The 69,588-nt window shown below is 39.9% G+C and overlaps 1 protein-coding gene across 1 annotated transcript; it reads right to left on the bottom strand.

The window, feature by feature from the left end:
- Nucleotides 1-10,394: 10,394 nt before the first annotated feature.
- Nucleotides 10,395-29,098, bottom strand: nim1ka (NIM1 serine/threonine protein kinase a). Its single transcript, XM_028805535.2, has 3 exons — nt 28,748-29,098; nt 17,808-18,076; nt 10,395-11,305 (listed from the first exon to the last, which is right to left on the bottom strand). The coding sequence occupies exons 1-3, from the start codon at nt 29,037-29,039 to the stop codon at nt 10,559-10,561; spliced, it is 1,308 nt and encodes a 435-aa protein (XP_028661368.1). The 5' UTR covers nt 29,040-29,098; the 3' UTR covers nt 10,395-10,558.
- Between the last annotated feature and the right edge of the window lie 40,490 nt (nt 29,099-69,588).

Below are 69,588 nucleotides of genomic sequence, written 5' to 3'. Positions count from 1 at the left end.
ATCGTGCATTGCGCTGTCACTGGTATTTTGATAAAAGATTTTGAACAACATATAAAAAGCGTATAAATTATTAAACAGTAAAACATTAACATTTAAGAAGTAAAGTTACATTAAGTACTACTGCAGTGCCTTCATTTTTTGTTTGCCCATTACATGCTTAAATGTATACATTTTTTGGTGCACCTACCCGAGAACACGCGACATATAACCGAGCGTGGGAGAAGCATGGATTTTAAACACGCGTTGAGTTCATCTGCTGGTCTCCCTCGTGAAATAACTGGTAATGTTTGACTAAAATCTACAGCGAGTAAAACGACATTACCTCCTATTTTTTTTTTTTTACGATCTGTGAGATCTTGCTTTTTTCGGTTCAAGGCTTCATAAGCTCTTTTATGTTCTATGGTGTACTTATCCCAAACCATCATCTGTGAATGTTGCAAGACTTTCGCCTTGTATGTAGATCGGGGTAATTACATTCATTGCATTCCTAGTCTGAATCACAATCTGATTGTATGGGTGGTTACCTGGCACTGTAGGGTTGCCGCCCGTCCTTTAAAATAAGGAATCGTCCCGTATTTGAGAATGAAATTGTGCGTCCCGTTTTGAATCAATACGGGACGGAATTTGTCCCGTATTTTTTTTATCATTTTTTTTAAAGCAGCGTCTCATGCAAATCATCCCGCACGCATTTTATGAAGATGCCTCCTTTCTTACTTTTGATTGGGTAATACTTGATGTCATCGTTAGTTTGATTGGTCTTTTTAACTGTCCAGTGAGGAGGGCGGGTCTTTTAAGTAGAGTCTGCAAACTGTTGGCACTGGGATGTGGCACCTGCTGCAGTATGCGTGCCTTATTTTTTTGTATTAAAAGTGGTAACCCTACCTGGCAGGTAATACTTATGTTTGGTCATGAAGTCGTCTTAAGATCCGCCACGTGCTCTCTTTTAATTGTGAGAATCAGATATATATAGCCAAATTCTCGCGCTTCGTTGCGGCGAAGTACTGCTTTTAATTTTTAAGAAGAAAATAAAACCAATAACAATTTGTTAAGGATCTGTTTTTTTGTGAACCTCGCTTTTCACAGCTGTCGCGCTACGGCGTGTGTTTCGTTTATTTGACATTCGTTTTCTGAATCACAATCTGACTGTATGGATGGTTACCTGCCAGGTTACGCTTGTGGTTGGTCAGGAAGTCGCCTTACATCCGCCACATGCCCTCTTTGTGTTCCCAGAAGCTGATCATAGAATGGTTGTAATAGTTTACTTTCAAATAATGCAAAGAGTATGCGACACGTGTTTCTCCCCAATTCTGGGCTCATCAGGCATACACACTCACTGCATCCCCTCTCGGGAATCGAATCTCTATCGTCAGCGGCAGAGTTGAAGCCCCTAACGTTGCAGTCAGCAAGTCGGCTAACATCCGCCATGTGCCGTCTTTCAGTTGCGAGATGCAGATCATAGAATGGTTGAAACTGTTGCCCCTAACGTTGCGCTACGGCGTGTGGTTCGTTTATACCTCGTGTCTTCTCATTAAACTTTTATCTCGCGAATATGTTATTGCAATCCGCAGCGGGAGCGTTTCTATAAACTTAATTTAAACTTACGTTTTACATCGTGCTTTGTTTCCCTTATGAACATGCTTGTATGCTTCATTCGCTCCCTTCTCAATTGTTTAATGAATTTTTTGTTCTTCGCTGTTTGCGGCTCCTCCTTCATTTGTCCCTACTGCGTTCACAGTCTTTTCACGTGATTACGTGGGAGGCGTGATGACGTGACACTTAACTCCTCCTCCCACGGCCATTGAGCTGCCGTCCATTACAGTATATTGTGAAAAAAGAGGTTCCAGTTATGCCCATTACGCGTTGAATTTCGAAATGAAACCTGCCTAACTTTTGTAAGTAAGCTGTAAGGAATCAGCCTGCCAAATTTCAGCCTTCCACCTACACGGGAAGTTGCAGAATTAGTGATGAGTCAGTCAGTGAGTCAGTGAGGGCTTTGCCTTTTATTAATTAGTATAGATTAAATAGCCGTGTAATCATTTGCTCCATTTTGTTGTGATACCAGTCCATTTCATTGCACTGGTCTCATCATTCCTCCCTATGAGAGCATTGCTCCCTCGTATCCTGATATGCAGAAATATTCCTGACCTCGTACACAGTTTCTCTGTTGGATAACTAATGAATGTGCTGTGTTCTATCATGAAAATATCAGTGGCTGATGGTTATACTGTAGAATTGTTTAAGATGATTTCAGTGATGTCTAGAGAAATTGGTAGGGGTTTTTTGAGTGGTAAAAAATGCATTGTTACAATTTTTCCAATTTAAAATAATAGTTTGTTTTTGTTTTCTAACCTACTTTCTGGAATAGATTAGAATCGAGAAGCAAATACAGGTGCATCTCAATAAATTAGAATATCAATGAAAGTCATATATTATACAGATTCATTACACACAGAGCGATATATTTTCAAGCATTTATTTCTTTTCATTTTGCTGAGTAAGGCTTATAGCAAATGAAATCCCAAAATTCAGTATCTCAGAAAATTAGAATATTGTGAAAAAGTTCAATATTGTAGACTCCTGGTGTCCCACTCCACTCAGCTAATGAACCCAAAACACTTGCAAAGGTGTCCTGAGCCTTTAAATGGTCTCTCAGTCTGGTTCAGTAGGCCACACAGTCATTGGGAAGACTGCTGATTTTACAGTTGTCCGTAAGTCAGTCATTGAGACCCTTCACAAGCAGGGTAAGCCTCAAAAGGTCACTGCTAAAGAAGCTGGCTGTTCACAGAGTGCTGTATCCAAGCATATTAATGGAAAGTTGAGTGGAAGGAAAAAATGTGGGAGAAGAAGGTGCACAAGCGACAGGGATAACCGCAGCCTTGAGAGGATTGTGAAGCACAGCGCATTCAAGAATTTGGGGGAGATTCACAAGGAGTGGACTGCGGCTGGAGTCAGTGCTTCAAGAGCCACCACACAGAGACATATGCGGGATGTGGGCTACAACTGTCACAGCATTCCTTGTGTCAAACCAATCCTGAACCAGAGACAACGTCAGAAGCATCTTACCTGGGCCAAGGAGAAAACGGACTAGACTGTCTCAGTGGTCCAAAGTCCTCTTTTCAGATGAAAGTATTTTACATTTCATCTGGAAATCAAGGTCCCAGATTCTGGAGGAAGAGTGGAGAGGCCCAGAATCTAAGTTGCTTGAGGTCCAGTGTGAAGTTTCCACAGTCAGTGACGATTTGGGGAGCCATGTCATCTGCTGGTGTTGGTCCACTGTGTTTTATCAAGTCCAAAGTCAGCGCAGTCCTCTACCAGGAAATTTTAGAACAATTCATGCTTCCCTCTGCTGACAAGCTGCCAAAAGTACCAATACCTGGTTTAATGACCATGGTATATGGGGTATTGTCAAGAGGAAGATGAGACACCAGACCCAACGATGCAGACGAGCTGAAGGCCACTATCAAAGCATCCTGGGCTTCCATAACACCTCAGCAGTGCCACAGGCTGATCGCCTCCATGCCACACAGCATTGATGCACTAATTCATGCAAAAGGAGCCCCAACCAAGTATTGAGTGCGTACATGGACATAACTTTTCAGTAAGCCAACATTTCTGTATTAAAAATGTTTTTTAATTTGATCAGTCTTATGTAATACAGTGATCCCTCGCTATATCGCGCTTCGCCTTTCGCGGCTTCACTCCATCGCGGATTTTTTATGTAAGCATATTTAAATATATATCGCGGATTTTTCGCTGCTTCGCGGGTTTCTGCGGACAATGGGTCTTTTAATTTCTGGTACATGCTTCCTCAGTTGGTTTGCCCAGTTGATTTCATACAAGGGACGCTATTGGCAGATGGCTGAGAAGCTACCCAGCTTACTTTTCTCTCTCTCTCTCTCTCTCTCTCTCTCTCTCTCTTGCGCTGACTTTTTCTGATCCTGACGTAGGGGGATTGAGCAGGGGGGCTGTTCGCACACCTAGACGATACGGAACGCTCGTCTAAAAATGCTGAAAGATTATCTTCACGTTGGCTACCTTCTGTGCAGCTGCTTAAAAGCACGAAGGGCACGTATTGATTTTTTTATCTGTCTCTCTCTCTCTGTCTGCTCCTGACGGAGGGGGTGCAAGCTGCCACCTTCAACAGCTTTGTGCCGCGGTGCTTCGCATACTTAAAAAGCCAAACAGCCCTATTGATTTGTTTGCTCCTTTGAAGAGGAAGATATGTTTGCATTCTTTTAATTGTGAGACAGAACTGTCATCTCTGTCTTGTCGTGGAGCACAGTTTAAACATTTGAAAAAGAGACAAATGTTTGTTTGCAGTGTTTGAATAACGTTCCTGTCTCTCTACAACCTCCTGTGTTTCTGCGCAAATCTGTGACCCAAGCATGACAATCTAAAAATAACCATATAAACATATGGTTTCTACTTCACGGATTTTCTTATTTCGAGGGTGGCTCTGGAACGCAACCCCCGCGATGGAGGAGGGATTACTGTATTCTAATTTTATGAGGTACTGAATTTTGAGTTATCATTACCTGTAGGCCATAATCAGCAAAATGAAAAGAAATAAAAACTTGAAATATATCACTCTGTGTGTAATGAATCTATACGAGTTTCACTTTTTGAATTGAATTACTGAAATAAATTAACTTTTCGATGATATTCTAATTTATTGAGATGCACCTGTATAGAGGGACCCTGAGGTAATATAGATTATTTTTGTTAGAATACACACTTTATGAACATATAAGTAAAAAAATGAGAATGAGACTGAAGTACAGAATGTCACCTTTATTTTCTGGTAAATGTTTAGCACATAAAAATGACATAAGAAAATGTGGAAAAATTACATTGTGCCACATGAATCTGAATCAGAACTGATTAAGGTTATTATTTGGTCACAAACTGCCCCAAGTCTGCGGCACATTGACATCCTCACCTTGATAACTTCATTTGGCATGCTGTGCCAAGCTTTATGGCAGCCTCCTTCAGTTGGTGCTTGTTCAGTGGCTTTTCTGACTTTAGTTTATTCATCATTATTTGTCCAGGTTTTTATCTTTTCACTGGGTGTGTGAATATATAAAAAGAGAAATAATCTTGGAGGTCAATCATCACCCTGAAAGCGGATAGTAGACGTCACATACTACTTGTGTACCAAATTTCAGGTCAATAGATCAAATGGTTTGTGAGCTACAGGTGATTTAAAATCCTGGACAGACAAACGACTTGCCACGGTAGCATCTTATATATAAAGATATATACACACACTGAAATGTATGATCTATAAGGTAAAAACTAAGGGAAAGATGCAATGCCAGTTGGGTAACGGACAAAGTGGGACTGACCCAGGCATACTAGACTTTGGCAATGGAAAATAAACATTTTCAGCTAAACAGACCCAGCATTTAGTGTTCAAGTCCAGTGTACTCCCCATGTCTTCATGGGTTATCCTCCCACATCACGCAAACGTGCATAATAAGTTAGCTGGGAACTCAAAATTGTCCCTCGGTGTGTCACAGTGTATGTGAATGTGCTGGATTAACTGGGTCTAAAGTTTGTGTGTGTGTGTGTGAGTGTGTGTGTATACTGTGTCAGAGCCCCAAACTTGAGACAGAACTATGCAGTCCCAATACTGTACAGTTAACAATTTTGTCTTTCTTTCCTTCTCCTCTTATTCTGACTCCAGCTAGCCTAGTGGATGATGCTTAGGAAATGCGAGGACTGTCTGAAAGTTTGGTGTAGGGATGAATTATTGCATCTTTTTGAATAGACAGATCCTTTACATTTGAAGTGAGGCATCCATGCTATTCCCACAGAGTCACATACACCAGTTAGGAACTTGTGGGCTGTGATATGGACTGGTAAGCAGGGAGCTTAGGACCAGTTGTGTTTTGTGTTTTGTTTTTCACGTCTAGTTTGAATTGTTTATGTTAACACTAATTTATACCCACATAAAAATGGTGAAGATAAATTGAGTGCCTACCTTTTGTTCATATGTAAGACACACCAGCCCATCACAAGGCACCCACAGCCAAATAACATCCAGTTATAATTTTAACTTGTATAGCATTATATAGCAGTCTGTTTCGCCATTACTTGCAAATTGTGTAAGTTGATCTGATCCGTGTATTTCAAGTCTCCGAATACACAAGTGAATCTGTCTTCAATTGACTTATTACAAAAATGCCAAAATTGCATCTTTCGGCATCCCGTTTTTCAGCCACACACCGTTGCCCGTTTTATCAATGAGCTGCAAAGCTGCACACCTTACCTCCTGTAACAGATGTTGGAAACTTTAATACGGACTGAGTTGATGGCTTGGAGATATCAGACAAATCTGTGACCTGGCCGATCCTTTGTCTTTGGGTGGCTGAGTGGTTGTAGATTTTCCAGCATACTCGGTAGTTGCATCGATAGCACAGCCATTGCTAAATGAACACAGCTAGTGGTGGGGTGTCCACTCGCCATTGGGGGAACAAAGAAATTTTCAGTGCTGACATCAGACTCTGGCACATTTTGCACTTGTGTTTCTTTCCTTTCGCTAATAAAACCTAAAATGGCTGTTTGTCAAGACATCATTCACGTTTCCCTCTCAAGACACAGCCCAGCAGTAGTGCTGGTGATGGGCAATTCGCAAATGCGTCATTCTTTTTGAACAAATCTGTTCAGTGAATCATATGAATCGATTTGATGGAGCTCATCGGGAGTGCTAAGTTAACTTCCTGAAGTCGCTGGTTCATAGCTGCCCATTAGCGTCATGCGGTTTGAGTCACTGTGATTGGCAACATTTTAAGCTTAATCTTATTTTTTAAACCTTGTTATGCAGATGTATACCATATAATAACAATCCATACTGTATATGTGCACATATACACACACGTATTTATTTATTTATATATATATATGTGTGTGTGTGTATATATAATATGTATGTGTGTATGTATATATATATATATGTTTTATATATAATATTAAATACAGACACACACACACACAGTGGGTATAGAAAAGAATCCCCCCCTTTGAAATATTCCCATTTTTTTTTGCTTTACAGCCTTAAATGAAAACACACACGAAAAATATTTCTTCCCAGCTTTACTTACTCAATGCAACCTCTAACATCCAAGTGAAAAATATCACAGCTACAGTTCAGAAAAATTATAAAAAATCAAAAACAAGGCCTACTGAGATTAATAAAGGTCACCCTCCACCCATGTCAATATTTTGTTGAACCCCCTTTTGCTTTAATGACAGCTTTGACTGTCGTGATACTTCTCTATCAGCTTTGCACATTTAGATTGAGCTATTAATATTTGCCCCCCACTCTTCTTTACCAGAACTGTTCAAGTTCGGTCAAATTGAATGGTGAGCGCTGGTGGACTGCTATCTTCAAATCTTTCCACAGATTTTCAATGAGATTTAGGTCTGGGCTCTGACTGGTCACACAAGGACATTCACTTTTTTCTCCTTCAGCTACTGTGTGGTCCATTTTGCTGTGTGCTTTGGGTCGTTGTCGTGTTGAAAGGTGAACATTCTGCCCATCTTCAACATTTTGGCAGAGGGTAACAGGTTTTCCTCAAGAATTTGACGATATTTTGCCCCATCCATTTTTCCTTCTACCCTAATGAGAGCCCCAGGCCCTGTGGCAGAAAAACACCCCCACAACAGGATGCTGCCACCTCCATGCTTTACTGTAGGTATGGTGTGTTATGGATGGAGAGCTGCATTGGATTTCCGACAGGTATACCGCTTGGTATTGAGGCCAAATAGTTTGATTTTGGTTTCATCTGACCATAAGACCTTTTTCCTCTTGGCATCAGAATCTCCAAGGTGCATTCTGACAAAGCTCAAACGAGCCTTAATGTGGCCTTTCTTGAGAAGTGGCTTTTTCCTTGCAACCCTCCCAAACAAGCCACAATTGTGGAGCGCTTGTGAAATTGTTGTCTCATGCACACAATGACCACTCTTTGCCATAAAGTCCTGTAACTCCTTCAAAGTGGCCATTGGCCTCTTGGTAGCCTCTCTAACCAGTTTCCTCCTTGCTCTTCCATCCAGTTTGGAGGGATGGCCGGATCCAGAGAGGGTCCTAGTAGCACCAAACACTTGCCACCTCTTTATTATGGACTTGACTGGGCTCCTTGGGATTGATAAAGAAAGCCTTTGAGATTTTTTGTATCCATCTCCTGCCTTATGTGTGTCCACAACTCTATCCCTGAGATCTTTTGAAAGTGGCTTGCCACCCATAGTCAGTTGTTTGCTGTCAGTTTCACTACCAAGCAAGGGAATGAATGCTCCAGGAACAGCTTCACTAAGCACACTGAAGGACAACAGTAACCATGGTCTGCAATGGAAATGGTTGTTACTTACACCTGATTGAGTTTAGGGGGGGATCCTTTATTAATCTCAGGATTTCTTAGTATATCTTTCACTTGGATGTTATAGATTGCATTGACCAAGTAAAGCTGGAAAAAATATTGGTTTGTGTGTTTTCATTTAAGGCTGTAAAGCAGAGGTGTCAAACTCTGGGCCTGGTGGGCCGCAGTGGCTACAGGTTTTCATTCTAACCCCCTTTCCTAATCAGTGACCAGTTTTCATTGCTAATGAACTCCTTTTCCCTTCATTTTAATAGCCCTGTTTTTAAGGATTCAGTCCTCTCAAATGACCCTTTTCTTCATTAAATGGCAGCCAAACAGAAATGAGACATGAAACGAGCCAACAGATGACCAGCTAAACTCGGGTTTCAAACTCCAACCAGTTTCTTAATGAGAAGCCAATTCTTGCTGTTGATTAAACCCGTTACTTAATTCCACGGCTTGCTGCTGCTCTCATCCTGCTACAGCAGACATTTCCCAAACTGTTGATTTTCTGTTTCTGATTATTGACCTGAAAGATCAACCTTACCGAGACCCTCGCCTTTCTTTATGTTCAGATAACGTGGTTAGCTGGTCACCTGTTTGCTCGTTTTGTGTCTCATTATTGTTTGGCTGCTAATTAAGGAAATAGAAAGAACTAAGGGGTCTGAGTCGAGTTAATTAAAACTGAGGCAAAAGAAGTTAATTAGCAGCAAAAACAGGTCACTAATTAAGAAAGTGATTAGAAAGAAAACCTGCAGCCATTGCGGCCCTCCAGGACTGGAGTTTGACACTCCTGCTGTAAAGCAGAAAAATGGGAATATTGTGAAGGGGTGATTCTTTTCTATACCCACTGTATGTATATGTGTATATAATCTATATATTTATATGTATCTATATATGTATATTGTGTAGACTATGCTGGACCACCTACTGAATCACATGGTCACAGTGGTTTATCAACAGATACGCACTCAAATCATACCCCTAAATTGTGCCTACTTCTCGTCTGTTGTGTTCTGTGTTGTTCTTTTTTACATGGACCCTATGGCAGTAAGATTCATGCTGAGTGGCAGCGAGGTGTGTGTTGGTGAACAGAGCTGGATACGAGTGTCATTGTACTTTTGCACACATTTCAGTAAATCTGAGCTGCTTACATTGCATTATATTTTTTCTAAAAGCCACTGATGTTTTGAAAGAGCCAAGCCGCCTGTACATCAAGACCGATTTTGCAGCGCCAATCAAAATTCAGCTTTATGCCCTTTGTCTGGTGCAGATGACGTGACTGAGCCAAACCACAATCAAACTGATGGACACGTCACAAATCAATTATCGACATTTATGATGCATCCGAATGGCCTCAAGTGTGACATTTTTTCAGTGATTATTGTCAAGTTGTCAACAGAGCAGAGACAGCAAATTCACATCAGGACCTCGTCATTCAATGATGTCAATAACGGAGGTTGGAGACGATTTTTTGGAGTAAAGGCACACACCTGGGGCTGAAAGGAAGCTGCGGAGGAGGCCAAGCAGTGAGGTGAAGTGCACAGCTGGTCTCCTTTTATAATCTCACAAAAATGTTTTACTTTTTTCTTCCTAAAACGACACAGATAAGCTGCTTTGTAACGTGTGCAGTGATCCAAGAATCTGTGATAAAATGATTACTTTCAGTTTACTTTTGTTGTCACAAACAGACCACAGAAATGCGGAAGGCCTGCTTTCTTATATCGAAAACTTAGGTACTTCAAAGCGGACGAATTCAGTAAATTTCACGGCTTTTGTTTTTGCGTTTGAACCCCGGCTTCATTCACCTCTATTTTAAAATGAAGGAATAACGTAGGTCGTTTATTTATTTATTTATTGTCTTAATATACAAAAAAAGGTTTCACTTTAGAACCTTATTTTATGTGGCAAACTAAACACATAGCATGATGGGGAAGAAATAAATTAGACTTGAAAAATACCAAGTTGGTCCTTTTAATAAAATCCAGTTAAACTTTGTGAAAATGTTAGAAATATTTTTTAATAAATAAAAGTCACTACTTACTAAGGGGAATGACGAGCACTTTGTCATAAAGGCATTATTTTATTAAAATGTTATCATTACAAAAGCTTAGAAGGCAAGCATATATTCTTCGAAAAAAAAAAAAAAAAAATTGACACAATGAATATTTAAATGTCATCCCGGTAGAAAACTGAGTGAGAAGCTATAAAATGGAGCAGAGTTTGGATGTGTGTCTGATTTCCCGGAAAGGCTTATGCCGCTCCTTTTTGGAGTTCCTGCGCTCCACCTGATTTAACACAGGCACGTTTTCCACCGCCAGTCTCTTCTGGACCCGGTGCAGAATGATGCGGTAGACTCCAGTAATGGAGCTGCGGGAGTTCTTACCCTGGTTGTTCTTAATGTGTTCCTCTGTAATGCCCAAGTTCTCCAGTGCTGTTTTGACCTCCGTTTCGTCTTCTTTGAGCTCACTGGGCTGTGCTAAATACATGGGGTCCAGCTTGAAAGGCTCCATTGCTTTGGGAAATTCAATTGGTTTCAGCCATTCACAGTTCATGATTTGGTCAATGGTGTATCGGTCAGTGGGCGCTGGCTGTAGGATTCCTCGGATCAGTTTCTGGCAAGGCTCAGGAATGTAGGCAGGGATTGTGTAAGTGCCATCTAGAATGCATTTTTTGAGTTTGGCCACAGTGTCTGCTCTGAATGGCATAGTTCCTGTCACCATGAAGAAAAGCAGGATGCCAAGTGCCCAGATATCCACAAACCCACCCACGTAACTCTCGTCTCTGAACAGCTCTGGGGCGGCGTAAGGTGGGGAGCCGCAAAACGTATTGAGAGTCTCGTCCTTCTTGCTTATGGTGCTGAAGCCGAAATCTCCAACCTTTACACAAGTGTCACACGTATAAAAGACGTTCTCTGCTTTCAAGTCCCGGTGTATGATGTTGTTGTCATGCTGGGGATCGAGAGAAGAAAAAATGGTTAGAATTCTTCATGTCTTCCATATTGTTCTGCTTTCTTGTTAGCTTACCCTTAATGCTAAAATGAGCCTGGAAATGTGGTGCAGCATGGGTTGTGGATGTTGTATGTTATCATCTCAGGAATTTATTATTAAATTAATTTGAAATTGTGGTTGAAGGCAACATTTGGGCAGTGAAAAGAAGATTCAAGAAGACACACTGAAGGCACCAGTTTGTATGGTTGTAATGGCCAAGACACACACAATTCAAATGATAGCTGTCATGGTCACAAGCAAAATAAGAAGTCAGGACAAATTCAGTTAGATGTTAAAATGAACACCTTCACCTTTGACCAAACTCACTGATCCACCAGTGCATCAAAAATCAGAATGAAATGTGAGCTGTTCACCTACTCATCTATTTACATATCCTGTCCTAAGTCATGGGGACTCTTTGCAGACAGACACGTAACAGAGGGACAGATGCACAGAACTTTATCTGTCCCAAGGCAGCATTGGCAGCTGGTCCTGTGTGGGGCACCAGTTCATGTGGATATACGCTCAAACTCACTCAGCCCGGCCAGTTCAGTTAGCAATTCATCTCATATGCAAAACAAAGTAATCTATATATATATAAAAGACTAAGTCGCCTGACCATGGGGTACGCGCGCATGCAAGACAGAGCCCCACCCGCCAACTCATAACCCTCCTCCAGCATTCACCCTCGCTCTCGAGGCATGAGCAGGCAGTGCGCATGGTGTACGCACGACAGAGCCCCGCCTGCCAACTCTAACCCTCCTCCTGTGTCCACCCTCGCTCTTGAGGCATGCGCACTGCCTGCTCATGTGCCCGCCCCCAACGATTTCTGACAAATACTCCCCGTCATTATGCGTGGCTCCCGAGCACTTACCGTTGCCAGTTGCATTAACAAGCAACCTTTATGGCGTCACATGCATGTACTTCCACTGACGACAAATATGACAGCTCTTCCTCACAAACAAGATTTCGCAAAATGGCTCCTCAATGTTGGAGACGGGGAAAAATGGAACACCTGTAACATTACCTTCACATTGTTTTCCTTTTATTTCTGATCCCGTTCAACAACTATATGGCGACATCGACTTCTCAACTGTGACTCCGGAACAACTCAGTCCGTGAGCTATATTAAGCATCACCAACGAAGACTCGCTACACCTTAATGAACAGGTACTGAAACTTATCCCTACCGACAAAGTAACTTTCACCAGCATTGACTCCATCGTCACAGACGATCCCGCACATCAACTTTCATTCCCCGAAGGATTTCTTAGCAGTCTTACTCCCACTGGCATGCCTCCGCATAAACTCAAAACTTAAAATTGGTTCAGTCATCATGCTTCTCAGAAACCTCCTGCCAGCAAGAAGTCTCTGTAAAGGCACTAGACTGACTGTTACCAGCATTCACCGCAATGTACTAGAGTGTAAAACAATCGCAGCTGCTACCTCACAAACTGTCCATATTCCCCGGATTTCCCGGACCCCATCAGATTTAAATTTGCCTTTTACACGCAGACAATTTCCTGTTAGATTGGCCTTTGCAATGACAATTAATAAGGCACAGGGCCAAACTTTTAAAAAGATATGCCTGTATCTGCCAAAACCAGTTTTCAGTCACGGACAATTGTATGTTGCTCTCTCCAGAGTTCCATCTTTTCATTCACTCACAGTCGTATCCTCAAACCCACCCCATTTGGACCACTGTGTCTTTCAGGAAGTGTTCACCTATCGATAAATAATTATGCGGCGTATGCTACACCGCGGGTCAGCTAGTTGCTTATATTTACATCATTTTCATTAAGGCAAGAATTTGTCATTCAGGTAGAAGGCTATTCGTATACGTTGTGACAAAAGCACAGGGAGCTATAGTTGGACACTTGGAAGGGATTGGGTGTTCCGGAAACTTTGAATTCCTTGTTAAGGTTTTATTTTGAAAAGACTGCCAGAGGTAATGTGAAGACAGGACTTTAATATAATAGTGCAACAGGAAATTCATCATTGTGTGCAAGGTAGAATAAGAAAACGGAGAAAAAGAAGAGAAACCTCTGGGGAGCAAGAGAGCCTCCATCTTGGGAAACAGGTCTGTATCATAAATTTTATGTGGAATGGAGAAACGTACAAATACAGTGGTGCCTTGGTTTGCGAGCGTAATTCGTTCCAGAAACGTGCTTGTAATCCAAAGCACTTGTATATCAAAGCGAATTTCCCCGTAAGAAATAATTGGAAACTCAGATGATTCATTCTGTAACCCAAAAATATTCATACAAAAATGATTAATACAAAATATAAAGTCAAAATACATAAAACGAATTAACCCTGTAGTTTTCCTTTGAGAAGAATCGTGGCTGGTGTGAGGGAGACGAGAGAGAGGAGGGTTATTGTGTAGGACGACTTTCACTCTAACTAATGGAATCTCTGCTGTCTGTTGGCTCACTGGAGTCTTCTTCTTTTTTTGTGACTTTAACATGGAAACCTCTCCAATGACAGTTGCTTTTGCCTGAAGAGTCACTACACTTGGACACAAAATAAAAAAATGCTTTACACACTGTAAGGTTTCTAAACTCTTTTGGGATTCCCCCCAACGGGATGACACTCGGAAGAGTGTCCCGAAGCAACTGCAGGCTCCCAGCACTGTAGCAGTTTGAAGCAAAAGCAAATCTGAAAAGATTGCAGTCACTCTATAAGCACCTGCCATCGATGGGTGATGTAAGTAACATTACAAATGCAAGGGCACAGCATTACTTTGCCACTGACCTGACCCAAACTCTGTTGTGTCTGTGTGTAGGAGAGCGGCAGATCCCGCTTCAATAAACAACCGTGCTGTTCCTGTTTCACGCTGAATAAAGCTGGTTTTGCTAAAGTCCTGAGACTCCGCTTCGTGTTTTGGGGAGTAAGACACGGACTCACACGTTACAACACACACACACGTGGTCATACGGATGTTGACTGTATGAGTGAGGCCCACCGAATAAGACAGAGAATGGGAGACGATTACCCACAATCCCACGGAGAGAGAAGAACCATCGGCTCAGTTGTGATCACGTGACGCTTGGCAGATAAAGCGTATACATATTACTCGTATTACAAGACCTCACTCATTTATCAAGCTAAAATATTAAAAATAAAGGTTTTACTGTAATTCACTTAATGGATTATGCTTCCTGGATGTTCTCAGACTGTAGAAAAAGAGCCAGCATTGGATGAAGAAAAAAGTTCAGTTGGATGGGTGCGATCAATAATCTTTCATAAAGAAAACTGAGACTATTCCCTTGCTTGGTGGATATGTTAAAAGTAAGACTCATTTTTCTTGAGTTTATTGTAACATTTTTTCTTTTCTTTATATATTTTCCTGGATCATGTTGAGCATCAGACATGCTTAGATTACCGGGTGGCTCTCTGTCTTTGATTCTGGTCCTGCTTGGATGTTGCTCCGCATGGCCTTTGAATGGAGTAGCAGGAACGGACAGCATGGCCTGTCTGAATATGGCTGCTGAGAGAGGTGCTCTCCTTAGGATTGGCAAAAACGGCACAGACAGCATGCATGGCCCTCGACATGGATGAAACATGGGGGGGGTTGGCGTTGGTGGAGTAATTCCCAGTGGCTTAGCTCAGGCAGATTCAGCCCCCAATTCCCTCGTATCTAGCACCAGTCAGTCAGTTCCCGGTCATTCTGAGTTGGCATTTTCATCAAGAGGTTAAACAGCTGAATGCAAAAGTTTTATATTAATCTGGTAAGTTGAAAATGTCTCCAAGCAAGGAGTGGCTCTTACACCATCCCTGCATTTCACTATTAGACATTAACTTTCCCGTCTAATTGAAATTTTTAAAAATATAATATTGTTAAGACATTTTTATGAACAGAATTTCTTGGTGCAACCAAGGAGTGGAAGTTGTCCAGTTCGGTGACCTTAGGATTGCATCCCTGCTTTTGTGGATGATGTCCTGCTAGCTTCACTGGGGATGTTTGTAGACGAGTGTGAAGTGACCAGGCTGAGGATCAGCACCTCCGAGGCTGACATCATGGTTCTTAGCCAGAAAAGGGTGGATTATCTTCTTCACGTTGGTTATAAGGGGCTGCCTTGAGGGGAGAAGTTTAAGTATTAATGAATGTTGTTCACAAATGAGGGAAGAACAGAGTAGGAGATTGGCAGGTCATTCATGCGAATGTTATACCAGATAGTCATGGTGAAAGGAAACCTACGCCGAAGCTCTTTATTTAGTGGTGGATCTACATTCCTACCTTCACCTATGACCACAAGCTTTTTGGTAGTAACTGAAGGACCTAGATTGTGTATGCAAGCAGCATAAATGAGTTTTCTTCTCAGGGTGTCTGGGCTCAGCCTTAGAGACAGGGTGAGGAGTGCAGACATTCAGGGGAGCTCAAAAGTTAATCCCTCTGATATGCATCAAAAGGAGCCAGTTGAGGTGATTCTGACATCTGACTAGGATGCCTCCTGGATGTTTCCCTGGGGAGGTGTTTCAAGCATGTGCGACCAGAAGGAGATCTCGGTGCAGATCTCTTGGCTGCTTTAGGAACAGCATCTCCCCAGAAGAGCTGGAAAAGGTGGCAGGAACTACTGACACCAAATGGACTCTTCATCTTTCCATCAGCAAGGATGGAAACGGAGCCTGGATTCATCAGACCACATAATTTTTTACACTCCTTAAAGGTGTACTTTTGATGCTTCTGTGCCCACTTACAGGCATATGTTCATGTTTTTCACTAACTGGTAGACGTACTCGAGACACAGTCCAATTGGTGTGTTCTGATATGACATTCCACGCACTAATTTTGAATTCAAATGGGATTGGTCTGGTTGTTGTCCCACTGTTTGCTTGTATGAATCTCACAATTCTCTCATCCACAAGGTGTTTTTGTCCACAGGATCACCCATCAGTGGTAGGGTTTTTGCTTTCCGCACTTCTGTAAATCCCTGAAATGGTTGTGTTAAAAAGAGAGATTCTAGAACCAACTGTCATGCCATGTTCAAAGTTACTAAGGTCTTTGTTTTGCCCATTCCAGCTCTTAATTAAACACAAACTGATACTAGGAATCCTGATCTGCTTGATTTATACCATACACCGTCACCATGTGACATATGACTTGTTAGAATGTGCAAGATAAAGTTGATAGGATATACAGCTGTGTTGGATATACAGCTTTCTCCGCGCACATGTGGAAACATGGTGTGTCTGTGGTCACAGTGGTTTCTACCTTGATCAGTCAAGTTCTCTTGTTGTTTTCTAGTACATATGGCCATGCCAGACTCTGTTTGCACCAAAGAACAGCAGCGAGTAGGGAGTAGTGAGAGTCCCAGGGCCAAAATTCTTATCAGTTTGCCAGAATCGTGATATGGACTTGCTCAGTGTTGCTGTTGGTAGTGCTGTTGTCGGAGCATTCTGTTCTTTCTTCATGCTTAGCACTTGTCTGACATTTATGAACTGTTCAGTCTATTCATAAACACTCTGCTGTGGTAAAACACTGTCTCCATGCTGTGCAGAAAGCCTTCTATGGATTTCGGCCCTTGGTACATCTTCAGCCCATTAAAAGAGGATTACTGGTCACTGCTCTTCTTTGGTGCAAGCAGAGCAACCACATTCACTTCTGGAAAAGAACGAGAAAAACTGACTGATCAACGTGGAACATTTACCACTGTGCCCACCATGTTTCCACATGTGCGTGGTGAAAGCTGTACAGCCAATCGAAACTAAATAACAAAAGTGCAGATCGTTATTGACTTACCCTCGTATGATTTGTGTGAAGGTGAGGATAATAAACTAGTAACTCAGTGTAATTACCACTGTCTCACATACTTCATATTTATCAACATGTAGCTGTTTTAAGTGTGTTCACACAAGTCATGGGGTACTTTCTACATGCATTCACAACGGGAAAGTTTCCACGCACTTCTGAGAACTAGGAGTCTGAGGTGATATCTGACTGAGCACGCCATGCTTCTACAATATGAAAGATGCCACCCTCCGTAAATACTGTGAGAGTAAAGTAGCAGGAGACGCAGTGAGTCAGGGCATTTTGAAAATTCAGTATCTCATGCTAATTCCACTTTTAGATGTTTATAACCCCTGTTCTGGCTGGTCAAATTCTGAATATGAGATATCTGTAATTACGTTCTGAAGGGGGTGCCAGTCCTTTGCAGGGTGCACTATTACACATATCCACATTCACTCCATTCCAAGTTAGAGTTGCCAATTAACCTAAGATGCGTTAAAATTGAACCTAACAGCACCTAAATAAAAGATGGAAGGTCAACTATCACACTGTGTCTATGGTCTCTGTTTAAGAGTTCAGAGAACAGTCTGGTCTTCTTGATTTATGCACCTACATGCGTTTCTTGCCCCTTCTGTGTGGGCTGAGGTTTAACTTATTCTTGTTGACTTTTTTAGGTAAAACAAAACACACAAGCACAACCCCATTACAACTGAAATACAATAGCCAACCCACCATGTGCTTGACTGCAGACAGAATCTGGGAAAAAACCATTTTGCTGTTTGTGTTGGACAGTTTGCCTTCCATGCTGATCTTGGCAAAGAGCTCCCCTCCACCTGCGTACTCCATGATGAGGTGCAACTTGGACAGGGTCTCCACCACCTCATACAGCCGGATGATGTTGGGATGATGCAGCTTCTCCATGCTTGAGATCTCCCTGGACAACAGCCTCTGTGTCTTCTGGTCTAGTTTTGTTTTATCCAAGATTTTTATTGCCACTTTTTCTGAAATATTGGAAAATAAATAAAATCCGTCAAAACCAGTACACTACATGTCATGGGGTTCTGCATTAATCCATTAGTTTTACCTGCAGCAGAATTAGGGTTAGAATGGGGCTTATTCAGTGCACCTAAACCAGGGGTCTCCAACTCCAGTCCTGGAGAGCTACTGTGGCTGCAAGGTTTCATTCTAACTCTTTTCTTAATTAGTGACCAGTTTTTGCTGCTAATTAACTATTTCCCTTTATTTTAATTGACTTTTCTTGAGACTCTGACCACTGAATTGATTCTTTTTTCCTTAAATGGCACCTAAACGTAAATGTGATGTGAAGTAAGCCAACAGGTGACCAACTATGTTGGGGCCTCAAACTCCAACCAACTTCGCTTCATTCAGCTTCTTAATTTGAAGCCAATTCTTATTGCTAATTAAACCCGTTATTTAATTCCATGGCTCTCACTCTGCCATGACAGACATTTCCAAAACTGTTGATTTTCTTTTTTAAGAGCGCTGTCAAAATGTTTTGTGGACCTGAGCAGATCAGCATTACTGAGGCTTTCACCTTTCTGTATTTTCAGTTATTGTGTGATGGACGGCGGTTGTTGTTTATGTGTTGGTACATTTTGTCTTAATATTGTTTGGTTGCTAATTAAGGAAAAAAGAAATAATTAAGGGGCCTGAGTCTGAAGATGTGCATCAATTAAAATTAAGGCAAAGAATTAATTAGCAGCAAAGTCTGGTCACAAATTAAGAAAAGGGTTAGAATGAAAACCTACAGCCACAGTAGCTCTCCAGGACTGGAGTTGTAGACCTGCAGATTAAAGCACACAGCACAAGTGATGATGTACTGCACAGTAACTGGACTTTAAATAATGTTTCGTATTATGTAAACCTGTTTTATTGTTTGTTAAACAGGTTCATTATTTTTCAAAGTAGACTAGGTCATTTAAAGATACAGTGTATATAATAATATATAACTGCGGTGGGTTGGCACCCTGCCCGGGATTGGTTCCTGCCTTGTGCCCTGTGTTGTCTGGGATTGGCTCCAGCAGACCCCCGTGACCCTGTGTTTGGATTCAGCGGGTTGGAAAATGGATGGATGGATAATAATATATAATAATAATTCATTTTATTTATAGGTGCCTTTCAAGGCACACAAGGACACTTACAGAACACATTAATAACAACAATCACATTGTAAAATTAATAAAATACTACAGTACAATAAAACCAGAATAAATGCAATAATAAAATGAAATATATCAAATAAAATTTTTATCAAACAGAATAAGCCAGCGTAAAGAGATGCGTTTTAAGGTGAAGTTTAAAGGTAGGAAGAGAGTCGATATTACGAATACCTTGTGGCAGAGAGTTCCATAGGCGAGGGGCCGCTTGACTGAAAGCTGTAAGCCCCATTTAGTTGAGCAGGAGGTATAATAAGATTAATAAAGGAGGAAGATCTAAGGATACGGGAAGGAATGGAGATATAAAGAAGATCAGAAAGATGAGCAGGTTCCAGATTATGGAGGGTCTTGTTAGTAGTAATAAGCAGAATCTTAAAATCAGTGCCATATTTAACAGGAAGCCAGTGAAGCTGCTGAAGGACTGGAGTAAAGAGTTCAATGGAAGGGGTTCTGGTAAGGATATGAGCTGCAGCATTCTGAGCCAGTTGAAGTTTCTAAAGGAGTTTGTGAGGAAGACTAGATAAGACAGAATTACAATAATCTATACAAGATGTCACCAGAGCATGAGCAAGAAGAGCAGTACTGGGGGCTGAAAGAGAGATGGGTGTAAACGGTTGATATTACGTAGACATCTATGTATATAACATCTGTTTTCTTCCACCTTAGAATTTTCACAGTTTATTGTGTTGCAAAGAGGAATCATAATGCAGAGGAGAGATGCTAAGGATAGAGCTGCCAGGGAAGAGGAAAAGAGGAAGGCCTAAGAGAAGGTTTATGGATGTGATGAGAGAGGACATGCAGGTGATGGTGTAACAGAACAAGATACAGAGGACAGAAAGATATGGAAGAAGATGATCCGCTGTGGTGACCCCTAACAGGAGCAGCCGAAAGAAGAAGAAGAAGAGGAATCATAATGTCTTTAAAAAGGACCAAAGCAAAAAAATATCATGAAAAACAAAAAAGTTTCATCTAACTAAACTATACAAGCATTGTAGCGCCGATCCACTGGGGATCAGAAAGACATAAGGCACCAGTGTCTGAGCGGGTAGTCGCTATCACCTGGCACATATAATGGCATGACTGCTGTTACCATGAATAGTACAGGCCTTATGAAACACTGAGGGTTCAGCCAGTGACACTGTCAGCAAGCCAGCCGTCATCACGTACAGCACCATCAACAAGTTGACTAATCAACGCTAATTTGCCTCAAAATAATCTAATCACAGGTTGACCCAGGCCATCGAGCCACAACGTTTGTCAGTCTCATCTTGGCATCACAGATGACTTGTACGTTAATGGCATGTCACTGCTTATAGTTAAATAAATTAGCGCCATACTCGTTAGGTGCCATTATTGCAATATGGGTGCAGTAAACTGCTGCAATTATGTTAGCAAAACTGGACAATGCTGCAAAGTTAGCGAAAACCTCTTATGTTTTATGTATGTACACCCACATCAAATGAAAAAAACTGAATGTAGTGCCTCGTTGGTCAGTCACAGCGGGCATAATGGTGTCAAGGTTGGCTGAGACATTATTGACCTGTCGGCCAGTTCTCTGAGATGTGACAAAAGCTTGCCTATATCAACTGAACTAGTTATTCACTCTTAAAAGTGAACTAAAATAGAGTCTGTATATTATATTCATCACTTCTGAGGTCCAACATCTGTCATGCCAGTGTAACTTATAATCAGTGATATGAATTTTTATACACGAGTCGTTGTTTAGCTGCTTTGGCTGCATTTCCCTGCTTTATCGAGGGTCTCATCATATCCCAGTTTCTCTAAAATGTTGCGCGCGGATGCATTAGAGTTGCTGTACAATATATGCACATTCTCCTGTCAAATTTTCTTTCATAAACCCCAATGTTTGTGTGTAAAACTGCACATTTTGGGCCTCTTTTGGTGCGCACATTAAGTGTTATTAACCTGACCCCTGATGAGCAGCCACACTGAGGGAATTTGGGGGACTTGGGTTGTTGTTAGTAAAATAGGCATCACAATTTTATCACAGTATAAATTAAAATAAATGTTATTTTTAAATGCAGTGCAACTTTCAGAAAGCTTATTGTAAAACATTTCATTGTTTTACATTAATGATTCATATTCTGCACAGTCTTACTCAAAATTTCTGTGCACATTTCTAGTTTTTGTTTTCTTTTACGTTATTTGTGTCATTTTTAAAGCTTTGCTAGGTGATTTACTTTTTGCATAGAGCCCGTGATGTATACCTCGCCAATGTGAGAATATCGTAATATAACATTCTCAGTTCCTGTTAATTCAGTTTGGACTCACAGAAGTCTAGGCCCTATTCCAACAGCCTCGGGCACAAGCAAGGTCCGGGACCCACCTAATAAACCTTCAGACTCTAGGAGAATAAAACGTATTGTTTAATAAGGAATGGCGTGGTCATGCAGGAGATAGACTACCCACTTGTCTGCAGTGTGGACAGAGTGAGAGGAGAAACAAACGACTAAACAAGATTTACACAGACCTTCTAGAACAATACATTCCTACTTGACTGGATCTGTAATTTGAAACCATTTTAATGCCATCATGTGACAAAAGGGTCCTGCTATGATGCTGCGCTGTGCCATAGGCTTCAACTGTTTGTAATGAAGACTGTAAGACTGTTATGATTAATGTTTTTCATTAATGTTTTATGAGATTACCTTAAGTATTTTGTGCAAAGTATCCATCTACACCATTTTTGAGTTTTCTTTGTTAAATAATTTCATTTTGGCCTTTGTTTTCACCTAGTAGGTTTCCTGAAGAAGGGTTCTTTATGCTGTAACACCATTTTGTTTAGTTTCAAGTGTCACCATTTTGAGAGGTTAACATCACGAGTTGCTATTGCAGTATTCCCAGAATGCTCCAGGAATGTGCGATGCAATACATGATCGGAGTGATGGTATAAAGGTCAGTTCTTGTATTTCTGGGGTATCTGAGATTAGGATAACAACAGTATCGGTGTGTGATTCTTACAGCAATAAACATTTTCGTTTGGTATTTTTCATGTGAAAGTTATTTCTTCACAAACATGGCATATATTTATTCACCATCCAAAACTGTGTTCTTTCTATAAATTAAAAGAAAAACTTATACTTAATAATTTATCAATTGTAGGCCATAAATTAATACATTTGTTTATTCATTTTTCCACTAGTAGAAGTGTAACAGAAAAACTGACAATTTTAAAGTCAGTCAGTCATAGTCCAACCCGCTATATCTTAACTACAGGGTCACGGGGGTCTGCTGGAGCCAATCCCAGCCAACACAGGGCACAAGGCAGGAACAAACCCCGGGCAGGGCGCCAGCCCACCGCAGGACACACACACACACACACACACACACCAAGGACAATTTAGGATCGCCAATCCACCTAATCTGCATGTCTTTGGACTGTGGGAGGAAACCCACGCAGACACGGGGAGAACATGCAAACATGCAAAGCAAACCCAGGTCTCCTTACTGCGAGGCAGCAGCACTACCAACTGCGCCACCGTGCTCCCCTAAATTTAAAATTTAATTGGAAACTTACCACTTCATAGTCTGTTGTGCCTAAATGATGCCAGTCATATTTGCTCACAGGGCGGCACGGTGGCGCAGTGGGTAGCGCTGCTGCCTCGCAGTTGGGGGACCTGGGTTCGATTCCCAGGTCCTCCCTGTGTGGAGTTTGCATGTTCTCCCCGTGTCTGCGTGGGTTTCCTCCGGGCGCTCCGGTTTCCTCCCACAGTCCAAAGACATGCAGGTTAGGTGGATTGGTGATTCTAAATTGGCCCTAGTGTGTGCTTGGTGTGTGGGTGTGTTTGCGTGTGTCCTGCGGTGGGTTGGCACCCTGCCCGGGATTGGTTCCTGCCTTGTGCCCTGTGTTGGCTGGGATTGGCTCCAGCAGACCCCCGTGACCCTGTGTTAGGATTCAGCGGGTTGGAAAATGGATGGATGGATATTTGCTCACACTGGTGTTTTACATTATAGGCTATGGGGAATGGAGGAAAAGCTTAAAAACGTATGAAATACATCCATTTTCCAAGGCAGGTGTCGAGTATTGATTCACATCTTGCAGTTGCACACACATTGTAAAATAGTTAACACATATCATTTTTTTAAGACAAAAAAAAAAACAATACTATGAGATTCAGCCATTTTAACAGAAGACCAGCCGTGCGCAGGGTGGATTTCGTCTGAAAACATCAAATTACAGTAAACATTTTGTGTCATGTGGTTAGTTTTGTTTTCATTCACTTCTTTATTTATGTGAGAACTTTCACAAGTGAATAGAAAACATGTCCTTATCATGAGAAAAAAAAGTACCAGGGATAGGAGATAAACTCATAATTTCCAGATCCTTTTTGTTATCATCAGAAAGCACAGATTAATACTTGACAAGCGTCTTCGCTTGAAAAATGGACATAGTTGACAAATTTTTAAGCTGTTCCTCCATGCCCCATACACTCCACTGTAAAAGCGCGGGTACAGGTAAGGTATTTTTATTAAGTTTATAGAAAGTGCTTAACTTTTGAAAACAATTTCTTGTGACAAAAGCATATACTGTACTGTATACCATGTTTGGGAAGAAATAACTTCGACTCAAGCTTATCCTTTAAGATCTTTGATGTTTGATTAGTGTGTTAAACTTGACAGCATATCGTTTTGACTTTTGGTAATGACTTCAACTTGAAGTGTCGCCTAAGTTTTATATCCTGATCCCTTTTTTTTTTAAATCTCAAAAACAACCTCAACATTTTTTTCTTTCCTTTTTGGTTTTATGTTTTGTTCTTCATTATGGGTGGCGAGGGAGTGGTTCCAGGAAGCTACGATTGAAAAGAACACAATCCCTGAAAATGCACCCCATCCGCTTGATATAAAGACGCTGCTCCAAACTAAAAAGGAAACTACAGATTTATCATAAAAATGCTGAAGAAAAACGGACGAGTTTTGGATAACTGTTGTCCTCTGTGGCACAGGCACAAAATTCTTTTTGCATTTATATAGCGCTTGTCTCATTACTCAAAGCGCTCAGCAATTGCAGGTTAAGGGCCTTGCTCAGGGGCCCAACAGAGCAGAGTACCTATTGGCATTTACGGGATTCGAACCGGCAACCTTCCGATTGCCAGCGCAGATCCCTAGCCTCACAGCCAAACTATTAAATGTCCAGCAGACAATTGTCTTACACAAAGATACAACTAGGCCTGTGCCATTTTGTCAAGCGTTTCTGAAACCTTATATTGTCATACTTGTCGCCCCTGTAATTAACATTATTAAATCGGAAAGTGAGGTCTACATTCACATTAATATACAGATCTAATTAAACCATTAACAACAATCTACAGGGCAGCAGCAGGCACTTTGACTTGATTCTGAAACACTGCACAAAAGCAGAAATGTGAGATGCTGGTGTTGTCTTCTTTTTCATAGGCATGAATGAAAGTGTATCAGTTTGTCCTGCCATGGCCCGGTTTAATTATTTATGGTACAATATTGGGTGTCTGCTCTTGCAGGCCTATTAAAATGACAAATGCCCTTTTGCCCTTTAAACTGTAGACTGTATAAAAAAAAATCAAAATCACATTAATTGTAAAAAAAAAAAGTAAAATTTAAGACTCATTTAGTCAATACACTCATAAATCTATTAATAATGAAGACAGAAAATATGTATACTTTGGATTTTATCAATAATTTTTATATAAAAATAGCGACAACAGTATGTTTTTGGAGCTGAATTTTCCACAATAGGAGCTGCAGACAGGACACAAATCGCCATTCACTGAACATCACTTATTCGGATTTGAGGCCCACTAGGCCTTTAACCTGCCCTCACTCAAATTCATTTCCTGGCCACTTTGTACACATTGCCGTTTTCAGCATGTTGCTTGCTTATAACAAGCCATCGTCATCCTCATTGCCTCATCTCTCCTCATCTGTCCTCAATAATGCTGTGACACGCAGGTTCTGCCAGCCTCCAGCTCTCTCCCCTGAGGACCTTTTCCAGTCTGCTGATAATGTAGATTTCATAGCATCATGGTACTTACTGGCATAATTACAGTAAAACAATCTGTACAATTGTTCATCAATTGCTGCAAAGTTTCCAGAAATTCAAAATGCAGAATAAACTCCTGTAACACTGTACTATGCTGTCTCTTCTGTGGAGAGCTGGAGATTGCGTTGCGTTTTGACATTGCTGCTGACAAGGTGTTTTTATAGGCATTCCTTTAATTAAAAAGCAAAGCAGAGCGCGCATGGGGGGCAACATATGGAGTAGAGAGGAGGATAATTAATTATGGAACAGCCCTTGGAAGAAAAAGGAAACATGCAATGCACTGTTCACATTTCACCACACTTGGCTTGCATTCTTCACATCAGTTTTCTTATACACAAAAGCAAATAAAAATAATAATTCACACCTTTTGTCACCTGTATTAGTGGCACAGTTATAAATGCTGGTGCCTCATACTGTAGTTCCAGGTTTGCCTGGGCACATTTTATTCTGGGTATTCACATCCCAAAGTCATGGGTGTGCTGTGCCTTATTGCCAAGTCGTACTGGCCTGGGCCAAGTGGGTGTGTGCCTGGTCTACATTTAGAGTTGTTATTCCTTGTGGTAATGTTGCCATGATAGGATTCAACCTCTGTAATCTTGAGGCGAATGAAGTGGCTTCAATGATGGATGGGTTAGGGTTAGGGATTTTCTTAGCAACTACACACCAAATCATAATTAAATAACAATTTTTTACATTTGTTCTTTTTTCAGCATAATGTATCCAAATAATTAACAAAATACAATACATTACAAAAAAGGCTATTTCTTACTTTTTCCTGCTGTACTAGCAACATACTGTATTACAGTATAACAATAAAAGAAGCACACTTGAGGAAAATCCTTGAACATTCACAGGGATTTCTGAACGGCCTTTGCTCAGTCACGGTGGAGGGTCCATCCATCCATTTACTGAACCTACTTAATCCAGCATGAGTTTCGAGGATCTGGATGAATTAGGCACAAGGTAGGGACCAATCCTGAATGGGTCACCAGCGGCTCACAGGGCATATTCATCACATACAGTAAATAATAGAAGTGCGACCATAACTCCATACTCTGTTAAATAACTACATTTTCTTCTAGCTAACTGATTTTAAAATCCTTCTTCCGAAATCTAACAAAGGCATAAATAAAAGTCATAAATGGCTTTGCTCCCCCTTACCTTATAAAACTTATTAGTTCCTATACTCCAGGGCTTACAATGCAATTTCAAGATGAAGGAATCCTTTACATTTTGAGAATATATAAAATGTTTTGCTATTGGGCTTCCAAACTCTGGATTGATCTACCTACTGATATTACAGCATTTAAATCAATACTCGTGTTAGAACTGCTGCTCAGGCTGTTCATATTGCTTCCTCATATTGATTTCAGTTTAGCATAGTGATTGTTCGTGTTTTATTATTACTAAGTCTTTTTCAATTTGTGGTGGCACTTGGTCGGCCTTGAGTGGATGTGTTATCACATATAATAGACCGGTTTTATTTAAATTAGATTGTCATTATTTACCTAATGATTTAAATGAGGCGGCACGGTGGCGCAGTGGTATCGCTGCTGCCTCGCAGTTTGGGGACCCAGGTTTGCTTCCCGGGTTCTCCCTGCATGGAGTTTGCATGTTCTCCCCGTGTCTGCATGGGTTTCCTCCCACAGTCCAAAGACATGCAGGTTAGATGCATTGGCGATTCTAAATTGTGCTTGGTGTGTGTGTGCCCTGCGGTGGGCTGGCGCCCTGCCCGGGGTTTGTTTCCTGCCTTGCGCCCTGTGTTGGGTGGGATTGGCTCCAGCAGACCCCCGTGACCCTGTAGTTAGGATATAGCAGGTTGGATAATGGATGGATGGATGATTTAAATGAAATGAATCATTTAAATGAAAATTTTGATTTAAAATGAATGATATAATGTTATGAATTAAATGACGTTTTTGTTTACCTTCAGAATGATTCTTTACAGAATGTGGCTTACTTTGTACTGTTGGAATTTGGATTCACATCACCTGTTATACACAGTGTGTATATTTTTTTTTCAGGCCTCTTCACTTTCTGCACACTTTGTTGTGTTGTACATTTGATTTTAAATGGATACATTTGCCATTTTTGATCATCATTCACTCAGTAACCCATAATGACAAAAATAAAAATCTGTTTTCAGAAAGGGTTGCAAATTTATTAGAAATTAAATTCTGAAATCCCTCATTGGTATTCAGACTCCAAATGGCGCTCAGACGCATCCTATTTGCTTTAATTATATTGCTTGATTGTAGTGCACTTGTGGTAAACTGAATTGATGTACAGTATATGTGTTATATACATTGTTATATGTACAGTATATACAATTCGCACTGCATGTCAAGACAATAATCAAGCCACAAAGTCCAAAGGATCTCTCTATTGACCTCCATGATTATATTGTGGTGAGGCATGGATCTGGGCAAGGGTATAAAACCATTCTAAAGCTTTTGAGTGTTTCCAGGTACACACAGTGGCCTACATTGTGAAATGGAAGATGTTTAAAACCACCAGGGCTTTAGAGTTAGCCATCCAGCCAAACTGAGCAACTAGCCATGAAGGGATTTGACCAATGGTCACTCTAACAGACCTTCAGAAGTCCTCTGCTGAGATGGGAGAACCACTCAATCAATCAGGCATTTATAGTACAGTGGCTGAGTCTTGCTTGGGAGTTCACTAAACAGCATTTAATGGAGGTCTTAGAGTATGAATGAGGAAAAAAGATTCTGTGGTCTGATGAGACAAAAACTGAACTGTTTGGGCACTACGTCTGGTGAAGACCTGGAACTTCTCATCACCTGCCTAATACCATCCCTACAGTGAAGCATGGTGGTGGCAGTATCATGCCATGGGGGTCCTTATGATTGGCAGGGAGAGGAAGACTGCGCAGAATTGAGGGAAGGTATATATTGGTATATATTTCATGATGTTTTCTTTTTATATTTTGCATGTATGTTGCACTTCTTTTTTTTCATACTGTATTTGTAACTACTAGTCTTGCAATGGTCTGGCACCCAGTCCAGAGATATTTCCTGCCTTGTGTTCAATGCTGCCAAGATCATCACAGGCACCATGGATTGGATTAAGATGGTTTGAGAATATTATGCTACTTGTGATTACTGCATAGTACAGTATACTGGATTCTTAAGTGAAAGTGCTCTCAATAAAATTAAAGTGAATTGAATTGTTGGGAGCGAAACAGAAACTACCACATGCAGAGATATGCGTTCAGCTTTGTATAGACCATGGCCACGATCTGAGCCTGGACTCCTGGAGTTGGCCATCAGTGCTCATCATATGGCCACTGTGGCATGGCATCCTCCAAACGTAAGATACATAAATTCTCCTAAAATGTAGGCAAAAATAAATCAATCACATAAAAGCTGCCCTCTGTCTTCCATTTATGTCAGAAAGCAGACAAAAGGACCAAAGAGAAAAGAATTCAGTGCTCTCACCTTTAGTAAGACAATGGATTCCAAGCTTGACCTGGGAAAAGTTGCCACTTCCAATTTCACCACGCACCCGGTAGAAGCCAATTCTTTTGCCAAGGGTGAGTTCCTTCACTACTTTCTCATCCTGGGACATGTCCAAAGTCAACCTCTCGAAAGGTGTGAGCCGCCGCTGCAAGCCTCCTTCTTCTTCTGTGTAGCACTCGGCACGTAGGTAGTCCTCGCCGCTGTCCTGCCGACTCCATCGTGCGTAACGCTGGCTACCCAGACCTCCTCCATTCAGGTAGACCGCAGTCATTCTCTGCACGCTCCTAGCTTTTCATCCTTTTTTCACACATGAAATGAATGCAGCTTTTGGATCTCCTGAACACCACAATTGGAAAGAAATATTTTGGTAACAATAAAGGATGTCACTGGCATTTAAGGTCAGCAAAAAAATCAAAAGTAAACCTAGGCTAAATTATTCTTGACCAATAAAGGAAAGAACATTTAAGATTTATAATTACTGAATAATCTCATTTACTCCAAAAATTAGTCATTTAATAATTTTCTTACGCAAGCAACATGGAACATATCAATTTTCTGAGGTTATTTATTTGGTATGTTAATAAAAAGTATTAATTAAAGGGTGAAAATTACCATCTGTATAACTACTGACTAAGCATACAAAAAGAACAAAGAACACAACATGTTAAGCAACTGTGGTCAAAAGTGTAGAATGATTAAGAAGTGTTACTATGTTTAGACAGAGTGCATTAACTAAAACGTGACATGGCAACTCATTTGTTAGGGCTACATCCACACAGCTCAAGAACAAAGTTCAAATTCTGGGCCAGTCACTCTCCATTTCCCACATCTATTTTGGCTTTCCTATGGTTACTGCAGCTTTCACTTTAAATGCATCTACAATATGTTTGGATACTTAGCAACTCTAAATCAGCCTGGTGAGAGTGAGTGTGCCTTATGATGGACTTGTTGGTTCACCCCTTGTCCCTAATGCTGCTGGAATAGACTCTGCCCCCTGTGACAATAAGATGGATTGGGTAAGTCTGAAAAAGTATGGATGGATGTTTATAAATGTTTATTATACATGTATTTTAGAGGTCAGCAGTGTGGTGTGGCACGTTTTTACCAAATGCTCCCATGATGAGATATTAAAAACCCAAGTTAAGCAACAGTCCTGCCTTGCACCCTGTGTTGGATGGGATTGGATCCAGCATACCCCTGTGTTCGGATTCAGTGGGTTGGAAAATGGATGGATGGAAGTTAAGCAACAGGAAAGGATAAGATAATAAATGAAGTCTGGAAATTCAGACTACCAAAAGGTTGCCTGGGAGTTGTAGTTTCTATAGACAATCCTGCCAGAAGGATAAACAGGGGTTATAGGCTGGAGCTCTAGCAAGGTGGCATTAAGGTTTTTTGGGGGGTTTCCTGTTGACCCAGAAATGATTTTCCGGAATGTGGGCATAGCACCAGAAGTCCTCCCAGGTCTGGCTTTTTAAAGGGCCTTCACAGACTCTCCTGTGTAATGTTATAGACCAGGGAAGGACATCCTAAGCCTAATACTGACACAGGTAAGTTTAGAAAAAAATTGAACATCTTAAAAGGATAGTGAAATTAAATTAATATTAAAGGAACCACAGTATAAATCCACTTGAATCTCTAACAACTCATGTGTTACCATAAGTAGAATAAAGTCAAATGGAAGTTCACAAAATGATGCTTTATTATTTTCAGTGCTGCCAGGTTACTGACCCTAGACTAGATTGCTATGCTACTCTAATTTCAAAGTTGACCTTCAGCACCCACTTGAGTGATTTGCTCCCAACTGTGAACCAGTTGGGACTTCCAAATCTGATGCCATGGTTGTCTCTCTGAAAAGAGTGGATTCCTCTCTCCAGCTGAGGAAGGAACATTGCCCTTAGTGGAGAAGTTCAAGTATCTAGAGATCATCTTCATGAGGGATGAAGAACAGGAACGTGAGGCCGAAAACCTGACTGAAGCATGGCAGGTGTTTTGCAGATTCTGTACTGGTCCATGGTGGTGAAGTGGGAACTGAGCCTAAACACAAAAATCTTGGTTTACCAGAAATCTATCTCCCTGTCCTCACCTATGTTCATGAACTGTGGGAAAAGACCTAAAGTATGAGACTGGGAGTACAAGCGGCAGAAATGCAGTTTCGTAGCAGGGTGGCTGGGATGACACTCTGTGAGACACTTGGGAGAACCATTGCAGTTCACAGTCAGAGTCGCTGCTCCTCCTGATCTAGTTGAGGTGGGTTGGGCTTGTCATAAGAATGCCCCCTGAGAGCCCACCCCCTAGAGCTGCTCTGGGCACATCCCACTGGGCAGAGACCCTGTGGCAAACCCAGGACAGGCTTAAGGGTAATTATATCTCTTGGTTGGCTTGGGAACACCTGGGAATTCCCCAGGAAGAGCTGGAATCTGTAGCTAGACATACGGAAGTCTATACTGACCAATTTGGTCTGTTGCTGTAGCAACCCTCACCAGGAAGAGCCGTTGAAAAAACAAAATGAGAAGAAAATAATGCTGTGATAGAACACAAAGAATAAAATAAAGCTGGGGCACCCACAGTATGGCTGTCATTTTCATTGCAGAATTACTACACCATTACTCTGTAATCCTCGCCTAATGTCAAATGAAGATCATAATGGTGACAGCTGCTGTAAAACCTCCAGAGTTTGATCACTTCAATGGTTCCTTACATACCTGGTTACTTTTCTCCCAGATGTGAATGTGAGGTTTCACAGATGCACTGACTGCTTTAAATGCCATGATAAGAGGTGGCATTACATCACATCTTTTTAGGTTTACAGCGTCTCAAGCAATCAGCTCCGGGTCTCCGGAAACATCCTAATGCACAGGGACATTGTTCAACACTTTCATCAATAAGAAGAAGCAATGCAGAGCATATTCTGAAAATTTCTGTTTTCAGATCATTAAAGTTCTGCCGAGTGTATTGCTACAATAAAAGAAATGCAGTAAAGTCAAGCTGAAGGCTCACGGTGACTTATGGCTGAAGTGTCCCACTCTCTTCTTCAAAATGCTTGCATTTTGTGGATTTTTCATTTTTTTTTAGCACATCACCTTCTCATTCAGGCTCCCTCTTCATAAATTCTACTGTTTCAGAGATGGGCACAAGGCTAGGAGATACAACAACAGGCGGCTGGGTAAGTTAAGCTCCTCTTCATTTAGCAGTTTTTAAATTCTTGCACTTTCAGAACAATGGTCAGACTCATCTTCAACCTAAAAGAGGAAAATAGACAGAAAAGTTGAACTGTTATGTGAGGAGATGAAGGAAACTTAGTTTCTTTATTGCCAGTTGACAATTAAAAAAAGACACAGGGCACACCCTCCTGCTACTATGTTAGTTGTGTATGAACAAGATAGCCGTATATTTTTTTAGCATTTGGCCCCTTCAGATATTTGGATATCTGAAACATAAATGTTTCTGTGCATACTGCATCTCTGTTGTTAGTCATTAGTAATAAAATATAAGTGATACAATATTTATAAACTGTTAGGGCCAGTTTATGCTTCACACTCACGTCTACTACGCATTCTCAGCACTCTTTTGACGTATTTTCTGAGCACATCATCAGAAATTAATGCAACGCATGCACAAATTGCCGTACCAGCAACAATGTTTGTGGCTTGTGTGTTCAAGTTTTGGTACGTGATGTCAGAATTGTTGTTTACTATCAACATCTCCATAGTGACAAATATGCCTGTCAGAACAGCTGGCATCATACTGCCAGCTCTTTGAAAGTGGATGTTGAAACGTGAAAGATGAGTTGGAAGCAAATTCGAGGCAGATATGTCTGTGCAAAGTGGAAAAAGTAAGAGAAAAGAATAGGTATTTGAACATTGCAAGACAACGCAGTGAGGCGGCAAGCCGCATTGCAGCTCCAACAGGATCAATGTGCATGCTTTGATGTTTGATGAATGCTGACATACGTAAGTATTCATGGTGCTTTTCTTCATCCATTTCTCGCATATGCAGTACAAGCATTGCATATTCCCTTTCATAATGACGCAATACATTTAAAGGTCTTGCATACCATCTTCTGTATCTCTGTTGCTATCTTTTTTTGCACCTTTGCAACAGCATCAGAATGCAAAGAATTTTTATCTTCAACATCTTTCTTCCCTCAACTCACAATACAGAGAAACCGGAAGTGGTTTTCTCACGGTGACGATTTCTCACACTGCCACCTGGTGGGATCCTCCAGATTTACATGAAAGTATGCATGCAAGTATAGCAGCAGCATCCACAAGCATACAACTCGTGTAGTGTCAATTATAACTCGGCCCTTATTATCCCTCCCCTGTTATATTTCTCTTCTTGGTATCCTCATGTGGTACATGGTGCCAATGCTCTACTGCTAAGGTGTTTGCCTGCCTATGGAAAAGTCATCTCAGATAAAGGGACATTGGGATATTTTTGTAGAAGCGTCCTTTCATCAGATTGGTCTGTCCATCTTTAGAATGGCCAGTAGGGGGAGGCAGCTTGTTGGTCAAAGTTTCCAGGACTCTGACTGTGTCTGGCTTGTCTGACTCCTTTTCTACAAATTGACCTTGGCTCTACAATTAGCTGATGGACAGATATTGTTGTTTTACATTTATATTAGTTAGTTTCTACTTAGTTATTGCTATATTTTGCCAAATCTGTATCCTTATGTGTGATAGTCCTGTATGAGTGGTATGATCTATTCTTGCAATTTTGCCTTGGAGAGGAGTTGTGGCCATGTACACAGTTTACATGTGCAGTGTCTGAGCTCAAGATTGATAATCAGAACTCAGGAGTTGGAAGAAAGCAGTGTTTAAAACAAACCCTTTGTGCCAGTCCTTACTGTAACTTCCTGCTCCTAAATCTGTACATACTCTATTGTTATCCTTTACTGTCCCTTCGTTTAATGATCTACTATATTTTTGGATGTGCTTCAAAGACATTTAAAACCATTTGAATAAAATGTTATTACGTGCATTAGAGTCCTTTCACTCATCCTTGGCTGCACTTGTGCACATGGAATGTTCTTTATAATAATCTCATACATTTCTGTAGACTCTTAAAGGAATGAGGCCTGAGGGCTTCTTTGATACATTAGCCTACTTCACAACAATTGCATAGGTCATGTAAAAATAGTGAAATATATATTATTATAAATATTTTGAAAATGAAGATAAAAGAAAATTAGCCTGCTTAATACAAAACAATTCTGGTCATAGTTCACATTGTACAGGTGTGTGGGTATAGAGCCAGGTAATAGAATAAAATATTTGCCATCTCCTGCCCTACGTGTACTTTCAGTGCCTGTCCGATGTATCTCATTGTGTCAGAACCTACAGTATCTTAACCGACGCTCCCTCTCTCAAGTGCGTTCCCATAAAGCCCGCTTCTCAAACTCTGTCTGGCTTTATATTTCCCATCCTTGAAGGCGACTCCCTCAGTACGCCTACTATGTTATTTCTCCTCCTTGTCTGTCTCACAATCGTACTTCCTCTTTCAAGTGTTTTTTTGTATATTGCAGTGGTTGACAAACCAATGAAGAGAGTTGATTTTGTCAAAGGATTTCTTCACAAGGCTTATTTATTCCATTAGGGATAGCTTGCTTACCTGTGAAATTCTGGCCTAATTGTGAAACATTTAGAGGTTGCTCCATTCTTAAAATTTTTTTATTTGTATTGTTACTATACGTGTACTCTGGCTGGCTAATTGATTAGTAAACAAAAAAAATTAAACAGAGGACAATCTACTGTAGTACTAAGGTGGAGTTCAGTTCCTAGAACATTCTAGTAGTAAGTAGAAGTTTCTATTTTAGCCCTTTGTGATGATGATATCTCAGCAGAAAGAAAGGAAAAGATGGTGTAAAGCCCGCGGTGGCCACTATTCCCAGACATTCCTCAACATCTGAAGCTGAAAAATGAACCTGAACAGCTGAATTTGGACGGTCTGATAACAGAAAGAACAGCATCCTTTTTTGATGTCTTTATGGAAAAAAGCAAAGAAAGGTCTCAGATGCTTCTCAAGAAACCACCAAAACAATTGACAGATGATCCAATCTTCAATGAATTTTATGAACTGTCAGCCTGCATGACAGTATTGAATGATGCAGCTGAAAGAAGAATAGGTCTCACTGAAAAGTACAATAACATACTGACAGGACGAGGAACAGAAACAGTGTATTCCTCAACTAATTGCAAACCATCGCAAGAATTGTCCACTTCATCAAAGACAGAGCTAATGTTGTAGATTTGCAAGTGTGGAACGGTTGTCTGCTGTTCAATTCAGATAACATAAAAACTGCCAAATGGAGAGACCTCTAAATGTTGCTTTTTGTTTCTTTTTTAATTAACATTTTGTGTTTGTTGTAAATGTAATAAAAATAAAGCTAGCCTTGTGGAGAATTTGAATCTGTTTTTTTTAATATCCTAATGTGTGTGTGTGTATATATATATATATATATATATGTTTATAGCATTCCATGCAGTTCTTGCCCAGTGGTATACATAGGACAAACATCAAAAAGAATTGCAACACGTATACAGTAACATCGCAACGCCGTTAGAAGGAAGGACTCACTTTCATTGATCTATACGTATACAAAATCAACAGGACATACATTTAACTGGGACAATGTACAAGTAAGATTTAAGGAAAGTACTAAAAGTGCCAGAGAACTGGCTGAATCTTGGCTATAAGACAAAAACGCCATTAACAGACATTTGGACATAAACCCAGCATATGCAAACTTAAGAAGAACATATTCATAATAAATAAAACCTTATGACCATTACACCCCCCCCCCTCCCCCACAACAACCTAATTTTACTATATATTGCCTTTGATTCTTGTAAGTCTAAGCATTATCCTGTGATGAATGCTCCTGGTAGGGGCTGAAAGCTCAGGAATAAACACTACTTTATGATACGTGATTCATTTTTCTTCCTTTGTGGAGCTCTAGCTGCTAATATGCAAACTGTATCACAGACCTTTGCCTCCATATATATATATATATATATATATATATATATGAGAGTGAGACAGAGAGAATGTATATACTTTATATATATAAATATATATTGCATATATAATTATACAGTGCAAATTTAGGAGAGAGAGAGGGAGTATGTATATACTGTATATACCTGTATATATAAATACACAGTGTAAATTTATATATATATACATTTTTTAATGGTGTTTGATTCACTAAATCTAGATATTACTGATGAATAGTTCAGTATTGTATTTCAGGCACTTACTTCTTGGCAAAGGAAGAGTGGTTCATTATTAATTTACTCAGAATAAAGCTCTTACTTGTGTGTAGAGAGAAGATTACAAACCCTGCAGGTCAAATGTACAGACTGCTGTTCAAGCAAACGCCACCGTACTCAGTTTTCATTGTGCCTGCTTTACTAGCCATATTTCTGAACTACACTAAAATGTGAAAAGTGATCTGTGCCATCTAAGTCATTTCAGTTGCATTCTATTGTTTTGTGAGGTCTCTCATTACATACTCATGCATTTCTTACACTGCTAATTTCAAAGACTTCTGATATCTTGCTTAATAATGACATGCCTCACATAAGAAAAAAGATCCTCTCTCCTTTAGACCTGAACAGTTTAGGGTCATGGAGGAACCCCAAACTATCTTAGCAGCATCATGGACAAGGCAAGAATAAGCTCTGAGCATGGTATCCAGCCATTACAGGCCACACATGTACCCATATTATGCCAACTTACAGTCTCCAATTAAACTGACATACTTAATTTTGGGATTTGGGAGGAAAACTGGATAACACAAGAAGAGCATGTAGACAGTATCTGGGCAGGGTTTGAACTTTGTGTATTGGAGCTGTGAGGTTGCAGTGGTATCCGGATTTATTTAAAAGTGCACATGCAGAACTATAACTGAGGTATATATGGCACAATAAAAACGGATGAAGCTGCTTTCATTTTTCATGCTCAATATTATTTGAAATATATTTTGAGCTGAAAATGGTGTCTTCCTTGTTTTAAATATTAACTGAGGCAAAAACAACCCAAAATCAGATTTACGCTACACAGATTTGCTCTCAATCAGTATTTTTATTTCTTCCTATTCTTTCTGCTCTTCCTGTTTCTTCAAAATAGCAAGGAATTTCTACTGAGAAGTTTAGAAAGATGCTTATTTATTATCCAAAAAACAGAAAAGTTTAAATGTTTTTTATAGAAATATAGAAGGTTGGGTGATCCATCCATTGTCTTGACCAGGTAAAAAGTTTATCAAGACAACAAAAGTTACTGGTCTTACAAAATTTCAATCAATGTAGATAGAACATAAAAGGGAATCCCACTAGCGCAATTAAACACTAGAAGCTTCTGTAGCACCTCAGCTGTCTGACAGTGAAGGTTGTTTTATTTTTTAAATTGTGCTTTTGTAGAAGTGAAAGATTTCATTTGCTTGCACGAACAAACTAACCAATTTTTGTAGAGAGATGCCATTTGTGAAAAAAGTCTACCATCATGAATTCGGTTTCAGAGTTGATGATCAGGACAAGGTATGGAGTCCTAAATTTTAAAAATATGTTACTTTTTTTTCTCCAATATAGTGTTTTTTTTTCATTTTAAACTTTTATTTAAAAAAACTGGATATGATTGAGCATCTCTTTTGCCAGATTTGGATTCACCCTCAAATCTATGAAGAACGCCTACAATTTTTGATGGGAGCAAAACATTTTGTTTTTATTGCAGACCAGTGCCTTTAAGCCACACAGCTGTCGGGTCAGTGCTTTACCGTGTGACCCTGAGTGAACCGCAAGTACTCTAAATGTAAAAATAAAAGGATGTAAGCAACTGTATTACAACTCTGTGTTTGTAAAGCAACTTGGGACGGCAGTTACTATAGAAAAGTAATGGAATTCTATGTTTTCTGTTTTTTATTCCTTATCAAACCACACTACTGTTATTAAATTCAAAAATAATTCAGCAAAAAAGCATTTAGCATAAATATAAAAATGCACCAGTAAAATCCCCAACTGGAATATTAGTGGGCAGTATGAGAGTTACAAAATCTCACTTTTAGATATAAGAGTTAATACTTAACAATTCAAGACAGAAATAATGACGATACTTCAATACATTTCAATTCCTACATATGGTACAGCAAATTGAAAGGTCAAGAAATCCTGGCATGGACTTGACTTTTGATCACATTTATGTGTCAGTAGTGGGCTGCAGTTAAGCATTAAGTCTACTGTTATACAAAATCATGAACTGTGACAACGGCTAACAGTAAGCACTGACTGATTATTAGTGTGGACCCTGATAAGTTGATAGAACATTATGGGGGGCCCTGATATAAAAACGTTTGTGAATCCCTGACCTAAAATCATGCTGTGTGACTACTGTTAGGATTAACCAAGATCCAAGATCATGCTCTGCTTTGAAACATTGGGTTTATATAAGCTGGAGGTTGGGTGATACAATATTTTTGGGGTCCATGTCTTAAAGGAGTATTTAACTTCTGGTTTAGACCACCATATATCCATCCATCCATTTTCCAACCCGCTGAATCCGAAGACAGGGTCATGGGGGTCTGCTGGAGCCAATCCCAGCCAACACAGGGTGCAAGGCAGGAACCAATCCTGGGCAGGGCGCCAACCCACCGCAGGACACACACACACACACATACACACCAAGCACACACTAGGGCCAATTTAGGATCGCCAATACACCTAACCTGCAAGTCTTTGGACTGTGGGAGGAAACCCACGCAGACATGAAGAGAACATGCAAACTCCACGCAGGGAGGACCCGGGAATCGAACCCAGGTGTCCATACTGCAATTAGACCAGCACCAGTTAAATGTAATCAACAATAACATGGCTTGCACAGAATCCATTTTTATAGCTCTTGCATGGGCTTTTGGTAATTGGTAATTATTCCTCCTGTAAGCGTATATTCATATTGAGTGGATCCCTTTTAGAAAACGAACAAATGAGTGGACATCTTCCAAAACGCTCAATTTTCAAACCGACTAAAAATGACTGAAAATCTCTACACTTATTCACAGCATATTTTGTGTTTCTAAAACGTTTTCTTGGCATAGCAAGTCTGTTGTCCTCTTGGATCCGTGAGGATGCAGCACGTTTAACTATTCGGTCTTTCGGGTATGATCACTAGAGTGTAACCTAGCAAGCTGATCAGGAAGCAGTGCACTCCTTTTTTGTTTCTTTCTGTATTCCGAAATTCAAATAACAAACAATAAGAATTAATTATGAACTAATAACATACGACTTGAATAAAAAGAAATATCATAACTAAAGAAAGGAGGACAGTGTGTTTTAAAAGGTACATAAGTTTTTTTTAAATATTTAAAAAGAATTAGTATGGGAAGCTGGAGGCTGTTATGTTCCACACTGACATTCTGGAAAGTTCACTGTATTTAATATAATGACAAAAATATTTGATATCACTAAAAGTCCATTTTGTTTAGTGTGGTGGTTTTATCCATGGGTGACATAAATACTGTTTACTGTTGCTGATCATGTGACCCAGTGCTTCGTGTCTCATGGTGCTCCATGTTTTGGATTGTGATATGTGGCCGGCCGTTCATCCCGGCCAATACTCTCAGGCTGCCAGGTGGAGCCTTCCCTGCAGCATGGAGGTGCCACGAATGCCAGCAGGGAATTCTGGACAATGCAGTTTTTATCCCCAACCCTGCTGGATGCCGTGGGGGCCGCTGCAGGGAGGAACAAGGATTATTTGCCCTTTGCCCCGGAAGTACATTCAAGTCACATGGACAGGAGCTTCCGGGGTGAAGAAGAAAGGATTTTTATCTGACCCGGAAGTGTTCCAGGTCAAGTGGACAGAGAGGGTGAAACACTTCCGGGTCAAGGACTATAAAAAGGATTGTGAAACACCAGAGCGTTGAGCTGAGCTGGGTGGAAGGGTGGCATCGCGTCTGGGAGTGGAGGATTGTTTATTGATTATTGTATTGATTTATTATATGAGTATTGTCGAGTGTAGGTGCTTTGTGCACTTTATTATTGTCCAAATAAATAATTCTTGGACTTTTACCTGGTGTCTGAAGAGTGGTCAGAGGGTTCAAGGGGTCGAGAGGACCGAAAACTGTCACTTCTTTCTAAATATATATTTTTTTCTTTTCTTTGTGTCTCTTTAGTGTTAAAAGAAGCTATAGTGTACCTACAAGAAAAACTCAGTGTATGGACTTTCCATGACCATTTAAGATTTAGTTTACTAGTTTTCTGGAATTGACGCTTACAGACTTGCTTACCTCACAAATATTCTTACCTTATTTTCGGTGGTTTAACTGAATTCTCTATTTTTGAGCAGTCTATACACTGAGTATGTAAAACCTCAGCATTCTAATTAATGTCTGCCTGTTTGGACAAATTAAACATACAAAAATGGTTTGGGGCACAGACCCTGGACCTGCTAAGTGTGGGAATGAGGCCACTGTACATGGCAGCCTAGAGCTTTAAGGCTTATGCCTTGATCATTAGATTCACACGTCAGACTTTGAATGAAGTCTTTTGTTTTTTGCTGACCCTTCCTATTGGTAATGAGAAGTTGGCAAGCGGTGGCACAGCACTAAATGAGCCTTAAATTTTGAAGGACACTTGTCCTGAGCAATGAACGCATTAAAACTGATGAGTCGTGACAGCTGTGAACGCTGAACGATGTATATGCAAGAAGAATAACAAATCAAGGGCAAGAATTGCAAGTTAATTTAGCAATCTTTTTTCATTTTGCCTTCCTGAAGAGGCCAGTAGCAGCAACAAAGCGAAATTGGACTGAGTACAAGAAGAAGCTGTTAAGTGATCTGTAATTGTGATGAGAAGAGAGAGCAAATGCTGTCAGGTGCTGCTGGCAGGCGCAGGCCTACTGAACTTGGCAGGCATACAAGGTAACAGCCTCTCGAGGCTGACGACCACTATATGCAGACTGGCTGATTATTGACGTTGGTAAACTAGGCTTTCATTTCATTGTGTGTAACCGCAGGGCCTCATAGGACGGTTTTGTACTCCTCAGAGTCTCTCCTGTACTTGAGTACAATGAGAAGAGGTCGCCGCCGACTTGTTGCTTCACAAACTGGCCGGCCCTGATGACATACAACTGACAGTGCTACAATAATTATACTACATTACAGTTAAGGATTCATAAAAAAAAGAAATCAATGGAAATTTCATCAACTTGACTAAAAATTTCCTCAATGGCACTAGAACACCTGCTGCTGTGTTGAAATCAAAGAATTTAGCTTTCCATATGAGTCATCATTCATCCCACTTACCGTGGATTCAGAAAGTATTCAGACTCCTTCACTTTTTTGTGCTGTATATTTATTTTAAGTGGATACATTTGCCATTTTGCTCACCAGTCTATACTTACTAACCCATTAATGACAAAGAGAAAAGAAAGGTTTGCAAATATATTCAAAATCAAAAGCTGAAATCTCTTGTGGTCAGGTGCACCCTTTTTGCTTTAATTATCCTTGAAATGTATCTAGAACTTGACTGTAGCCTGTGCCAAACTGAACTGCTTAAACATAGTTTAGAAAGACACACACTTGTGTATATAAGGCCACATAATTCACTCGCCATGGCAGGGCAAAAACCAAGCCATGAAGTCCCAGGAATTATCTGTAGATCTTCGTGATCAAACTGTAGTGAAGCACAGATCACGGCAAGGGTACAAAACCACATCTAAAGCTATAAGTATTTCCAGGAACACAGTGGCCTCATCAATTGTGAAATGGAAGAAGTTTGGAACTACAAGGACTCTTCCTAGAGTTGGCTGTCTTGCCAAACTGAGTAAATGAACAAGAATGGCCTTGGTCAGGGAGGTGACCAAGTACTCAGTGGTCATTCTAGCAGAGTTGCATATGTCATCTGCGGAGATGGGAGAACCAGTTAGAAAGATGACCATCTTAGCAGCGCACCAACTGTCAGGCTTTTAAAATATAAGTGTCTAGACAGAAGCCACTCTTGTCAAATTGCATTTGAAAGACTGTGACAGCACGAGGAAAAATATTATCTGGTTTGATGAGCAGAACTCCAAGCACTATGTCTGTTGAAGACCAGGCACTGCTCATCACCTGCCTAATACCGTTACTACAGTAAAGCATTATGATGGGCCATTGGTGGCAGCCTAATGTCATGAGGGTCCTTCTTAGCCTATGAACAGTGAACCTGGCCAGAATTGAAGGAAGGATGAATGCAGCCGAATACAGAGAGGTCCTTCAGGGAAACTTTCTCCAGAGTGCAAACAACCTCCAACTTGGGTGATGGATCACCTTTTCAGCACCACAATGACCAGAAGCATACAGCCAAGACAATGCTGGAGTGGCTTCAGGACAAGTCTCTGACTGTCCTTGAGTGACCTAGCCAAAGTCCACACCGACTTAAACCCCACTGAACGTCTATGGAGAGACTCGAAAATGGAAGTTCACAGATGCTACCCATCCAATTTAATGGAGTTTTGACAGGATCTGCCAGGAAGAATGGGAAAAAAACTGCTAAATCCAAGTTTGCAAACCTTGTACAGGCTTTCCCAAGAAGACATGAAGTTGTAATTGCTGCCAAAGAAGATTCTACAAAGTACTGAATTAAGGGTCTAAATATGTTTTATGAATGAGAGATTTCAATTTTTATATAACATAAAGAGGTCTAAACACTTAGATCTTCTGGGAAATATCTTGGCTTACTCTGACAGTAGATAGACACAGTGGGAGTGAGACTGGGACAGAGACATAGAGAGGGTAGAAAAAGCAAGAGATTTGATACAATAATTTTAGAAGCCACATGCTACCATCTTTTATTGTCATGTGTGTCACATGGCTGGCACCAGGTATAGCAACTGTAAAAATGTGGCCATAGTCATGCAAACAATGTCCAAAAATGCCAATGCCAAGCTAATTAGCATTGCCTGATTACCAATATATTTCAAAAGTTCAAAAACAAATTATATGTACATGAAATGTACAGAAAATGAGCATTAGGATTTAACATTTTAGATTGCTATGGTGTTTGCATGTGTGTATGGCTTTTGTTAACATTTTTTTTCAGGATCATGTCCTTCAGGCAAGTATATTTTTGGGTGAGCTAAGCTGAACCCTTGCGGACTCAATACTTAGACTTCAACAACTGCTTCATTCTTCAGACTTCCATTAACTTTGTGTATTTTTCTTAAAAGTCTCCCTGTTACAGCTACATCAGGCACAACTTTCTTTTTGTACCCATTGTGTCAAAACAATGAGATCAAAGATGAATGAGAGAAGGACAGCAAAAACCCTCCTTACCTTGTGTGGAGTCTGCTCTCCAAGAGAAGGCACAGATTTGACACAGACTCATTTTTATAAAGCTAAAAGCTCAGGGGTACACGCACACTATGGTTTTCTCAAGAGATTTCGCCTGGTCTGCTTGTACTGAAAATTGTCCATGAACCAGAAATGATTCCAGTCCAGGGGTTACTATGGAAAAAGCCCCAAGATGGAGCCTACCACCCCCTCAAGTATTAGAGAAAAATGAACTTGGAGCAGAAAGAGAAAAGAAAAGGCATCAATTGAATGAGAAGAGAAGAAAGAAGGGGAGATGAACAATTGGATTTGGAATTGATGGGAGAAAGCAGTCCTACTGGTTTAAGAAGGATCCCAGCAATAATCTTGATATAAGAAAGTTAACTTGTTAAAGTACAATTAAAACAACTGGCAGCACATCATTTCCTATGCAGAGACACTCTCATTTGTCACTTTCTTAGGTACAGTGTCCTGTACACAATGACAAATTCTAAAAACCATGATAAATGCAAAAATGATGTTATACATCTACAGTAGAGAAGGACAAAGAAGAGTGTGCCTGCTTGGTTGCCGAAGTACTGTAGACAGACAGAAGAACGCACACATAACATAAGTCTGCCTTTTCACCCCAGAGCTCTCTTCTGAAGTCATTTTGAATATTATGTAACATCCATTCATGATCCATTTTGTAACCCACTTATCCAGTTCAGGGTCACTTGAAGCCAGTGCCTGTTCCGGCAGGGCTGGGTGCTAAGCAGGAACCAATCCCATTACAGGTACCACACACCCATACACACATATTCACAACAAACCAAATTAGTGTCATCAGTCAACAACTTTAATATGAGGGGAAAAATCCTTACAGGAACTGGGAGGATAAGATAATTCCAAACAGACTGAGACTCGGCCCAAAATGCAGGAGTCGGGAGACAGCTGTGCCAACCACTGTGTCACTGCAATATGCCATCACGTAACATTCAAACATGGATAATACGCAGCTATCAAGAAACGACAAGAATGCAAAAGCAAGATTTATTCTTTAAAATAGGTGACTAATTGATGACAAAGCGGATATTTAAAATGAGCTGTATGGCTTCCATACTGATATGTAGTTTTAAATTTCTCCACAGAAAGAAACAAAATACTAATTTCCTCCCATTTTAATCTCACACCACTTAATTGAGTCAGGGCTATGGAGGACCAAAGCCTATCGAGACAGCACTGGGCCTAAGGTACCAATTGGCTCTGGACATGGTGTTAGTCCATTGCAGACAAAATATTAATTAAATGGGTAAGTTCACATCAATTAACAAGATGAAAAATTAACTTACAAAATATTTGTTTAATTAGAAAATTTAAGAAACTTCCATCTGATGAACTGGCACTCTGTGTAGAGCTGTTTTACACCTTGTGCATATTGCTGCCAGTATAATCCTTAGTGAGTCTCACAGTGTTTGTATAAGGGGGGGGGACTAAAAAATTCTGTTATAAGACTTACAGCAATTCCCTTTCAGTCACCTTGAAAATACTCTGCTTGACATGTAATATCTGTATATTGAAGTGCTGGGGCATCTATGGGAAAGTATCAAGAAAAACCTTCCGGAGAAGTGGTGCACTCAGAAGTGGATTTTACATCACAACAGCACACCTGCTCACAGCGCATTGTCAGTCAAAGAGTTTTTGACCAGAACCAATGTGGCTGTTGCTTCACATCTCCTGTATTCGTCAGAACTCACTGCACGAGACTGCTTTCTGTCCCGGAAATGAAAAGTGAGACTGAAGGGAAGAAGGTTTGCTACTTTTGAAGAAATCCAAGAAAGAAACACACATACTGTAGCTCTAGACATGGTAACAAAAGATAAGAATAGGAAATGTTTCAAAGAATACGAGAAGTGCTGGGACCAGAGTATTATATCTCAAAGAGAGTATTTTGAAGGTGACGCAAATTCAATTGCTGTGTTATAATTTTTTTTTAATAACAATTAGGGGAATGTTTGCCATATATGGGCAACAAGGGCATCATGGTGGCACAGAGGGTAGGGTCAATTTCTGACCTGGTCACTCTCTAGACTGAGTTTGCAGATTCTTCCTTTGTCTGCATGGGTTATTCTCTAGTTACACCAGCTTTACTTCTCAAAACACGTTTTAACTTGATGGGTGACTCTTTGTACAAGCGAAGTGTGCATGTGTGTGTTTGTCTTAGACTGGCACCCCAGTCAGTGCTGGGATAAGCTCTCACCCCAGTGACCCTGAATTGGGTTAAGTGAAATTGAAAATGGACGAATGAAAGAAAGTATAACCAAACTTGGCAATTATCCTTTGATGACAGCAGCCAGAAAAAAAAACTATTAATGAAAATCATTTAAAAACTGAATTTGATCAAAACTAAAACAACTGTTGACACACACACACACTTCAGTACATAAAAGTGTTTGGCTTTCAGATATCACCTAGGAGCTACACATTGAAAAGTGGAGGTAAATACTGTACATCATATAAAGTAATCATGTCCGCCATGCATTCCTTCCTTTTGTTTGCTTATGAGAGTTAGGTTTCATTTTCAACAAAGAAATGTCAAGTCTCAGCAGGCAGAGATAAACATGTCTTTTCTTGTGAAGGCACCAGAGAACTGGACACAAGTTTATATCAGGTTGTACCGCCATTTAAATTCAAATTGTCAACTAAAATGACAGGATGGCATAGAACTGTGGGTGAATTATGGGAACAAGTCCAGGGAAATGGCGTCTCAGCCCAGAACCAAACCTGGAACTCAATGCTGTGAGGCAGCAATGCTACCTGCTGAACTATCACAAAACAAAGGGTAACATATAATGTAAAAATGAGCACAAATAAATCACAAATGGAGAAAAGGAAAGAAGAATACAATTTCTATGAAAAAATAGAACAATTTTGACTTGTGTTGATTAACATTTTTTACATTTTTAACTAATATTGCATTTTTGCATCATTTGGTGTTGTGATTTGACTGTACTGTTTGTAAATAGTGAATATTGTGGTGAGCAGGTAATACAGAATTCAAATTAATATAATTACTTGAAGTCATTTGATCCCTCCATCTGCTATTATAATAATCTAATCCTGTTTCGAGTTGTGGAGAGTCAGAGCCTATCCTGGATAAACTGGACTCACTGTGCATGTGTATTACTGTGTCACTAATGCACACGTCTCTCACTCACACTCGGGCTAATGCAGAATCACCAACTACTTTAGCGTGTCTTTGGGATGTGACAATAAAGGCAAGTTACCTGGAGAAAAACACCAGGTGAAGATGAGGAGAATGTGTACACTCTGCATATACAGTGACCAGTCCATGATTTGAACTCAACTGGTTAGAGATACAAGGCAGTAGAGCACCCTTTTGTAACAATGATAAGTTTAACAATGCAAGATGTGATTACAACTCAGTTTAAGACAAAAGAATGAAACAATACGCTACCACTGGAGTTCTCCCCACACCTCCACCTTAACAGATGCCAAGGATATCCATGAGGGAAAGCAACTGTCACACCACTAAGCCCAACGTCAAACAACATTAACAAAGACCGAGACACACACACTAAATTAGAATGTAAAGTATGTTTATTTAACAATGAATGATCCATAGCTATACTATAAATAATAAAATAACAAAAATAACAGTTACTGAAACTAGCCACAAACATCCTAGTGCTCTTATTGAAGTCACATACTCTCTGTGTTCCCAATCATCTACCATAGTTGCATGTTGTGCACTTCTCCATGATCCCCCCTTATTCTGTGCAAGGCTCTATTTATTCAAGACTCTGGGAGTTTGCTCCTGGTTCCTCAAACCTTCCTGGTCTTACTGTGAAAGTTTCAGGGGTTCATGGAATGCAGAGCCCAAAGTATCTGTATGATATTTTGCTTTCAGTCGCCTATCTAGACCCTTCTGATGTTCACAATAATATACTGGCTACTTCGATACAGTTAGCATCTATGACAATGATATTGTGATATTGATTGCAATTCACATATGTGTACTCATCCACATTTGGAATTATGTGCATGCCAATTTGCATGAGTGCAGAAATGTTTTACCATTAGCTCACGTGGAGTGGTGGGGAAATGTAAAGCTGCATTTTCCCTGTGGCCAAGGGGTGCTGTACCGTGTTAGCCATTATGAATGTAGAGATAAAGTAACAGAACTAACACTTTATTTTGGCTGACAACACATGTCTTCTCAGCATAGATAAAGCTATCACTGAATGTACACGCTTATTAATCCAACTCTGCCAAATCAATACCTTTTTATGAGTTCATTGTTGTCCGGCAATTCCAAAACATTCAGGGTTTCCCAGGACATGTGTGCTGATCTCTGTCAAAAGGCCATCTTCTGACAGCTTCTAGCAAGTTAAGACAGCTCACAAGTACTCCTAAATTCTGGTGAAATTAGGAGTAATATCCTAAATTAGGAAAACTGACAAAATAATTTTACTCCTACTATATTCCTAAGAGTAGGGCCAAATTTGTCTTACTCTGAGATTTTTGAGCCAGTTAGGACAGTTTTCCTATTCTGAGATGCGTGCTAAACATAGGTACTGGACTCACCCCAGGCAACCTGGACCAAAATTCAAAAGGCAGGCTTTAAAGGTTCAAAACCCTTACAATACACAAAAATCTTCTTCTTCTTCTTCGAGAGAAGAACCATAAACATCCTGGCTTGAAGGACAACACAAAACAAAGTTCCTCATATTTTGAAGAATTTAATAAATAAAAAGTAGTAGAAGAAAAGGCAAAAGAGGAAAAAAGCAAAAATGGATATACCTGAAAAGATAAACCAAGGCTAACAAGTCTAATCTGTAATCCAAACTCTAAATCCAAGAACAAGGCAAGAATCCACAAAAAACAGAAAATCAGCAGATACTATAATGGACAGATGAATGAATGAATAAGATGGATAAGATATGGCTACAACTGTCAATTATTATTTTCATGTCATTTCCACAATATGCACATTTTATATACACAGTTGAACTTTCTATGCAACTGAACGTCACACATAGTAGAGTAATCCATGTTCATAATTCACATTGAATCATAATTGAGCTTCATTGTTTATAACTACATTATATGGTGTAGCAGAGGAGACCAGCACTGCAGTACAAGATTCATCCTGGTACGTTTAGCAGACGACCAATAGGGAGATCTATGCCTCAACTGTCACAGCTTATCACACCAAAGGAACAAATTGTTACTGTGTGGGAGTTGTCAGAAAATCCCTAGCTAATCTGGGGTCAGCAGAGAAGTTCCATAGTCTATCTATACAGCCTGTTATTGACCTATACATAGGACAGGCAACCTGATGTAGCTGTAGTCAGAATGCCTAAGGAGGTCCTAAGACTGCCATGGCCCCAGAAGTGGTCCAGGACCTGTCCTGGAAGAGCTGCACTTGGGAGGCAGCCACTATACCAGGCAGTGGCTGCAGTTAGGCACCTAGAGACAGCAGGTTTATTGTATTCCTCTGTTCCCATCTATGTTAATTGGTCATAAAAATAATAATCCTTGCATACACCTCTCGGACTGGAGTCTGCTCAGGAGCAACCCCTCCAAAATCACAATAGCGATTATATTTATCAATACTATCGTTTATCATACTAGCTTATTCTAATACAGAGTGGTGAGGGCAGCACTAAGTGCAAGATGGGAGCCCATCCTGGACAAAGTGCCAATCCATTGCAGTGCGTACAATTTAACAAAATTGTCTTTTTAAAATCAAACAGTAAGGCCTTATGAATACCATCTGAACCACAGGCTTTTTCAAACAAATGTCATGCACTTACTGGGATTTCGAGCAAACGTCCACTTTTCCATTGATCTTCATAAAATGCATGACTTTGAAAACAGAACATTTTACATTACAAAACAAGTGCATACATTAATTAGTCTTAACTGTAAATCCTCCAAAAGAACCATTTCATTTTCAGTTTGCATAAACAACTATTGATCTCCCAGGCCTTTGAAATGACAGCCAAGCTCTTATTCATTTTTGCTAGTTTTTATTAGTCCCTCTATTCATTGCTCCAGTGCTTTAAAATATCTGTGTTTTTGAGTACAGCATGCTAGAGGACTGCAGTACACATAAATAAATTAATCCCACCGAACACCAATATGTAAATTTGGCAGAGCAGAATAACACAGGAGCTTACAGCTCCATTGACAGAATTTATACATAATAAGCCTCATCCATGTGTAATGGGGTCATCTCACGACTAGAACGAAAGAAAACATGGGTGAGTTAATCTTATGCTCAAAAATGAAAATAAAAATAAAGCGACAAACATGCTGTTTTAACCTTTCAGGCTTGATCAGGTAAACGCCTAAAGTGGAACAGGGCAAACAGGAGAGGGATGGGAAGTGAAAAAGAAGAACAAAATTGAGGACATGAAAATTGTGGAAGGCCAGAGTAGGTGTCAGGAATGTTTTTCACATTAAATATCAAATATTCTGTGTTCATTGTTGACCTTGTTGACTAAATATTTTCCTTGAAATACACAGTGCAGCTGGTTTGGACAAACATTTTTCTCAGTGCCTCATGATGATTGCAAGGCCAGCTTGATATTACAGAGTGGTAGCAGGCATGCACAGAAGCGTACACCATCTCACATTTTACGTCGCTGCCTAATCTATTTACCACATGCATAATGTCCCTGCTCCAGCAAGCGTAACTTCACACTGTATCTTCACTGTTGGATTGAGCATGTTATTCTCCTCTCTATATAGCACCGACTATATAATGCTGATCCCTCGCATCACAGGCTCACTGAGTGTGTCAATATGCACTGTGAATAAAGGCGCTATATAAGCGTCCGACCCGGCACAGACTCACATTGAGACACATATAAATTAAACACAACTCTTTATTTTCTCTTCAGCCATGGGGCACATCTTCCCCGTGTCCCACAGGCCCAACACAGTCCCACAAGCACTTAACACAATACAAATCTTTTTCTTCACCTGTGGGGCACGTCTTCCCCGTGAACCCCACAGGTATAACAGTCCCAAAGTACCTCTTTAATAATGTCAGCAATCCTTCCTTTGGCAACACCACTCCTCTCAGGCACCTTGTCCTCTTCCTCCCGATTCTGGCCCTGAGTGGTGGTTGCTGGCTTCTTTTATGGCCCTCCCGGGAGTGCTCTTGGTGCTTGCTCACCTGTACCCAATTGCATTCCCATGTGGGGCCCATGATTAGACCAGCTGGGCTTAACCATCTCTGTCTCGCCCCCTGGCGGCCATCCCAGGTCCCCACAGGGTTGGGAAGAACTCCATCTCCCATGAAACCCTGTGGGAAACTGAGGCATCAACCAGGGAGGCTGCCACCAAGTGTCCCGGGGAAGGTATTGAGGAGTCCATGGCTGCTCCCCCGGAATACAAGTAGAAGGGACGTCCTGGCCAGGCATGAACACTGGCCATCCTCCGCAGCACTTATATGTATATATTACCTGACAGTATTCCAAAGTTGCCAGTTCACAGTAGAACAAACCGATCTTTGAGTCCCAGCAACAGCATGCTGGATCCGTATGAGGGAAGGGGATGTGATCGAATGTATACACGATTAGCCCTGCAGTGCGATGCCTACTCAAAACAATCCTGAATATGAGCTTGAAACTTCCTTGTCAGAAAATATGAGTCCCTGTGAAATAATAACACTATTTATAAGGCATTTCTAGCTTTTTGATGGAAAAAGTGCAAAGCATTTGCACAGATGATTCAGAAAAAGAAAACGCATGCCAGGTGCATCTGATATATTTGTCTAGATGCGTTGCACTTTTTTTCTACCATCAAAAAAGTGAAACAGCCTTGTAAACAGGGTTATAAGATTTGACAGGCACTTTACAGCCCAATCACAGTCAAGATCCTACCCAATCCTACAAAATCTAGCCCAATATTGACTAGTCCATTTCAAGCAAGCAAACTGCCACAGAGATAACATTAACAACATCTGTGAATGTCAGTCCACTGATTGGCCAATTAGTCCTTAATTTGCATGAGTGGGCGGTGTCAGAGAGTTACCAGAGTGAAGTCTGTAGATAGATTTCTTTAAATGCATAAGAGGAACGGTAGAAAAAAATATCATTAGAGCTAATTTTGCTATGAAGGTTGCATTTTGTTCCTCTTCAGGTGAAACAACATTACAAACGGTGAAAAGCTATGTTTGTGTACATTTGCAAAGAAAAAAGAATTTAAAAGACTAGTTCCATGGTAAAAAAGAAATAAGGTAAGAGACAAGACGTTTTGGCTGTATCACCCTCATTAGGAGTGTCACAGAGACACTGTGCCTTTTACCTTCTTTCTTGTTCAGCGAGGATATAATCTTTTTAATTTTCTTCCTTATCAGAAAGAAATGTCACCTCTAAACCCAAGCAATAACATCCTGGTGAAATATAAAACATTTCATTCAAACACTACCCATCCTTTTTAAAATATGCTACCACATACATAAATGTTTCTTTTTTTACATTTTATTGAGTTTATTAAAATCAAATAACATTCCATACAAGTAAGTCAAGTTTAACAAAACTAGGTTAGAAACAAATCAACCCCACCCATATAAATATTTGTAATAGTTTAATATAAATGTTGCAGTCAAATAAGAAAGAGTTACTTGACAACTATATTGCATATATTGCAACGTTTTGTATTCTCTCAAAGAACAGAAGTGATTAGTTATTTTAAACCGGGAGAATCTTTCCATACTTTTAATACATTGTTTTTTTCTATTTTTAAAAATGTTATATATTTTTCCTCTTTCCTCAAACATAGTCTGACAGTAGTTGAGTTAACAAAAAAATACTTTCTGCATTGCAGATATCCCACCTTTGCATTAATTTTTGCCCCCCCATTTCTGCTTTTCTTTTATAGACAGACAGTTTAATCAGTCGTATTTGGTCGATTCCCACGGCATTGCTCAGTTTTATCAATAATTGTGTACCAGTAGCTGTGACTGAAAGGTTGTTGGTTGAATGAACTGTAACTATCTGTGGAACTGACATGCTTTAGACTTTACATGAAGACATATGACTGTCATTAGGTTGTAAAGAAAAAGATATTTGTTCATAGATAAAAGAGGGATGAAAATGAAAATAGACATTTTTACTTTTAACAAAATTGCACACAATTTAAAAAAAAAATGGCCCAAAATGAGAAGTCATGCCCAAGCCACTTTTTCATGCATAATGGATTTAAAAATATCCCAGTTGTGTGTGAAACCGCCCCAATCTGGCAACTATGCTTGTAAAAAGAAATAAATCTTTCATTATTATTATCTATATATATAATTCACTAAGTCCATGGCAAGCAAGATGCACACAAAACAGCCACGCCCACCAACTCACAGAGCCCCACCCACCAACAATTCACTAAGCAGCCAACCATGGCACACGCACGTCAGAGCCCCGTCCACCAACAATTCGCGCAAGAGTGAAAGCATTTGCCAACAATGTTTTCATTAATCAAGAACGAAAGTCGGAGGTTCGAAGACGATCACATTCTGTCGTAGTTCCGACCATAAACGATGCCGACTGGCAATCTGGTGGCATTATTCCCATGATCCGCCGGGCAACCAAAGTCTTTGGGTTCCGGGGGGAGTATGGTTGCAAAGCTGAAACTTAAACGAATTGACGGAAAAGCACCACCAGGTGTGGAGTCTTTGGCTTAATTAGACTCAACACAGGAAACCCCACCCCAGACCCGGACAAACAGAACAATGAAAAGTCAACATGGCTCAGAGGTGCATGTGGACTGTAGCAGATGCGAAACCGACTGGGGCGGTGTTTGGAAAATGAATAGTCAACGTGACTCACAAGTGCATGTGGACTGTACACAGACGAAAGCAATTCAGGTGAGGAGTTGGGGGCGGGCACATGAGCAGGCAGCGCGTACTGAACGATGACTAAGAGATGACTGTTCACCCATCAATACATCGTCCTAACTGAGCGTCCTTCCCCTCACAACCCGTTCCACCCTCCGCGCGCGACTGCCATCCAGCCCCGTCCCTCGCTCTGGGAGGTGGGGGCGCGGCGGCGGTCCTCCAGTTTTCAGTCACGGACAATTGTATGTTGCTCTCTCCAGAGTTCCCTTACAGTCGTATCCTCAAACCCACCTCATAAGAAGAAGCATGTTTGTCGTGGATGTGAATCGCTGTATGCAGAATGTAAAACAGTTTGTTTGTCGCGGATGTGAATCGTTGTATGCGGCGTGTAAAACAGTTTGCGAGGGGTATCCCATGGTCTTACAGTTGGTGGGCAAGTCTCTGTTAGTTGCTCTTGCGAGCGGGCACATGGACAGGCAGTGTGTATGCTTCGAGAGCGAGGGTGGATGCGACAGGACCATCTAAGAAGAATCATATTTGTTGTGGATGTGAATCACTGTATACAGTGTGTAAAACAATTTGTCGCGGATGTGAATCACTGTATGCAGCGTGTAAAACAATTTGCGAGGGGTATCCCATGGTCTTAGCAGTGTCCATGCTTCAATGTGAACTGCTGTATGCAGCGTGTAAAACGCTGTATTGTATGTTGCCCTCTCCAGAGTTCCATCTTTTCATTCACCTTTAGTCGCCTCCTCAAAACCAACCCCATTTGGACAACTGTGTCTTTCAGGAAGTGTTCACCCATCAATATATAATTATGCGGCATATGCTACGCTGCGGGTTGGCTAGTTATTACTATTTCAGAGTTTAAGATTTGTTTTGACATAACACTGTGTCACACTGGAACTCCAAGATCTGTTAGCACTGCCCAGCTGATGGCAGGGTCAACCTATGCCTCGAAGATTTGAGCTCTACGAGTGCAATGCCATTTTTATATATGCATATATATTATATATTATATATATATATATTGCATAGTTTACTGTCAAATAATGCAAAGAGTATGCGATATGTGTTTAGCCCTCATTTGGGCTCACTCTACTGCTCCCCTCTCGGGGATCGAACCTCGGACGTCAGCGTCAGAGACGAAGCCCCTTTATGGTGTGTAACCACCCACACAATTCAGGTCGTCGAGACTCAGACTATGAATGCAATGAATATATAAATATATATATATATATATATATACAGTATATATAAACATATTAAATGTGCTACCCATTTAAGACGGTGTCAAGCATGTGCGCACGGTAAACAGCTTAAAGGATTGGGTGATGGTAATTCTCTGCCGAGACAGGATATGGCGCTGTATAATAACAATCTGTCTTCTCCTCCCTCTGCAGAATGGAAGACTGACACCATTCCACCTCTGACATCACGTTCACCTGGACCCGCCCCTTCCTCCCAGAGTAACTGAAAACCGGAAGAGCCACCGTCTTGGGGGGGCAACCTAAAATCATTCAAGATGGACTCATTTTGTATTTTATATGCATTTATTTTTCCTTTTTGAGCTTTTCTAATTAAAAGGGTTGACTGCAAGGTGTCCCAACTTCTGTGGATTACTTAAAAACCCTCTGTCGATCTTAAAGCAAAGTTGGAACAGATTGTGTTACAACACTCTCTGAAGTAGTACTTGGACAATATTGAAGTGATAATGCCAAGAAAACGGCAATTAACAAATGAAACAAATGAAATGAGACAGAGCATTATTACCCTTAGAAGTGTAGGCCTTTCATTTAGAGAAATTACACTTGGAAACTGGAAGAAACTGATAAGAATGGAGATCTGGCAAACCCAAAGTCACAACTCAATCAGAAGACACCTCACAACTCAACAGCTTCAAGCACAGCTTAACAGTGGTCGAATAAAGCAAGTCTCAGTTGCTACTTTGAAGAGGAGACTTTGTGAGCAGGTCTGACAAGGCGAGTGGCAGTAAGAAAGCCATTCTTTAAAGGACAAAATAGGACCTTGAAATAGCGGCTGTGTACTACTGCAGAACGGAAAAAGACTCAAAAATCTGAATAAAATTTTGTACATTTAATGATTCCTTGACTTATTTTTTATTTGCCATTGTTTATTTTTTCTATGCCTTCATTTCATGAAACATTAAGACATTAAACTGCATGCATTTCCATAAAAACTGGAAAAAACTGCGGTGTTCTAAAACTTTTGACCTTTTGACTTTTGTTTGAAGCATGGTGGCACAGTTTTTAGCACTGCTTCCTCAACAGATCGGGGCATATTTTTGGTCACAATAATTGGTTCAGCATAGTTGGCAGATGTGTCCCTAGACTTTAGGGACACTTAAAAGACTCAAAAATCAAAACCGGTTTAGTTCCTCCTTCTCCATTGACTTCAGTGCATTTCAACAAGTTCAGCAAAGTCCCAAACATTTCCGCAATGTTTCTGAACTCACCATGAAGCGAATTTAATGGGGTTCACTCATCACAAGTAGGTGAGAATGTCAGTTATATGTAAAGATAAAGTGTGAGCATGAGGGGAAGCTGGTGGTACAGTATTTAAGTTTAGCAGTGTGCTTAGCTTCAATTTTTCTTTAACGGATGTTTTTGAATTCTTACATCCACACAAGCAGATCAGAGCAGCTGTGATCAAGAGAAGTATGTGACAATATTCTTAAAGAGGTCTTTGATTTGGATCTCCAAAACCAGAATCATGGGGCACACAAATACCATGTTTGTGTGGGTTGTTCACCATACACTTCCATTTTCCTTATACATCTCAAAGATTCACCTAAACTCAGACACATCATTGGCAACATGTGCACTAGAAGATATGGATTAGGATCAACATACTTTCAACAGTGGGGAACATTCAATATGTGGGAAAGGAGTGCAGTGATCCAAGATGAGTTGAAGAACATTGAGGAAGACAAACCACCAAGTTAAGGCATTAAGGAGCCTGGTCAAGGTGGGACCTCCTCCAAAAACCTCATGGACTGACCTATGGAGGATGGAACCATTTCATATACTGTATATCAGTCCTGTTGAAGGCAGTCTATGATACCCTCCCAGTGTTAGTGAACTTACACTGGTGTGGTAGGAGGGAGAATCCACTATGCGCGTGGTGAGAGGGCCACTATTGCAAATCTTTTCAGGTTACAAGACTGCATTAACCCAGGGGAGATAGAGGTGGTGTCAAGTCTTGTTGGTCTTTGCAGACGTTTTAGAGAGGTAAAGAAGGAAGAAATGCCAAGCCAGTGCCAAAATAATAGGTATCACCCCCTTCATCAAGGCATAAATGAAGCAAGCCTTATAGGCCCTAGCTGAATAAGGCAGAGTCTGCTGTGGTAGGCCATGAAATGAGAGCTAAGATTGGACTTGGAGAGAAAGCATACATTTCCTGAAGAAGCCCTGTTGTCTAGGTTGAGACTAGGTATATTCATATGGGCTGCTGAGGAAAAGAAAGCCATCTTGGTGGAACTGACAATATCTTGGGATGACGCAGCAGAGGAGAACTGCAATAAGTAACAACAATTGGAGCAAGACTTGTAAAGGTAAAGTCTGGCAGACATTGCCATTCACAGTGGAAGTGGTGTGCAGAGAATTTCCTGCACAGTCAGTGTGGAACATTCTGTCAGCAACATGACTGAGGGGGCAGAAAGAAGAACACTAGCCCAGAGTTTGGAGGAGGCAGCAAAAAGGGCCTCTTGTTTGTTATGGTTTACGAAGGAGGATGCATGCTGGAAGCCAGGTGATTGTGTGCAGTGTGTTTTGGCCACCACTGCTGGCTGCCAGCTGGAGGGTGTTGAAGTTAAGGGTTGAAACACCTGAGAAAAGCTGTGTACTGCCTGATGAGATCAGTTTCTGGTAAAGACAGCAGTCATCAAAAGGTGACTGTGGCTAAGAACACCAGAGAACGCATTGGAAGGCATTTTTTTTCAACATTTCAAAGATGTTCAGCACATACCCTATGATGGACTGGAAGCCAGTTTAGGGTTGGCTCCTGCTTTGTGTCCTGTACTGTCGGAGTAGGTTCTGCCCTGCCATGTGACAATAAAATCAATTAAGTAAGTTACAAAATGGATGAACAGATTTATACTACAACTTCACAATCACATCTAATATTATTTAAATCATCTCCAGCCTGTCCAAAAGTCTTATTAAATATTTTTATAGAAGGTGTTGTGCAATTTACAAACACTGTCTGGCAGATTGTTTATAGGTACATGTCAGAGCCATCAAGATCAAAGACATCTCCAAACCTACCTTCACTTCTTTTGATTACATGCACACCATTTGAATTCACTCAAAGCATTTAATGACAACCATGAAATGAACATAATGAGAGCCTAAATGTATTCTTGGTTCTCATGCTCTGTTCAAAATGATTGACTAACTAATGTTTTAACTTCACTCTTTATCTTCTGAGATAGTTGTCTTTACCACTGCCTCAGACTTTCCACCCAATCCACCTCCACTCCTCTCTCACCTTTATATTTCTGCTTATTCTACGTCATAAAGGTATCTGACTGGGCACAAAATTTTCTAGATACTGTATATTTAAATGTTTCAATGAGGAACTAGACTGTACCTATTTTTTCCTCTCACAAGAAGTGATAGCAACTACAAAATGGTGAAAGACAACCAGAATGCAGACTCTTACAATACTTGAGATGATCATTAGGCATACTTTCTGTCTGTTGCATGATCAGACTTACAGTTCTCCTATAACGTTTCAAAATGACACTGCAGTACTCATAGCATCAGTGATAGGACTCATCTATGAATATTCTTTTTCTTATATAATAATATAGAGAATATGGAGTAGCATGTCGACCTAGTGCCTAGTGCTTCTTCTTCAGTGATCATGGTTCAAATCTTGGCACAACCACTTTCTACATGGATTTTGCACAATATCCTGGGTTTAAATCCCTTCTCTGGTTGTTGACTTTTCTGTGTGAGGTTTTCTTCAGGAACTTCAATTTTTCTCACACGTCCATAAAATGTGCAGGTTAGGCTGATTGCTGATTCAGAACTGGCCTGGTGTGAGTCAGGGTCAGTGTGTGCACAAATAGATGTGTCGTCTTGCTCAGGCTTCGTTGTCCAATAGCACCCGACTGAGCTCAAAAATGAATGGATGGAAACAAATCATTATCATCAGGTTATACCATAAAAGAAACTTTTAAAAACTATTCCTGCATACATGCTGTCAAAAGAAAAAAGACTGTAAAGTACACCTTAGGTTTCTATTGTAGTTTTCTTTTCAGAATAATTTTAAAGAAAAAAAGAAAGTTTATTTTCTCACTCAAAGAGTTCTTTCATTACATTTTATGTTATAGCTTCCAATTTACTTTGTGTAAAATCATATAATCTCCTGCACCTGCATATAGCACACCTGTGGAACTGTCCTTGACATGTGTGACAATATTCTGTTCTGTCACCAGAATTAATATCAGTGGCCACTTTCTTACAGTTTATGACAACCACCCTCTCACTTATTCAGTCCCAGTCTCCCAAAGCCATTCATTTTTCCAGACTAATTAAAGAGTGACTGCTCTCTTGCTGGACTCCCTTGTTTTAATCTTTAAGACATAAATAATGAGGAAGCCGAAGGTCAGGAGAGGTCAGAACTGTACTACGTTTACATGCCCTACACTATGTATACAGCAAATACTTCTGTATCTCTCATTAATATTACTGAAAAAAATATTTTCCTAATAAATTATCTCATTTACAGCCCTTACTTAGATCAAGTGCATTATAAAACAGATTGTCAAAAACTGCTTATACATAGAATTATTGAGACATTGATTTGGATGATTGTTTGCTCAGATCAGTTTTTTGAGTTGGTATAAGTGCCAAGCCCAAATGAACTGTGGATGTGAAGCCAGTGCTTTGCACAGAAATATTAAATACATAACAACTTGTCCTTGGACTTTCTAAGGGCACAAGGGTCCCTCAAGCAGGAATCAAACTCAGAAACTGAATGATGTAAGCAGGAATAGCGCTTTTATCGTTCTACATATTACTATTACATTATTCATGCGAATATGTATTAATATTATTTGCATACAAATAACACCATACTGCTAATGCAGCTGGGCTTGTAAGTGAACTGATAAATTAACTTAATCTCTCAGCAGTCAAAGGGGAAAAGAGAATCTACTTTAAAAATATGGCTGGGCAGTCTATTTAAGACTCACCTTATGGAAAAAATGATTCAATGTTTCCATTTTGAATCTTCACTCCTAATGCACGTACCTGAGGCTAAGTAATAAAATTGTTGATTGTCTATTTAAGTTTGCCGGTGTGTCCTCAGTTGTTCAGTTGCCATTTACATTTGGAACTTGAGGGCCACTTCGCTATTGCCTTTCAAATTCTTCCATCCATCCACCTCTTTCTCTCTATGTTATATATTTTTCACATTTCTCTATAGTACCTACTATATACTGTATAATTCTTTTCATAATTGTGTCTTGATTTTATGCAATGCCTCTCATATTCATCTTTCCATCCATCTCTATTTTATATAGTCTTTCACATTATTTGTCTCCCTCTCTCTCTCTCACAATATATACTTTATATACAATGTTTCATTTAATCCTGCTCCTATCTATGTCTATTTTCTGTAATACCTATCACTTATTTTTATATAATGACTCTCATATCTATCTCACATGCCACTCACATACAGTATATTTCTAATTTACAGCATATAATGTCTGTCACATCTATTTGTCTCTACTTTATATAATGCTCCTCATATCTATCGCTATTTTTCTGTATATAATGCCTTTCACATCTGTCTCTGTCTTTCTGTATTTAATATAATCTGTCTCTCTTTTTCTCTGTTTTATATAACACCTTTCACATCTGTCTGTCTGTCTCTATATTCAGTATATTATATAATGCCTTTCATATCTATTACTATTTTATTTTTAGACACCTGCTTCTCTTTCTGTATTTTACATCCTGCTCATCACGTCTTTCTTTCTGTATTTTATTTAGCGCCTCTCACATCTATTGCTATTTTATATAATGCCTTTCACATCTCTCTCTGTCTCCACATTATATAATGCCTTTCATATCTGTCTTCTCACATGTATCTTTTTATCTATGTACTCATTTCCTCATCAATAATCATGTATATGAGGTTAATTTAGAATTCCCAATGAACCTATTATAAGCGACTATAGGATGTAGGGAGAATACTGGACATCCTAGAGGAAAACTCACATAGACACTGGAAGAAATTGCAAAGTCCACACAAGTAGCCTGGAGCTGTGTGGCAATGATACTAACCACTGCGCCACCCTGCTGCCTTCCTCCATTTGAACAAGCTTTTTTAAGTCTCTTTGTTTGTCACGTCCAGTTTCTTAACACTGATAATTCTGTATCCAACTACCCAACAAAACAAGGTCCACTCTCATACCAGCGCTTTGTTTAACCCGGTAGATCTTTTTGCCCAGAGTTTCTCTGCCTTGGATATGCACCACACATCACTGTACTACTGCCCTCAATTAGTCTCACATATTTAACAATGATTCAGGTTTATAATTTCAAACATGTTGCTGTGATATACGGTAATAAATTTACATTTGTAAATGTGCACATGATTAAACTCCCCATACATTCATATATACAGTATTTATGTGATCTACTTGAAAAACAGCAGCTTATTCCTAACATTGCTGGCCTGTGGATTTGTCACTGATTAATAATAAAACATTAAAAGTTTGACCAAAGAGATTTAGGCCATTAAGTTTATTTAGCGAGCCAATAAATCCATACTTCTCACACATCAGTACTTTCCTGGCACATTAAAGTTATTATGCAAATTTAACCAAACTCTGGTAAAAATTATGGAATAATAAAAGACATGCTGCATTTTTTTCCAGTTAGTAGAAAAAAGATTAGTAATGTTTACACTGTAAGCCCAAGACCCGGTGCAGCAGAAAAGACATTTTGAAATAAAACTACATTTTTACAGGATATCCCATACTTACTGTTAAAGCTTTCCAAGTAAGAAAATGGTCCTAATAAATAAATGTACCATGTAAGCAAAAAACTCTTCACTCCTTCCTTATCTCGACTCCGCAGATCGCCACAGAATCCCAAGGCAGTCAATAAACAGCAGGCACGAGTTTCACTTTTCTGCTAAACTGGTTTTCCAGTTTTATACAAAAGCAAGAAAACAACTTCTGTTCTTAAATAATGACAACCCTTGGCTTAAAAATATATCCACATTCTTCTTTTTCTCAACAAAGTCACAAGTAAAATTCATAGTAAAAAAAGGCAAATAAGGAAAATGAATGGCTCTAAAAACTAAAAAGCAAAAGCTGGGAGGCAGTTTGATTAGGGCCAACATTCTGTTAAAGTGAGCTGCCCGAAGAATGAGCCTGCAGTGGAGCTGCCGGGCTTTGAGTGGCAGGACGCTCCCTCGGAGAGGAGGCACCACAGTAAAGTGTCGTTACACAATGCCCTCCTAATTGAAGAGAAGAAGAAAGCACAGGCTTCCAAATCCCAAGGGAAAATGAGCAGATGAGCAAGGGAAAAATAAGAACAGCTCAGGGATCAGAGGAACAGACTGGCGAGTTCAGCAGCCTCTTAAATGTCTGCAGAGTCTCATACACCTTTATTCTTAAGCAATTCCATGCAGAATATCTGTCTTTTTTTACTACAAATATATTCATCTAACAAAAAGTAAAGATTTTAACATGTTTGCTTCATGTTCCCAATTAAACGGAAAGATTCAAATAAGCTATAAAGTGTCAACTTCATGTATAGATCTAAATAAAATGTGTGCCCTACTTGCTGATTCAGTGACTTTTGTCACATAGCAAATTGAAACCTAAAGATGAAATGTGATTGTACATGAAGCGCTTGTGCTCCTTTTAACACGTTCTGAGTACCCCACATGTACAGCAGTTGCAGATGGCAGAAATGATATTCCACCCAGCATCAAAAAATGCTATGCCATCTGTTAGTTGTTTGAACCTGTTCTTTATAATGTATGGTTTGTGGGCGACCAAGCTTATGCCAGCAGCATTGGGCACATGGCTGGATCCAAACCTGGACGGGGCACTAGTCCACCTCAGCTATTTACCATGACCTTTATGCAGCATAATATCATTATTTCATATCCATTTAATCCAGTTCATTGTCAGAGTCTAAGCAATACTGTAGGATAGGGCACAAAGAACGAACGAACCCTGAACTGGGTGCCAGCATATCACAGGGCCCAGTCACATATGCAGGGCTAATTTAGAGCCACCAATTAACATAACTTGCATCTTTTTGGGTCTGTGGGTGGTAAACCAATGCAGAGCCAGAGTGAATGTGCTAACACCACATTGAATGTAGGATTCCAACTTAGTACATGGAATCATGAAGCAAAAGCACAAGCCACTACACCACGATGCAACGCTTCCTTGGATAAGATGTCAGTGAAGTACTATATGTTATTTTTAAATTCACAGTACAGTATAGAAAATATAGATAGCATACATAATATCCTGAAATCAACTCAGTTAATGTTAAGAGCCATGGGGGAGACATAGTCTACATCACCACCATTGGGTGCAAAGCAGGAATCAGCCCTGGAATGGACACCAACAAAATGCTATACTTTTTCATATTCACAGTATATAATACAGTTTCATTTTCCTATAATCTATTAAATGATAGATTTAATAGCTTGAGAATCCACCTAAATTCACCTAAATGATTTAAGGTTCCAACATGCCAGTGCCTTTCTAGGTAGCAGGGTAGAAGGCAACTTTGTTCCAGGTACAATGCCTTATTTACACACACACACACACACACACCAAGCACAATTTAGAATTGCCAATCCACCTAACCTGCATGTCTTTGGACTGTGGGAGGAAACCGGAGTACCTGGAGGAAACCCACATAGACACGGGGAGAACATGCAAACTCCACGCAGGGAGGACCTGGGAAGTGAACCCAGGTCTCCTAACTGCGAGGCAGCAGCGCTACCCACTGTGCCACCCCTATATATATATATATATATATATATATATATATATATATATATATATACATATATATATATATATATATATACATATACATATATATATATATATACATATATATATATATATATTTATATATATGTATATGTATATATATATATTTATATATATATATACATATACATATATATAAATATATATATATATACATATATATATATATATTTATATATATATATATATATTTATATATATATATACATATACATATATATATATATATATATATATATATATATATATATATACAGTATATATATAGTCACACACATGTGAGTAGGAGACAACTAAAGGGTCTGAATAATATTAATTCCATATCGGACCACCTGTCTTTCTCGATCCCCTGCAGACTGTTCTCGGGAAATCCCGCAGGGTTCCGGTGCCTCCGATAACGTCACTTTTCAGTTTCGGCACCTCTGATGATGTCACTTCCAGTCCCGCCTCTGATGACGTCATTTCCTACACTGGCCTTTAAAGCAGCTATCTTGTCTTTATACCGGCAGTTCAATTGTGGACTCTGATCTGTAAATATCTGTTGCTGTTTCAAACCATTTTGCAGCCAGGAAATAATATACAGCTGTGGTGGGTTGGCACCCTGCCCAGGATTGTTTCCTGCCTTGTGCCCTGTGTTGGCTGGGATTGGCTCCAGCAGAACCCCGTGACCCTGTGTTCGGATTCAGCGGGTTGGAAAATGGATGGATGGACATCTTAGAGTGGACTCCATACAATCAGCAATTGTGCTCTGCACAGAAACCAGGTCCTTGGAGCTGTGAAGATCTGGAATCTAACCATAAGCAAGAAAAGCGCTATATAAATGTAATTATAAATATAAATGTATTGGGATTAATAAAGTATCTATCTATCTATCTATCTATCTATCTATCTATCTATCTATCTATCTATCTATCTATCTAATTATTATTACTATTATTAGGTGCTATAACAGAATCAGTTCAGGACAGCATACCAGTCAATCGGAGCCTCTAATTAATAAACAAGCATGATTTTAGGGTAAAAACACAGTAAAACCAGAGGGCCAGGAGAAAAATCCACAAAGACAAGAGGAGGCCATACAAGTTCCATACAGACAATAAAAGGTGTCAGATTAAACTCAATGCTAATCACTACATGTCACTTCTGAGATAATGTGCCCATGGAAATTTAAAGTAAGGAAATGAAGATGGAAAACACTCAGAAATACAACTACAAAAGTGGAGACTCAGTGTTATGAAGGAGAGCAAATAAAAAAACAACCAAGAGTCCGTATGAAGTCACCAATATCCACACTAGAGGATAACTGAAAAGGATAATATTGTTTCTAGTGGTCAATTCTAGGAAGGTCACTCTTACAAAAATAGTACATAAAAGGCTTATAAGGCCATGTTTTAAATGAGTTCACAGTGAATGGTAAAACCAGCTACATGCATATCACAGTGCTATGCTTACAGTAGGCAGATCTCAGCAGCTATTCGGCACAGTAAAATGTTGCCCTGTAATAATTTACTGCTGAAGTCACAGGTTTACATAGTGAAAGTCGTGTGCTGGACACATTAGATTTTTAACTTGCATACTAGAAGTGAATGAAACCAATGAAAGCCGACAAATAAAAAGTGCTTCAGGTCACTCATCTTTCTACGCAGATGAATGAAGACTCATGAGGAAACGTATATCTCAAGATAAACAAAAAAAAATCTGTAATTCGCATTTACTTTTCTTATTATCATTTTAAGATAAGTATTCAGATCTGTAAGTTAATGCTACATGCCTTCAATGAATTTGCTTATTTTGTTCGCTCATTGATTCAGGTTATTTCACAGGTGTTCTACATGTTATATACTGTTTTTCCATCTGTTGTGTGGCAATCAAGTCATTTCACGTGCCACGTGCTAGAGGCTATCTGCTCAGACGCTGATGCCTTGCGCCTTTCCATGACCCCCAAAGTGTAGAGGAGAGGTGCATCATTGCAGTGCAGAACACACGTCCAGATGGCCAAGTCTGGATGCGTCAGGTGGGAGGCTGTTCTACAAGCCAATGAAAAAATGATGATACTTAACTGTTTCTCACTCCCTACTCTGAGGTAGGCCAAATGCTCATCCTCATCAGACTTTTAGTGTAAATTCCTAGGAGTAATCTTGAGTCGCTTGATAAATAGGGGCACAGATATCTATATGAAGACTAGACTTTCCCAGCCTGAAATGATGTAATAACATGAAGTGAATGAACCTGAAGCCAATTTAGATGTTCCTGGCCATTACTGAAACTTGATTGTTCAAACAGATCACAAAGGACCATTACTGCATTGTGAGAGTCACAATGGAAACACGTCCAGATGGACAGACACCAGACCTCTGTATTGTAAATACAGATAATATGCTAACTACTGAATGAAATGTTTCCACAGTATGTCATGTAATGGCCATTAAAGACTGCAATGGTTTAATTACATTTCCACTCAGGCAAAAACATAAAAGTTCACATTCAATGCCGAATAAAGAATTACTTCTTACTCTCTGTACAATAAAGATTTCAGCAAGGCAATGTCTCCACCTAACACTGAAAAGAAGCTTTTAAAGGTTTAGGGTAATATTTTCCAGGACTAATCAAAACACTTTTGATGTCTCATTCTACAAAAAACGTTCCAAAAACAGTGGATTTTTGGGATTTATTCCTCACATTATAAACCAGGCAATAATTTACAACATGGAAAAATGTTGGGCCAGGACTGCAACTTTGTTTTTAGTAACAACGTCTCTTACAGGATAGGCACTGCTTTGTATTTTGTAGCTTCTGCTGCCATAGATGCCAGGCAACAAGAGAATATAGGAGCAAAGTTACTTTTCTCAGCTAGTAGCTCCATAAACTTTTATGGCCTTACACTGAACGCTTTGCTCCAGGCAACCAGAAAGCACTCAGAATTGGGCAGGCACTGATGATCATTCTGTGTTTAGTCTGCTCCTGTCAGTGTAAGTTTACTGTATGAATGTGACATTTTCATTGTTTATTAAATGCAGCAGGCATTACAAACTGAGAGACATCTATTTAAACCTTAAGATGCCACACAATATGTTTTAAATATCAGCACTATATTCATCTACACAGCATACTCAATTCATTCATCCACTCTTTTTGAGCTGGCATTTTCTACTAAAGGTTGTTTTGGAGAACCAGAGCTTAACCCAGTGGGCAATGGGCACAAACCCAATTCCTCAAGGGAAACTCACACTGAGCTTATTAAAGGCACCCTAGCTGTCATTAATACTAAAATCCACACATTAGTGCTGTCTGCTGTGAACCCACCCTACATTTCACTTGTTATTCAAATTAATTCATAAACATCCATTCATGATTGAACTCACATAATCCAGTTCAGCCCCAGTTGCAAGCCAGGACCAAACCCACCCAGGCTGGGGCCTCAATGTAGGGCATGGCACACAAACACATTTGCTAATATCACCAATCAACCAAGCACCCATACATTTGGGAGGTGGGAGAAAAACTAGAGTACCCCCTGGAAAAATGCACACAGAAACAGGAAGAACGTACAAACTCCATACACAGAAAGGCTACAGTTTGAAAGAGCAGCAATAACCACTGTACCACCCAATTCCTATTAATGATCATTTCATTTGTAGTGAGGGAAATATGAATTGGGTTGACTTTACAAAGATTTAACAGAATCAGTTAAAGATAAACCAAGGGTTAAGCAAGTACATGAAGAAGGGGCCCTAAGCTTTTACCTAGTACCTGGTGCTGACAATATAGGTTCCAGTTCTGCTGACCTTAAATTGGATAACTGAGTTCCAAAATGCATAAATGTCTGGGGACAAACAAACTGAGGAATTTTTATTTCCAGTTTATCACATCTCCTCCAGTATGAAAACATACCAAACTGATGATTGATAAGAAGTCAAAAGCCAGTGTAATGTATTTATTTAAATTCAAAAGATGCTTACCAACTGTAAAGCACTCACTATAAATAAAACATAATAAAAAAATCCATATTGTAGAAATACAGTATCTATTTCCCTCCTGGCATTATATTCACCAACATGCTGCAGTTATAATGAGGTATTTCAAGACATTGTTCCTATACTGTGGAAATATCCAACATAATGGCACCACTCTTTAATCCCCATCCTTTTGAAGATGGCTTACCAAATACTCATTCTTCTGACTTGGACAATTAACAGCTTATGCAGTATCCAGGCCGCCCTCTTTTCACAAGCTTTCTCAGAGCACTGGTTACAGGCACAGACACAGTACAGGTGACAGTCCCACCATTAGTTTTGCATCTGAATCTGGATCCTTCTGACTCCTTCACACTCAGCATTTCCCCCACTGGTCTCTTTAGCTGTTAGCGAAAACTTTATATTCAAAATCCTGACGATGATGATGAGGTACCTGAGCCTATCATTCACTCAGTCAGAATACCAGCTGCCCTAAATTGATCTTAAACTGCAGGTTTCCTGGCATGAGGCCTACACGGTAACTACAAATAGATGGATATTCTCCTGTGTATCTATGACAATTCTAGAATGTATACTTACCTGAGCGGGCTCACTTACAGTACATACTAAATTCTGTTAAAGTAAATTTAGCAAAAGTTAATACTTTAGGAGGTGCCCTTAATCCGAAACAATTAATCATCATCACTGCCACTCTGTGATGATATTGGCAGCCTCAACAGCAGAAGGCAGCTGCAGTGCCCAAGACGCAGTGACATTTTCCTACATGCTGTGCCAGGTTCTTAGCCAGCTAACAGCTGGTGGGTTTTAATCTCATAAACTGGTAAACTTGACCATTTCATTACAGACCTGATTCACATTTTGTAATTTTCCATTAAAACAGAAAAATGTAGCCTTTCTCTAAATCATTTAAGTAGAGAAGTCTTTTCAGATGGCCACTACACTTTTTCATGAGAAACAGTTCTCAGTAAAGACGCTGCAATGTTTATTGATAAATGTGCATTATCTAATCAAAAGCTCACCTTAATTTGACTCTAATATTTCAAAACAAAAGAAAATTTAACTGACAGAATGACTTGTACACTTCAATCCTTTCAATATCATTAAAAAACTAAAGTATTGTTTCACATACTGTATTACTTACTCTGTTTTTCCTAAACCTACCTAATACTTTCATATTATATTTTTAAGTCAATGTTCGCATTATAGCAGCTTTTGGCCAGGCAAATATCAAATGAAAAACGCCTTCTGTCCTCAGCAGTCTTTCAAAGTACACGCTGAAATAACATGGTATGAGTTTATCTAACCCCATAAAGACCCATTAGCTACAGCTTTGCTTTGTAATGCATTGATGTCTAATCCAGGGTTGGTTGCAGATACAGGCAGCTTCAATAACACAAGTACGCATTGGAGAACTTTTTCTGATTATTTGAATTACTTCATGTGATTTGTATACATTTGTAGGAACTGATTTCTTTCCATCATGTACATCATTCTCAAAACACATGTTTTAGTTGTCAATTTTAAAAGAAGCCTAAAAGGAGTACTTCTTCATAATGCTAGTAAATATGCATCAATACTTGCTGCTGATTCTGGAGATTGAAAGAAACCTACAAGAACTTTGAAGATCTCCTCAAGAAAATTTACTACAATGAAGAACTTTGGTTCATATACCGGGACCTAAAGTTTCTGTGCATCTAACTGTGTCAGCAGTCAGGGTATACAAAATTCCAACGTGTTCTCAGTACGTGGGACAGCAGAGTCAAGAATTGACATTGGCTTCAGAAGGATTGGACAGCTAGAAAGGAGCTGCAGCTTGGTGCCAAAAACATCATCAGACCTAGTTTTGTGGAGCCAGATTACGTGCTCCTACCACCACTTCATATCAAGCTTGGTTTAATGAAGTAGTTTGTCAAAGAACTATCGAAAGATGGAGCCTGTTTGATGTATCTGTGCCACGTTCCAGGCTTTGTCTGAGGCTAAATTGAAAGAAGGCATTTTTGCCTGATCTGCTATATGAAAACTGATTTTCTGATGCAGAATCTGACCAGATTGCTGTCATTAAGAAAAGTCGTTTCAAAGTCTTTAGGTAATGATAAAGATCCAAACTGTAAAGAAATTGTGAAAAATGTGTTTGTAAGGTTTAAGCAAATTTTGTTGCAATGTGAGCCCCAAAGTACACTTTTTGGATTTGCATTTACAATTTTTCTATGAAACTCCTAGAGACATGAGTGAAGAGCAGGGTGAAAGATTCCGTCAAGATACCAATGACATGGAAAGAAGGTACAAGGGACATTGGGAGGTCGGCATAATGATGGACTACTGCTGGGTGATTCATAGGGTTGCACCCAAAAAAGTGTTCAAATGACGGGCCACCAAACAAAGTTTTGGATCAAAACAACGAAGAAGCGACAAAAACTAGAGAAGTTATACAGTAGTCAATGAACATGTATTGTTCTTGACATTGTGAGAGCTGGTCCGAAGACCATCAGACAAACACCAGCGCTTTATAAAAGACACGTTTTATTCTTTCGAAAACCCCACACAACACACAGTGCTTCCAGCACCAAACACTCCCAGCACGGACCTCTCCCAATGTCTGTGGGCTGCCTTTCTTCTTCCTGTGACTGGAGC

The sequence above is a fragment of the Erpetoichthys calabaricus genome, chromosome 7, assembly GCF_900747795.2.
Source record: "Erpetoichthys calabaricus chromosome 7, fErpCal1.3, whole genome shotgun sequence".
Lineage (NCBI taxonomy): Eukaryota > Metazoa > Chordata > Cladistia > Polypteriformes > Polypteridae > Erpetoichthys > Erpetoichthys calabaricus.
This window is presented reverse-complemented; position numbering and strand designations above follow the sequence as displayed.

What these genes read in the sequence shown, in the direction of transcription:
- nim1ka (XM_028805535.2), bottom strand. Translation starts at nt 29,039, where the DNA reads ATGACTGCGGTCTACCTGAATGGAGGAGGTCTGGGTAGCCAGCGTTAC. An exon ending in AATCCATTGTCTTACTAAAG is followed by an intron (nt 18,077 to 28,747) that starts GTGAGAGCACTG and finishes CCAATATTTCAG; the next exon opens with AAAAAGTGGCAATAAAAATC. An exon ending in TGTCTGCAGTCAAGCACATG is followed by an intron (nt 11,306 to 17,807) that starts GTGGGTTGGCTA and finishes CTCGATCCCCAG; the next exon opens with CATGACAACAACATCATACA.